The sequence below is a fragment of the Lactuca virosa genome, chromosome 2 (assembly GCF_052849685.1).
Source record: "Lactuca virosa cultivar CGN04683 chromosome 2, Lactuca_virosa_CGN04683_v6, whole genome shotgun sequence".
NCBI classification, from domain to species: domain Eukaryota; kingdom Viridiplantae; phylum Streptophyta; class Magnoliopsida; order Asterales; family Asteraceae; genus Lactuca; species Lactuca virosa.
This window is the reverse complement of record NC_136427.1, coordinates 272,249,942-272,322,030: the sequence shown is the minus strand read 5'-3', so window position 1 is coordinate 272,322,030 and position 72,089 is coordinate 272,249,942. Positions and strand designations below refer to the sequence as shown.

Here is a 72,089-nt window from a genome sequence, read left to right as displayed (position 1 = left end):
TTTTGTACCAAAAAGATAATGCCTCCAAAGTTTTAGGGCAAATACCACTGCAGCGAGTTCGAGATCATGAGTGGGATAATTCTTTTCATACTCCTTCAGTTGTCTTGAGGCATAGGCTATCACTTTACCACGTTGCATCAACACGCAACCTAGTCCTAACTTTGAAGCATCGCTATATACAGAAAAATCATTATCACCTTCTGGAAGTGATAAGATCGGAGCATGAGTCAAAAGATCTTTTAGAGTTGAAAAAGTTTTTCTTGGGCTTCACCCCATTCGAATTTTGCTTCCTTTAGTGTAAGACTCGTGAGAGGTACGGCTAAACGCGAAAAATATTTAATGAATCTCCGGTAATATCCCGCGAGACCCAAGAAACTGCGAATTTCAGAAGCATTACGAGGCGCTTCCCAATTCTGAATGGCTTCGATTTTGGTAGGATCTACCGATATACCGTCACCAGAAATCACGTGGCCGAGAAATTGAACTTTGCGAAGCCAAAATTCACACTTCGAGAATTTAGCATATAATTTCTCCTTTCGAAGAAGTTCTAATATTTCACGAATATGAATGGCATGATCAGCTTCAGACTTGGAATAGATTAGAATATCGTCAATGAATACGATGACAGATTTATCGAGCATTGGGCGGCATACCCGATTCATCATATCCATGAATACAGCAGGAGCATTTGTCAGACCGAATGACATGACAAAGAATTCATAATGTCCATAACGAGTACGAAAAGCAGTCTTCGGTACATCATGCTCGTGTACTTTCAACTGATGATAGCCAAATCTCAAATCAATCTTCGAGAAATAGCTAACACCCTGAAGTTGATCAAACAAATCGTCAATGTGAGGTAATGGGTATTTGTTCTTGATAGTCACCTTATTTAGCTCACGATAATCAATACACATTCGCATCGATCCGTCCTTCTTCTTGACAAACAATACTGGAGCACCCCAAGGAGAGGTACTTGGTCAAATAAAGCCTTTGTCAAGTAATTCCTGCAGTTGGATCATCATTTCTTTCATCTCAGCTGGCGTAAGACGATAAGGAGTCTTTGCAATCGGAGTAGCACCAGGCACAAGGTCAATTCGGAATTCTACCTGCCTGTCCGGAGGAAGTCCAGGCAATTCTTCGGGAAAAACATCAGGATATTCATTAACAACGGGAACGTCATTTACTGTTTTATTCTCCTCTTTTGAGATATCGACGGTATAGGCCAAATAAATAGAACACCCTTTCGTTATGAATTTACGAGTTTTTAGGAAAGAGATTATTTTTAAGTTTCTTTGTTCACCGTAGACATAAATAGGATTCTCCCCTTTAATAGGAATGCATACTATCTTTTCATAGCATAAGAGTTCTGCATGGTTCTTTGACAACCAATCCATGTCGAGAATAATATCAAAGTTGGGCAAAGAGATAGGAATCAGATTAGCAAGGAAATTATAGCTTTCAATTTATATGACACAATCCCTATTGATTTTATCAGCAAGTAATGATATATTTCCCGCAGTATCTACATGAAATGGTTGCGCGAGTGCATAGCAAGCAATTTGAAAAGAATGCGCAAATTCATGAGACACAAAAGAATCTGAGGCACCAGAATCAAATAAGATGTGAGCAGGTCTAGAGTTGAAAAGAAATGTACCCGTCACAACATTCGGGTCCTCGCGTGCCTCTTCTATGGTAATCTGGAATGCACGGCCCTTAGCTTTTGGCACCTCTTCCTTTTTAGTTGGAGTACTCTTTGGTTGTTGAACAGAAGCTTGACTTCTCGCTGGTTGTTGAACAGAAGCTTGACTCCCCGTCACCTGACTAGTAAGAGTACGACAGAAGCGCTTCATGTGGCCAGTAATACCACACGCAAAACATGTAACATCCTTCATTGGGCAAACGTGTTGGATTAGTGTCTAAGCCCATAACTATATTGGTATGTACTTGACCCGATGGTGCATGGTCCTTTTGGGTTGCCTTCACCAAAGCAACTTGATAGGATGAATTATGGAGAGAGAGGATTAATTATGATTTATTAATATATTATGAGAATAATATATTAAAGGAGAAATCATATTGTTTAATTAATATTAGTCAATAATTAATTAAGAATTAATTTTGTGGCTAAAAGAGATTAATTAAACTTAGGGGACTAGAACTATCAATTGTGTGATAGTTGAATATTGGGCTAATGGACTCCTTATTAGAGGAGTGGACGAATTCTATGGGGAAACCCATTAGAAATTGTCCAAGGCTTCTAAAGGATGAGTCCATGAGTTGCTTAGGGCCTAAGCAGTCAAATTAGGGTTTCCTTGTTAGATAACCCTAATAGCCTCACTATTTAAGCACCCCTAGGGCACCAAAAATGTGGCCATCTTATTCCTTAGGGTTTCTAGATGTTTTTGAGTGCCTCTCCTCTTCTCCTTCTTCATCCTCTTGCTCTTGGTGTTTGTGAGCCATTAGAGGAGTGACATTTGTGACTCTAAGCTTTTCAGAAGCCAATTACATCAAGGAATAGATTGTTATTGCTACATAACAATCAAGGTAAGATCTAAACCCTATTCTTATGTTCATATTGATTATCACATGCTAGATCTAAGGTTTATGGCTTTGAATGATTATTGCATGTTCATTAGACAAACTAGATCCAAAGCTTTAGGGTTTGCATGTACACCATAGGAATGTTGTAGTGCTCAAAACCCATCAATGGTATCAGAGCCTAGGGCTGTTTGTTAATGAATTTGATGCTTATTTGATCGAATATTGCCTAAAAATCGAATTTTTGAGGTTCTGACTGCTTGACTCGCCGAGTCACTTGGTGAACTCGCCGAGTCGGCTGTACTCGACGAGTCAAAGGGTTTGTCAGCTTAATTTCGCGATTTACTTGCTGTTTTGGCTTGGGATACTTACCATAAACGTTTTTAATTAGTAAAATCCGATTTTTATTGATTTTGGGTGAATATCCTTGCCAAAATAGTAGATAATTACCAATTAATAGAATATTTGTTGCCTTATAAGATAATGTTTAATTATTTTAGTTATTTGGTGAATTATCTTGCAAGTAATTGGACTAGGTCAAAATTAGATAACCAAATTAATTGTTAATTGCCTTATTTGAATTGTTGATCTAGAATGTTCTTGATAAAGTTTGGAAAAGTTTCAACTTTTCACCCTTTAGGTTTTATAGTTTAAATTTGAACCTTAAAAGTTTTAGTTTTGAAATTTAAATAGTTAAACCCTAATGTTTTGAAATGTTTCAAAACTTGCCCTCAAGTTTTGGAATTTAAATTTTTGATTAAAAGTTTAATTTTTGAAATTTTAAATTCTAAAACCCTAGTTTTGAAAAAGTTCAAATTACACCCTTATGGTTTTATTAAGATAATTAAAGGTATAATTAAAAGAAAGTTAATAAATTCATTTTGATATGGTTTATATTTAATTTAAATTATAAGTGTAATTTATAAAATTAAACCACCTAGTATTTTAAAAGTGTAAAATACACCCTATACTATATATAACATTAAAAGTCTAATATTATATATGTATAACTTAAACTGCTAGTCTTACCGTTAGTAGGCCTCATTCACGAAGCTGGTCTATAAGGGGTGTTTAAGGAAATTGCCTATAAAATGGCGATTGAATGGGTATTCACTCTTACCCACCGCACTCTTGACTAGTGGAGGGTCGTTAGCCGAACGGGTAGGACAGGGAAAACCCCTCTCCTCATTAAAAGTATAATGAATAAAGTAACTAAATGTTTTTACTAAATTCTCAAATCTTAGTTACTTTAGGGAAAAGTGAAATTGATGCAATTCCATGGAATTACACTTTGTACCCTTGTCGAGAAAATTAGTGGAGCGTGTGTGGTTAACCGGCACACTAAGTTGGGTTTGGCATTGGTAGCGAAGGGTGACTCGATGTTTGTCATAGATCGATGGAGCGTGTGTGGTTAACCGGCACGTCGATTAGGTGACTGTAACATTGAGGGCACCACGTACATTCGCATGGTTATTCACACCTTATTTGTGATCCTCGGCATCCCAGTCACAAATGAAGGGCATAGTCAAGATTAAACATGACATTGAAAAGTTCAATGAATCTCAAAAGATCTAGGAGTTTCAATTCATTTAAAACTTAACATTCTTTTCGTTTTTCATGGTGGAAATTGGTAAATCGTCATTTACCTACCTTCAAATGTTCTGCGAGTTGGATTACGGCATCCCTCTTCTAATTTGTAGGATATTGTGTTGGGTCCTAGCCTTGATATCTCATTTGGGTGTTTTATTAAGGACTCAATCAACTAAACTTGAATTTTCTCCCGTTTCATAGATGTCAAAGTCTGACAACTATGGTCTTCCTAAATCCGTTGGAAAAAGTTTTCCACATGAAGATGATGTTCCACGATTGTATTGTGGAAATGGAAATCATGCTTCATTTCCTCCACCTCCTCCAATAATTCTCCCTGACCCACGTGTTCGAAGACTTGAAAAGTTCAAGGTCACTCAAGCCCTATTGGCAAAAGACATGAAAATGGAAAGTCTATTTATGCTCATGTCTTAGATAAAAGATTACATATTGATAGATTGGGATTGTTAGATGTCAATGCTTAAAGTAAGTTGGCTGTTGACTTGGTTCTTAAGTCACTTTCCGAATCATATGGTAAGTTCGTTAGAGAGTACTATATGATGGACCACGACATGACCCTTATTGATTTGACTTGTTTGCATATTGCTGCTGAATCAGAAATGATTTGGCGCACTGGTCAAAAAATTTGTCTGGTGAGTCAATATCCCAAACCTCTATGGGCAATGGTAACATTGGAAGTCCAGAAAAGTTTTCTCTACGCAAGAGAAAGGTTGAGTCTGAGATAGTCCCGTGTACCATTCCATAAGAATCCATGTGTTTCTACTGCCAAAAGAAGGGGCATTGGTTACGAAGCTGCCCTGACTGCCTGAGAGATCTAAGAGATGGGAGAGTCAAGATGTATGACTCTACTTCAGGTAAAAATCCACTATCTAACTCTATTAAGTTCCTATTTGGAGATTCTTAATACATGATGTGATAAGATTACATTTCGATGTTTTGAAGGATCGAAGAAAGGAAAGGAAGCTTAAAGGAAGGAGCAAGCTGAGTCTGATCGCGAAGAAATGGATTTCGATCGCATGATTCAAGGATCAGATATTTAAGCTACTACTTTAGAGTTAGGATAGATTGCTAAGTAATATTTACATAGTTTTCATTTGTAATCGCATTGTAAGGACAATATTTTTCAGCAATAAAATAAATTTTATTTTAACTTATTTATGTTTCCTTGCGATGGATTTTATGAAAATTGGTGTTTGAATGGTTCTATTGTTAGCAATATTGTGAATGAATTTGATTCTTAGTTATGTTATTTGTGGTAATGTCAGAAATTTACCAAATGAGGAAATATTCTCATCACCCAAGTTTCAATTGGACAGAAACTTGGAATCATGCAACTGGTATTGTGTGACGAATGAGAATCTTCGTATTTGGAAAATTGAGACTAATTCCTTGTTCACATAAGTATGTGAGTTAAGTGAAGGATAATGAGATGTGGTACACAATGTTGTGCACTAGTCAAGTCCACCACAAAGAACGATAAAATATTCGTCATGATTTGCTAAAAGATTAGTAAATATGATTATACTTAAAAGATTAAGTATGATTCTGAATCATTGAAAAGTTTCAATGAATGACAGAACAAATAAGAAGAATCAATTAGGCAAGATAGATAAAAGTTTCTCCAATCTAAGAAGAAGGGAGAGTACTTTTGGATCGTGTTTTATGATCGTCTTAAAGATTATAAGAACCATATTACAATTCATCCTCTAAGGACGTCTTAGTGCACTAGTATGGCTAAGAAGAGGAGTCGGGAATTGTCAAAATGGGTTAAGTCAATAAGATGAATCGTACTTCGTTCCAAAATCAAGTTTTAGAGTCCTACTCCAAAATTGTGATTTGAGTGACATCATATTAAGAAATTTAACACACTCATCAAATGTGAAGTAGGAAAATGTTTTCTTGCTCTTGCACATTTGAATTTGGTAAGTTGTGATGTCTTGGATAAGACAAAGACCAGCTAATACCAAATTGTGTGTAGGTTTGTCTTGATAAAGACATACACTGACTCTTGAATATTTATTTTGTCAAGAAATGTTTATCGACAAGAGAATCTTATATGTCAAGAGGTCAGTGGGAGTCTAAAGATCTTGGAGTGTTTCAAGAACAAATTCAAAAGTAAACTTATTAAACACTAGCATACGACTTGAGGATTGTAACCTATCATGTTTCTGTGCCAATCCAGTTGAGTGATTATGCATATGAGTTCTACTAGTTCTCAATTGAATGCATAAGGGCAAACACCTTGATCAATGAAAGTACATTGACTGGCATAGGTGAGCTGCTAAATAACTTGGAAGCAATGGTGGGACCCTTGATGGCAAGAAATTAAGAATGAATAAGTTCTGTCCATAAGAGGTTGAATTTGTCACAAACATTTTCTTACGATTATACTTATGACAAATTTGCATGGATAGGAACACATGCACCATAAAATCTAAGTGTCATAAGGTTTCTCTCCTTCATGAAAATGATTGTGAGGAAACGCTCACTAAGAGAGATTTTAAGGAGATAGCGATTATGTAAATTGCATTCTCAAATTCGATTATGATTACGGCATCCCTTTTCATACTTCGAATTGTGAGATTTGGCAATTAGTTTGAGCAATCGAGACTTATTGCTATAAGTTCTGGAATTGTTTAGACACACATGTGAGCTGTCTAAAGTAGGGTGTATGAGTTTGAGATGCTTAGATAAAAGCTTATCAAAGCATATCGTATTAGAAACAATGAACTTTCGAAGACAATAAGTATTGTTTTCTAGAAGTTTAGCTGGTTTCTGAATACGTGTCAAAGCTAGTGGGAGCATAAATGTTATGCTAGTATGGATATAATCATCATGTTAGTGGGAGCATGATTATTATTTCAAGTTAGCAATATTAATTATAGAAAAAAAAAAGTTTCACTTTGCAAAGTTGCATAGGTTGAAAAGTTGTTTTGCTATAATTAAGGGAGAGAATGTTATACTTCGTTTCAAATCTAAAGGTTTAGATCGAGAAATTTTACTCAAATTTAGTCAAAAAGATATATGGATGTTATGTTGAAAGGATTCAACGTAAGAGAATTCTATATATGGAAATATTTGTTGCGTTCTCACACCCGATTATGATTACGGCATCCCTTTTCATAGTTCGAATCGTGAGAACATGGCAAATAGAAATATTATAGCAAAATACTGGTAAAGTATCATGTCATTGTAATATTCGACTGTTCTAAAATTTTCCGAATGCCTAGGGCATTAAGAGGGAAAGAGGACTAGAATCGGATTTGACTGAATTAGTTAAACAAGTGTCAAGGATAATCTAAAGTTCGCCAAGGATTGGTCGCTTGTGAACAGTTGGAAGTATAGTAATGGAAGGACCATATTGACATTATTATTATTAGATATGATTCTATTAATAATGAGTTGTCATATGGCAAATATGGAAATGTTTCCTTATTGGGAGTTGGACGTTAAGAGTTTATGTGTAGATTAGAAAAACTTTTATGCAAAAAGGATGTTCAAAGGAATGTACTTTGAATGTGAGACTTCATGTCTATGGAATTGTCTTGTAACAATCTCCAATAGAGCATTTTGTAATTTCATTGGCCGAGTCTTGGTGACTTTTGTGCCATGACATTACGAAAGGACTGTTGCATAAAGTGTTAGAATCTAACATATTCTATAAGTGGCAAGAATTTGGTATTCTTACACTTGTGGTAAGGATTGGGAATTGTAAAATGAGTGTGATTGAAAATGTTATTCAATTATACTATTTCACAGAGCAAGGACCATAAGTAAACATAGTGTGCATGCTAAGAGCATAGGACAATTGTCGTTATAATTCAAGTAAGAAGTTGATTACCCGAAACAACAAATAATGAGTAATCAATATGGTGATTAAATAAAAGTGTTTTATTTATACTCAAAAGTTTGGGGCCATATAAGATTAGTATTATTCTTGTGTTTCAATTTGCATGTTTTGACTTCCTAAATAATTGAGTTACTTGAGAATAATCGAATAATTTGAACGTTCCACAGTCGCTCATACTTTGGGAGTAGGTATGAAAAAAGATTGTCATGAATTGGTGTGTAGATTGTCTAAAGCGTATTAGACATAGCAAAAGTTTGCTACAACGTTCATGAGTGCTTATGAATATGATTTGAGCATTGGATTAAACCCACGCTCACTTGGATCGCTTCATGGATTTTTATCACGAGTGATTGGTGAGACGATAATATCTTGTATTCTTGAAACCAAGATGTGTGAGTTGTATCTTGCGAGTCGGTTGTACATTGATAATATGTAAACGCACCGGTAACTTGGTGTTATAAAACGTATTGTTGTGTGTGATTCGGTGAGTGAGTACAAGCGAGCATTGAGTCGAAGTTTATCCGTTCCTTTTACCCAAAGTGGGATAAAAGCGATATCTGTGGGCCCCTCGATGATTTAGTGATGACAAAGGAAAGTGCTCGGCCGGGCCAGGACTGATTTGATTTGTTCAATTAGTCAGTTGTCATAAATCAGAAATCGGGAAACGACACATAGACTGAGAGAATGATTTCAATCCATGTCTCACGTCTATACGATATCTAGAATGGAGGAATATATGATCCCTTATCTAAAGGACGCGTATCTGATAAGATCAGAGTTGACAGCGGCTTTTGAAAGCTACGATTGCGGATCAGGATCTAAAGTCATATGCAGAATAGTTATTAGACTTATCCAAGTGGGAGACTGTTGGATTAGTGTCTAAGCCCATAACTATTTTGGTATGTACTTGACCCGATGGTGCATGGTCCTTTTGGGTTGCCTTCACCAAAGCAACTTGATAGGATGAATTATGGAGAGAGAGGATTAATTATGATTTATTAATATATTATGAGAATAATATATTAAATGAGAAATCATATTGTTTAATTAATATTAGTCAATAATTAATTAAGAATTAATTTTGTGGCTAAAAGAGATTAATTAAACTTAGGGGACTAGAACTATCAATTGTGTGATAGTTGAATATTGGGCTAATGGACTCCTTATTAGAGGAGTGGACGAATTCTATGGGGAAACCCATTACAAATCGTCCAAGGCTTCTAAAGGAGGAGTCCATGAGTTGCTTAGGGCCTAAGCAGTCAAATTAGGGTTTCCTTGTTAGATAACCCTAATAGCCTCACTATTTAAGCACCCCTAGGGCACCAAAAACGTGGCCATCTTATTCCTTAGGGTTTCTAGATGTTTTTGAGTGCCTTTCCTCTTCTCCTTCTTCATCCTCTTGCTCTTGGTGTATGTGAGCCATTAGAGGAGTGACATTTGTGACTCTAAGCTTTTCAGAAGCCAATTACAACAAGGAATAGATTGTTATTGCTACATAACAATCAAGGCAAGATCAAAACCATATTCTTATGTTCATGTTGATTATCACATGCTAGATCTAGGGTTTATGGCTTTGGATGATTATTGCATGTTCATTAGACAAACTAGATCCAAAGCTTTAGGGTTTGCATGTACACCATATGAATGTTGTAGTGCTCAAAACCCATCAAAACGGGCTTCTTGTGGCCTATTTCTCCACATCCAAAACAGACCACAACTCCTTTTTCTATTTTGCATTCTCCCAGATGATTCTTTCCACAATTTCGACACAATGGCGATTGAAGAGAAAAAGATTGTGACCTACCGCGGCCACGAGAGGCATTTTGAGATTGCACTTGTTTACCGGAATCAGCTCGAATAGATTGAGCTGGTGGAATAGAGGAAACAGGAACAGTTCGATCGATACATGGGTGCTTTGAAACAGAAAGAGTGGCACCACGTATCTCCAAGTTATGCTCGCGCTTTCGAGCATACTCAACAGCTTTGTCAAAGGACAGAACATCCCGATTACTTACAAAATCGTGGATTTCATATGGTAATCCTTCCATGAATAACTGAATTTTATCATCTCAGTTGGAATATACTTTGTAGCAAACCGTGCTTTTTGATTGAATTGCATTTCATATTCATTTACGGTCATCCCTCCTTGCTTAAGTTCAAGGAACTCCTTCTCCAACCTTCTTCTCATATCTATAGGACAATATTTTTCTAGTAAGCGAGTTTTGAACACTCCCCAAGACAAATTCTCATGATCATACTCTTTAAGAGCTTCAAATGTTGCTTCCCACCAGATCAGGGCTTCTCCGATGAACATTGCAGAAGCATAATTCGCCTTGTCCTCATTATCCACATGAGAAATATGAAATACTTTCTTTGTGTTCTGAATCCAAGTTAGAACGACAATAGGATTAATGGCACCTGAAAACTCCGTAGCACCACTACTTTTGAAATCTTTGAACGAGGGACGCTTCACCTCCCATTTTGAAGATTCTCCAGTGGCTTTCTCTTTGCCTTTATCATTATCCTTCTTGTGTTCTTCGAGAGTCTGTCGAATAATACTAGTAAGTTTACCCAAGAGTCGCTCCTCTCGAGGGGATACTAGAGTATTTACTTCACCAGGTTTAGGATCTCCACCCACTTCTGGTGTATGGCTACCTTCTTGTTCAGCCATTCTTCTGAAAATTTGGGGCAAAATAGTATTTTGGAATTTTAGGATTTATTATTACCAAATACTTTACTTAAATCTTTCCTATGGTTTGTATCCATATATTCCTATTGAATCCGTTCATATATTGAACTTCTAACAGTTTAAGTCTAAATACCAATCCGTGATATTTAGTTCACTTAAACTATTGCTCTGATACCATGATTGAGAGACCCTAACTTTCTAAACTTTCGTATTTCTGAAAACATTGTTACTCAAAAACATGCTACATGAATATTCATAAAATAATATTTTACATTGATAATTTATTTACATAGACTGGATACAAACCGACTATTAAGATTTTTACAAAGTTATATATATATTACATATATTCCCAGGAATACATTACAAAAGTTATAATATTATCTATTCTACATCTTCTACCAGTATAAAACTATACTGGATGCTTATCACCTGCAATAGTTTAAACATTGAGAGAGATAAGCGGGTGACGCTTAGTGAGTTCAATAACAGTTACAATATAAGATTATGCCATATACATATCAATATGACAGAAGCAAAGAGGGACAAGGAACAAGAAAGACAAATGAGTATCATATGACAGGCTTTCCATATCAACGAATAATCTGATTCAAAGATTTGTAATCAATGAGACATAACAATTTCAATACTTGGTATACATCAATAAGACTTTAGCCCAAGTGGCGCAGAAAATATAATTTCAGAATATCATTTCGCTATAATACACAGGCTTTCAGCCCTATCTTTGTATTCTGCTAATGCCAAAGTGATGCTTATGTCATACATTTCATGGCTAAAGGCTACATATCAGTACCCAAGTGATGCTTATATCATACACTTTGTGGTCAAAGGTATAGCTCATTATCATAATAACATGGGAAAGCACATTGAACATATAACACATAACATAAAATTGTCTCTATATTGAACTCACCGTGAAATAACCGAGGATTAAGTGATAATTTGGGTAGCACTACGGCTCTAAATATGACTTTCTATGACGAAACCGGGAATTTTAGTTGAAAACCGGCCTTACACGGGCAGAGTTTCGGCTTGTAAATATAATTTTATCGGGAACTTCGGAGCGTCGGGGCTTGCTTCGGGTGTCGGGAATGATTATGGGACTTCGGGGGAAGTTGAAGTAGTAAAAATATGAGTTTAGGGGTGAAAAGGTGCAAATTTCTAAAACTTAGCCGGGAGGTCTCGCACCCTTATATAGGTGCGAGCCTCGGATCCGAAGCAAGAGGAAAGGAGGGAAGGTAGCGCGAGGCTCGGTACACGCGGCAGAAGGGCGAGGTTCGGACGACAAGTGGCTCGGTTCGGACGGAGGCACGTGTCCGAGTTCGAAGGCTACAACGCGACGCCACGCATCGGAAGGGGAGAGGGTCGCGGCTTCAGTCGAATCGGATAGCAACGCGTGTCGGATTCTCGGCTCCACAGCTCATCGACGTCGGACACGCGGCATGCTCGGAGCGAGGTGACGTGGCCGGTCCGGATGAGGCTTATCCATGCGAAAATTCTCGAAAATTGTGCCAAAATCTTCTAAAATACATAACTTTCGCATACGAGCTCCGGTTTTTATGTTCTTTATATGCACGCGTAGGTAACATTATGCTCTACAACTTTCGTTTAGACTTCGTCGGCAAATTTTGACTTTATTTTTAATATTATTATTTTTAACAGACCGGGACAGGAAAATCTGTTAAAAATTCATAACTTCTTCATCCGACGTCCGTTTTCGTCAGTCTTTTTACCGTTCTACTAATAATGACGAGACCTTCGATTCTCGTTTAGGTTGTGTTGGCTGAAAATCACTCGATCTAAAATTCGAGTTTTTAGTTGTCTACTGCTAAGCAGAAACTTAGAAAAATCATAACTTCCTCATACGAAGTCAGATTTTGACGTTCTTTTTATGAAAATTCTCGGTTTAACAAATACTACGAATTTCATTCAGATCACCAAGGCTAAAAAGTAGTTTATCGAAAACTCACTTTTTACGTCATTCGGCGTCGTGTCGGTTTTATCGTGGATCTTTGATTGGTCATAACTTCTTCGTTATAACTCGGATTTCGATGAGGTTTTCGCCTAAATGTTTCTAACGAGATTCTTTACAACTTTCAATAATAAAATTCTACTTATTTCAAAATTTTCGTTAAATTTCACTATTTGACATTTGATTGGAATCTCATAAGACTTCCAATATTTTCTGAGTGATTCTAAACATAATTTTACTTCATTTCTTAGTAAAGACTATCTGTTAGAACTCAATACTCAATATTACATAATATTTCATAATATTTCATAATATTATTTACTTTTAACATTTACAAAACACGATTTCAAAACGTGTATGTTACATGATCCATGATTATGGGCTAAACTAATTCATGGATAGTCCATGGAGGTTAAACCCTTGGAGCATGAGAATGTGGAAAGTCATGGGTCATTAGGGTTTACTAAGTGTAACCCTAGCATGTCCAACACTATAAATTGAACCCTCCATAGACCAAAATCGGTTGCACCTTCTCATTGAGACAAATAGCTTATTCTCTTAAATCATCCTCTTGCATATTGGTGTTTGTGAACCATTAGAGGTATCACACTTGAGGTGCTCAAGCTTTCAAGGGTCAAGAACTACAAGTCCTTCAAAAGGTATGTCATTTATCTAGATGTTTTATTCAATTAGCAATTTGTATGCTAGTTAGGACAATGCTTTGGAAAAATTGAAAAATATGCATGTATAATAGAGAAAACATAGATCCAAAGCATAAAGTTTGCATGTGCACCATAGGAGTGTTATGGTGCTCAAAACCCAACAGTGGTATCAGAGCCTAGGATTGTTTTCCATTATATTTGATGCTTACTAGTTTTTCAAAGCTGAAAAAGTCGAATTTTTTGCCTCTGACTGGTGAACTCGCCGAGTACATGAACAGACTCGACGAGTCCACTCAGTAATAGAGCAACTCGTCGAGTCCAGTTCATGTACTCGACGAGTTGAAGGCTCTGTGTGCAGAAATTCAAGTTTCTTGTCCTAGTTTGGATTTGGAACACCACCACAAACTGTTTTGGAACACTGGAAATGTTTTTATGATATGGTAGTGCTTGTACTCATCCAACCACAAGATAATTGTCAAAGTTTTAAAATAATTGTTGTTTTATATGATAAACAAAGTTGCTTTTAAATTGTTGATTTGAAATTGTCTTGCATATGAGTTTAGTTAGATCATGAATTATGTGATAATTTAGTTGTTAGAAAATGATATAAATGATGTTTAATGACCTCCATAACTTGTCCTCAAGTTATGGAAAATGAAAGGTCTCTTCATTGAAATCAAATTAAACTCATAGGTTATGAATGTGAAGAGTTTTTTTGACAAGTTTCAAAACTTGCCCTCAAGTTTTGGAATTTGCAAAGTCTCATTAAATGAAACTTTAATTCCAAACCCTAGAGTTTTAAAAGTTAAAATTCAACCCTTATACTTTATAATATTATAAGTTTAATATATATATATATATACATATATATATATATATATATATATATATATATATATATATGTATAAGATAAAGTCGGTCTTACCGTTAGTAGGCCTCATTCACGAAGCCGATCTATAAGGGGGGTATAAGGTTACTGCCTATAAAATGGTAGTTTAATGGGTGTCCACTCTCACCCACCGCGTCCTTGACTGGTGGAGGGTCGTTAGCCGAACGGTAGGATAGGACATTAATTCTCACTCATTAAAAGTATAATGATAAAAATATAAAGTAACTAAACTTTTATTAAAATTCCCAATCTTAGTTACTTTAGGAAAATGTGAAATGGTGCTAATCCATGAAATTACACTTTGCACCTTGTTAAGTCATTAGTGGAGCGTGTATGGTTAACCGACATACTAATCTGGGACTGACAATGTGTGGCAAATGGTAACTTGGTGTTAATCATAGATCAATGGAGCGTGTGTGGTTAACCGACACATTGATTAGGTTATTTGTAACATTGGGTGTACCAAGCTAATTTGCATGGTTATTCACTCCTTGTTTGTGATCCTCGGCATCCCAGTCACAAACTTGAAGGGCACAATCGAGATTTAAACATGCCATTGAAAAGTTCAATGAATCTCAAAGATCTAGGAGTTTAAAATCCAATTAAAACTTAATAATCTATTTTGTTTTTCATGGTGGAAATTGGTAAATCGTCATTTACATACCTTGAAATATTTTACAATTGGATTATGGCATCCCTCTCCGCAATTGTAGAATATTGTATTGGATCTTAGCCTTAATATTTCATATTGGGTGTAATATTAAGGATTATCATCTAATCTAAACTTTGTTCTTCTTCTTTTACAGATGTCTGTCCCAAACAATGCTTCCAACCCAATCCCTTTAGGCTCTTTCTCCCTAATAAATATGTGTGGGAGGGTCATTTTCGATGGCTCGAATTTTAATGACTGGATTTGAAACATCAAGATGACTATTCGTTACGAGGACAAAAAATATGTCCTTGATAAAGAGCTCAAAGAGATTGATGTCACCACTGCTACTCCTGAACAAATCGATGAACACACTACTCATGAGAGGGATGCGACAAAGGTGTTGTGTTTAATGATTGCAACCATGACTGCTGAGCTGCAGAAGTCCTATGAGGACTACTATCCTTATGAAATGTATCATGATTTGATGGAAAGATACCATCAAAGTGCTCGGCAGGAGAGGTATGAGATCATTGCATCCATGATCACAACAAAAATGAAGGATGGTGAACCCATCACGACCCACTTGCAGAAAATGCAAAGATTCGTGGACCGCTTGCTAAAATTTGAATGCCAATTTTGATGAAGAGTTGGCCATAGATATTATTCTACACTCTTTACCTTCTTGTTATGATCAGTTTCGTATGACTTATCATATGAACAAGGAGGAGGTCACTCTTAGCAAGCTTCAAGGCCTTCTCAAGACTGCAGAAAGCAATCTGAAAGGTAAGTCGGTTGTGTCTACTCCTACTACTACTTCTGCCCCTGTTCTGGCAATCGGACATGGGAAGGGAAAGAAGAGGAAAGCTCCCTACAAGAACCGCAAGGGAAAGTCTCTTGATGGATCCTCTTCAAGTGGGACCAAAGCTGGTTCTGTTAATCCCCCTTCCAATCCGAAGGAAACAGAGTGTTTTCACTGTCATGATAAAAGGGCACTGGAAACGAAGCTGCCCAAGTACTTGCAGGACATAAAGGATGACAAGATCAAACCCTCATTTGTAGGTATTTACACTATTCAATCTAATAACTCATCGCATGCTAATTCTTGGGTCCTTGATACAGGTTGTGGTATTCAGATTTGTTCTGATTTGCAGGGACTAAAAAGAAGTAGGGATGTGGAGCACGGGAAGATAAACTTAATAATGGGAAATAGGAAAGTGTCGCCTGTAACCAAGATTGAAGGGCTTTACTCAAACTCCGGGAGTTGTCTATGATGAGACCTTCTCACCAGTAGCGAAGATTAAATCTATAAGGGTTATGTTGGTCATAGCTGCATTTCATGATTATGAAATATTGCAAATGGATGTCAAAACCGCTTTCCTTAATGGAAAGTTGGTTGAGGATGTTTACATGAGTCAGCCAGAGGGTTTTGTCAATACAAAGTACCCTAATAGAGTGTGTAAGCTTAAGAAGTCCATTTATGGATTGAAACAAACATCTCGTATATGGAATCTTTGTTTTGATGAGAAAGTCAAAGAGTTTGGATTTTCGAGAAGCGAGGATGAATCTTGTGTATATGTCAAAGCTAGTGGGAGTATAGTGAGCTTTTTGGTATTGTATGTAAATGACATACTACTCATAGGAAACGACATCCCAACCTTGCAGGAGGTTAAGTACTGGCTTGGGAAGTGTTTCGCTATGAAGGATCTCGGAGAAGCTGCCTATATCCTATGGATAAGGATATTGAGAGACAGAAGTAAAAGGCTAATAGGACTTAGTCAAAGTATCTACTTGGACAAGGTGTTGAAACGCTTCAACATGGAGAACTCCAAGAAAGGTGATTTACCTATCCAAGGCAATGCCAAACTGAGTAAGACTCAGAGTCCGAGTACAAAGGCTGAGATAGCCGAAATGAGTCATATATCATATGCTTTCACTGTTGGTTCGATCATGTATGTTATGACTTGTACTCGCCCAGATGTGGCCTTTGCTTTGAGCATGGTCAGCATATATCAAGGGAATCCTGGTAAAGCTCATTGGACTGCAGTTAAGAACATTCTTAAGTACTTGCGGAGGACTAAGGATTGGATCCTTACCCTCGGTGGGAGTGATGACTTGAGAGTGACAGGGTATAGCGACGCCAGCTTTCAAACCGACAGAGATAATTTCCGCTCTCAGTCGGGCTGGGTGTTTACCCTGAATGGAGGAGCAGTGACATGGAAAAGTTCCAAGCAGGAGACTGTAGTTGATTCAACTTGCGAATCAGAGTACATAACAACAAGCGAAGCATCGAAGGAGGCGATATGGTTGAAAAACTTCATCGGAGACCTTGGAGTCATTCCATCCATAAAGGAGCCTATGGAGATTTTCTGCGATAACGAAGGTGCGGTTGCCTTAACCAAGGAACCGAGAGATCATGGTAGATCCAAACATATCGACAGAAAATACCACTTCATAAGACATCAAGTAGAAGAAGGGCACCTCGTGGTAAATGGGATATCATCAGAGGACAACCCAACAGATCCTCTTACAAAGGGACTGACTAGGGTTAAGCACTTGCAGCATGCGAGGAGCATTGGGCTAAAGGACGATATTAGTTTTAGTAATTAGATAAATCGAAACTTGTAATAGCTAAATTGTAATTGACATTTGATGATTGAATAAAAGGAGTTTTATTTATAAGTAAAGTTACTGTCGTGTGTCAATTATTTACTATTGTTTCACTTTGCATATTTTGACTTCCAGAATAATAAAATTATGATTATTATTATTATTCAAACCATCCACAGTCGATCATACGTTGGAAGTAAGTATGAAATAAGACTGTCATGAGTTGGCCTGTAGATTGTCTAAGGAGTTAGGCATAGCAACAGTTTGCTACACCATTCATGAGTGCTCTTAAACTAAGATTTGAGTATTGGATTCAACCCGCGCTCACCTGAATTACTTCATGGAATTTATCACGAGTAATTATGAGACGATAATATCATATAATCTTCAAACCAAGATATATGAGTTGTTGACTACGAGTTGGTTGTGCATTGATGGCATGAAAACGCATTAGTAACTTGATGTTATAAAACGTGTCGTTGTGTATGATTTGATGAGTAGTTAGTACAAGCATATAATGTCGAAGTTTATATGTTCCTTTTATCCTAAGAGGATTAAAAGCGATATCTTGGGCCCCTCGATGATTCTGCTTTGACTTATGTGTCGGGCCCGGTCAGAACTAAATTGATGTGTTCAGTAATGTTCTATGTCAGACGAATCAGAAATCGGGAAATAAATTGCAGGACAAGAAGTATGACTATGTTTCATGTGTTTGTCCGCATAGATATCTTGAGAACAGAGGAGTATATGATCACTTATCTGAAGGACGTCACTGACTAGGTCAGAGTTCGAGAACGACTTTTGAAAGCTTACGATTGCTAAGTCAGATCCTGAAGTACATTAGCAGTAATAGTTATCAGACTTGTCCAAGTGGGAGACTGTTGGATTTGGTGTCTAATCCCATAACTATAATTGGTATGTACTTAACCCGATTGTAGCATGGTCTTTTTGGGTTGCCTTCACTAGTGCAATTTGATAGGATGAATTTTGAGAATAAGGTTATTTATGGTTTATTAATATATTACAAGTATAATATATTAATACGGAATTATTTAATTAGTATTGATCAAGAATTAATTTATTAATTTTGTGATCAAAAGAGACTAATTAAATATATGGGGGTTGATTATGTAAATTAATCATTCTTGTAGTGTGGGCTAATGATCCATGATTATGGGCTAAACTAATCCATGGATAGTCCATGGAGGTTAAACCCATGGAGCATGAGAATGTGGAAAGTCATGGGTCATTAGGGTTTATCAAGTGTAACCCTAGCATGTCCAACACTATAAATAGAACCCTCCATAGACCAAAATCGGTTGCACCTTCTCATTGAGACAAATAGCTTATTCTCTTAAATCATACTCTTGCATATTGGTGTTTGTGAACCATTAGAGGCATCACACTTGAGGTGCTCAAGCTTTCAAGGGTCAAGAACTACAAGTCCTTCAAAAGGTATGTCATCTATCTAGATGTTTTATTCAATTAGCAATTTGTATGCTAGTTAGGACAATGTTTTGGAAAAATTGAAAAATATGCATGTATAATAGAGAAAACATAGATCCAAAGCATTTAGGGTTGCATATGCACAATAGGAGTGTTATAGTGCTCAAAACCCAACAGTTTGAGCCTTGTGAGCAAAATAAGGTGTTCTTGAGTGCTTTGGAGTGTTCTTGGTGCGTCTTGGAGAAGAAGGAGCTCATTGGAGAAGTGTTGGTTGCATTGGATCTTGTAGATCCATACTTTGTTCACCTTGATCTTTCTTCTAGAGGTATAGATCTTGAATATTGATGGTGCATTTGTTAGATCTAGCTAGTTTTGGGTGTTATGAGCTTTTGTTCACTTTAGTACATAAAGTTTAGATCTTGAAAGTTTGTGACCTTGTTATGGATAAAGTTGGAAACTTTATCCATCTAAACATCATATTGATTCATATCTAAAGGTTGGAGACTTGGACTTAATGGATTAAGTTTAAAAAGATGCACTTTTGGTCCCTTTGAAACTTAAAGACTAGATCTTGGTTGTTTGGACCATTCTAATGGATAAAGTTGGAAAGTTTATCCATTATGGAGTTATTAGGAACCATAAGAATGTAATCTTGGACCTTAGTTTCCTTCCATGCCTGAGCTAGGATGTCTTAAAGAGTTAAGAAGTTAGGATTTTTTTTGGTATTGAGAACTTAATAGTCATGCAAGAGCATAAAGTTGGAAACTTTATGATCAAGAAAATCATTTGAGGTCTAGATCTAGATTTTGGACGAAAGAGCTTGAGGATGAAGCTCTTAATGGGAATAAAGGGTGGCAACCGCGTACGTTGGGGGTACCAAAGGTTACGCTGCGAGTACGTTGTCAGCCCCTGGACTCTGGTCAAACGTGTAGTACGCCCTGTGTACCTGTTGATTACGCCCATCGTGCTCACCAAGTTGACCCGGTTTACTTTGACTGTAACACCCATAAAATCAATGCAATTTAAAACTTTTAAAAACATTTCAACCCATTAAAAATCATTACATATTTGTTTTCAAAATGTATAATATCAGAGTTTTCTCAGAAACATAAACAAAACATGAGGAGCTGTAGGATCATGCCTTCGCCTTGTCGCGATCCCCTGATGTACCTGAAACAATAAACTGAAACTGTAAGCCCGAAAGCTTAGTGAGTTCCCCCAAAATACCCATACCCGCAACAATACACATATAATCATAAACAACATACTATGGGTCCATTCAACCCTCTGGTTGGAATACCCCAGACCCTCAACCATCCGATTGGAATGCCAACATACTATGGGTCCAATCATCCTCGGGATGGAATACCCCAGGCCCACAACCAACAGATTGGAATGCCCACCTACTATGAGTCCAGTCATCCTCGGGATGGAATACTCACGGCCCACAACCAACAGGTTGGAATGCCCAGGTCTATTGACTTTCGCACAAAGCAGATAAGCCTCAACCGCTAAACAAACATGTGCACATATAACAGATAATCACATAACAGTCTATAGACAACAACTGATCTAACGGATCGTACCACATACCACACAATATTATCCTACCCTCAAGGATACCGAACTAACAGGTCATACCACATATCACATAATATCATCCTACCCTCTAGGATACCGATCTAACAAATCATACTAGCATAACATAACCAAATAACAATTCAAAGGGTCGACCTTGGTGCCTTAGACCCTTGAGTATAGTGAGGATAACTCACCTCACAATGTCGCACTGAAAATGATAGACTCAACTCTCGAATCACCAACACGAACTCCACCACCTATAGTTACCATAAAACCCTTTTTCCATAAATTTCCAAATTACCATAATGCCCCCAGAGGTCAACTGGTCAACCCTTGGTCAAAGACAAAGTCCACAGTTAAAGTCAAGAGTCTATGTTGACCCGAATCGTCGAGTGTAGTTCACCGACTCATCGAGTCCATCCTGAACTTGAGAAGTCGTGAAATCCTTGGTTGACTCGTTGAGTTCCCCTATAACTCGCCGAGTTCATGCGTGTCCAAAGGTTGGGAAAAACCCTAGCCGACTCGCTGAGTCATTCGACTGACTCGCCGAGCCCAAGGCAATCTTCATCGGACTCACCGAGTTGTTCATCCAACTCGTCGAGTACAGGACCATCTTCATGTGGCTCGTCGAGTTGACTATGCAACTCGCCGAGTCCCTTCAGACCTTCATCCATACAGGTACTTTTTAAGCCATGCAACGGCTCCATATTGCAGATCCAACCTTCTAAGGCATGTTTATCACGTAAAGTTGCAAACTTTACGTGCATGCAAGGCCCTGGAGACTCTAAATGACCAATCTAAGCATCTAATGGAGCTTTACACCTTAGGAGAGTCTCATGCTTGCAAGAGCTGGAAACTAGAGACCCAAGAGAGTTCAGATCTGAGCTCAAACACAAGAAAGGCTTCCTAATAAGCTAGAAAAGACCAAAAATCCACCCAAAATAGATCTAGAATGAAAAGGGGTTAGGATAACGGCTTAATACCTTCCAAAAAGGATGCCAACTGAGGTAGATTTCTGGTTCCACATGTTCCTTGCTCCTAGTCACTTGATCTTCAAGCTTCTTCCCACCAAAAATCCTCTTCCCAAGCCTAAGAATACAAATGGAGTACACTCACACGAATTAGGGTTTTGTTGAGCTCTCAAGGGACTGTAAAGAGGCTGAAGGAGGCTTGTGATTCTTTAAATAGGGTGCAAAACCCCGGAAATTAAGGTTTCACCCTCCAGCTCCAACTCGTCGAGTCACTCATCCGACTCGGCGAGTTGGTCACTTAAACCCGCGTCCCAAACCCGCTACTACTCGACGAGTCAGGGCATCCAACTCGTCGAGTAGACCTTGAAACTTGAAAAATTAAAGCCACAATGTTAATACCTGAGAATCGGGGCATTACATTGACTTTGAATTTGACCAAGTTTGACCCAGGGGTATTTTGGGTATATTAATTATAAGTTAAGTTTGGTCATGTTCCAATGAATAGGTGACCGGTAAAGCTGATATTCAGAGCAGTGTCCTGTTCAACGATCTTTCCGATTAAGAGGTGAGTCTTCTCACGGTATCCATGGGTCGAAGGCACCAATGCCGACCCATTATTATGTTATTTAGGATGACAACTGTTATGTGGCTTATATGAGTTTGTATGATGGGTCGAAATAAACCCCAGGGCGGGGCCCACTATCGTATGTCCGGGTTGAAATAAACCCAAAGACGGGGCCCACTATCGTATGTTCGGGTTGAAATAGACCCCAGGGCGGGGCCCACTATTGTATGATTGGGTTGAAAGATACCCCAGGGTGAGGTCCTAGGGCGGGGTCCATATGTGTTGACCGGGTTGAAATACACCCCAGGGCGAGGCCCTAGGGCTGGGCCCATATATGTATATTTGTAACGCCTGATTCCTAATACGCGTTTAATTATAATTTATTCATTTTTGAAGAGCTACTCGACGAGTTGGGAGCCCCAGACTTGTCGAGTAGAAACGAGATTGGACGCGGGATCTTAAGCCACCTACTCAACGAGTTGAGAGCCTCGACTCGGCGAGTAGGTCCGCCAGAATGAAACCCTAATTTCGGGGTTTTGCACCCTATTTAAGCATCTTAATCCCCACTTGCTGGCCTCATTTCCAGCCTCCAAGTCCCAAACCCTAATCCATGAAACCTTAGAGCTTTGTGTGAGTTTGTGAGCCATTTTTAGTGAACTTTGTGTGATTTGAAGCTTGAAGAAGAAGAAGGAGCTAGAGGATTCCAAGAGAAGATTGTAGATCCATAAACAACATCTCATCCTCTTCATTTTCTGGTAATCAAGCTTTTAATTTGTCTAGAAGTTCCTTACATCTCCTTATTTTCACTTTATGGAGTTTGGATCTGAAGGATAGGAGCTTAATCCATTAAGATGACTCAAACAGACAGAAGAACTCGACGAGTCCATAAAGGGACTCGACGAGTTGAGTTGGTTTGTCCCGATCCTGTATAAGTGAAACTCGATGAGTTGGCTCGTGTTAGCACGACCATGAGTAGCAAGGGAACTCGACGAGTCAGGGGGATGACTCGACGAGTTGAGTCAACTCTGATGGTTGAATTTGACTTTGATTGAGCGTTGACTTTGACTTGGACCTTGACCTAGGATGGCCTGTGAAGGGGTCTTGATGTAAGGGATCGTATCTGAGAAGTTGTTTTGTATAGGGCGTGAGTAGACGCAGTTGCAGGAGCAGAGACGTTCAACTACTTCACTCGACATTTGAGGTGAGTTTTCCTCTAGTAGGAACGGGTCTAAGGCACAAATGCTGGCCCGTTTATGTATGTTAGTATATTCCAGATTAAGATTCGATGTCGGGCAGGGCCCGATGTAGGTTTATATGTTTTTCCGGATTTCGATCCGATGCCGGGACGGTACCCGAAGAATGTTAGTATGCTTGATGTCTTTGTGATTCTTGCATGTGTATGTATTTGTATGTTTCCGGACTACGGTCCAATGCCGGGGCGGTTCCCGAGGAATGTTAGTATTTTTCCGGATTTCGGTCTGATGTCGGGCGGGGCCTGAGGAATGTGTGTATGTCTATAGTTAAGTGATTATGCTTATGTTATGTGTATTAATAGTTATGCTCATATGTATTCCGAGTTTTGTTCGATGCCGGGCGGGGACCGATGCCCGATGCAGTTTGATGTCTGGCAGGGCCGGATGCCGGGCGGGGCCCGATGTCGGACAAGTCGATGTCGGGCAATGACCAATGTAGTCGGGCGGGGCCCAAAGTATGTTATATGCGTTTATGTGATTATGTGTATGGTACGTGGTAGTATGGGGAGACTCACTAAGCTTCGTGCTTACATATTTCAGTTTTGGTTTCAGGTACTTCCGCTAGTAAGGGGAAGAGCTCGGGATGACTGCATGGCACACAACACAAGGTTTTTGCCTGGGAGGATTCACTATGATGTTTTGAAATATGATTTTGATATATTGGCAGATGTTATGATATTTTTGAGATATACGATTTATGACTTTCATATGATGATTAATACTTATAGTTTTTGTTAATGAGTTAAAATGAAATTTTTGGACCGTATTTTTGGGATGTTTCAAGTTGGAATCAGAACCTTAGTTTGAGAGATTCAGGCACACTCTTGGGTGTGTCTGGACTCAAACTGAGGACTTGGTATGAAATTTTTAAAAGAAAATCATTTTTATAAAAGAACTTTGAAAAGAGAAAAGAATTTTTGGAAAAGAGAATGGAATTTTGAAAAGATAAAAGGGTGTGGTGCATGTAATCAGCCGAACTCAAGTAAGTACTCCTAAATTACCCATACAAGTTTATGTTACGATATGATTATGAGAACTGCATGCTAGATTAGGGCTAAGGATCTAGGAATGATGCCTTGTATGCCTGTTATATGTGAGAGAGAACTGCATGCTAGTTAGAGCTAAGGATCTAGGAAGGATGCCTTATATGCCTGTTGTATGAGCTTATTGAATTGTATGCTAGTACTGATTAGTCAGTAATATGCTTGATTATGTTTACTGAATGCTCGAATGCTGCTTGCTTTGTGCTTATAGGAGTTGTAGTTATCTTTAACTAACTAGTGAACGAATATGTTAAGTTACATTTTACGAGGACTAAATAATTTCAGAAGGTTAGTTTTAGCTCTGTTTCGCAGCTCTCGTTTGAGTCTAACCGTTGTAGGGTAGGACCTCTCACTCGAATAATTACCTAGTCTTAGTGATATGTAATGGTGTTCACGAGCTAGTTAGGGGGAGATAGCAGGGACTTCTTATGCAGCTGATGGCGGAGAGTGGGTTGGTGATTACCCTAGGGAAAGCCTAGGATGAGATTAGCATGAGAACAACAGTAGCAGTAGAAGGGACTTGGTGGAGTCAAGGCAGTTCTTGAGGAAAGTACGGATAGATGTGGAAGGTAGTATGGGCCCGTACCACTGAAAGCAGATGATCCATACTCGAATCAAGGAAGGTTGAGATGAACCCAGGAAACTTGTAGTGTTTGAGATCCCTCGAGTTATGATGAGTATTCTGATGTTTGTTATGGTGTATTTTCAGTATGGTGATGCTACGCACTAGGCTAGTTGGCACTTCAGGCACTGGTGAGGGATCAGGCTCGGGCTCTGGAGCCGGGCAGCTAGATGACCAGACGAGGGAGTTCATCTCGTCTGAGATCACACGCAACATTGTAGACCAGACTCATGTTATCTTTGGTACGATCAAGGAGGGTATCATGGAGCTGTTGGATGAGAGACTAAGTGCATTCTACACGGAGGTAGCGGCCATGATGGGGTCGCGCACACTGACATTCAGGGAGTTCAGATCTTGTGGAGCTCCAAACTACCATGGGGCTCGGGACCCCATTGCTAACAGTAGATGGTTGACCGATATCGCCAACGCGTTCCATACGAGCCGATGTCCAGAGGGGGACAAGGTTCGACTTGCGTCCTGTCTTCTGAAGGACATGGCACGTGACTGATGGGAGGAGGTCGAACGAGCCATTGGAGATGATACAGTTCTAGATGCGATGACCCGGAGTGATTTTTCGACCAGGTTCAGGGCCGAATTTGCACCTGTGATTGAGGTGCAACAGCTTGCTAGGGAGTTCCAGGAACTCGATCAGACGACTGAGACAGTGGCGAAGATCACCACTAAGTTTAGGGAGAGGGCCCTTCTCGTTCCGCAGTACGTGGCAGACGAGGGGACGGAGAGATGAAAAAGGTCTGATATCATGAGATGCTGCAGAGTGATATCTGTCAGTTTGTGAGCCGATCCAGCTGCAAGACGCTGGAGGATATGATTGCTAGGGCTCGGGAGAGGGAGTTGGATTTGGAGATGGAGAGGAAGAGGAAACCAGATGGGGTTCAGACAGGTAGTTCGGGCAAGAAGCCCAATGTATCAAATCACAGATCGAGGAGCCAACAGGGCCACAACCGGTGTGGCAGGTGCGGAAAGATGCACGAGGGGGCGTGCAGGGTGGGGAGTTCGGGCTGCTTCAAGTTCGACCGAACTGGTCACATGAGCAGGGATTGTACAGCTACCACCACCACTACAGCAGTTTTAGATTTGATTTGCTTTCAGTACAATCAGAGGGGCCACAAAAGGCCCAGTATATGAGTTTAGCAGCAGCAGGACAGGTGGTTGCCCCCGTTCCTGCCGTGTTGAGGATTACAGATGGCCGTCAGGGTCGGGCAGAGGCGCCTACGACCAAGGCACCATATCAGTTGGCTCCTCCCGAGATGCAGGAGTTGTCTACGCAATTGCAAGAACTGTTAGACAAGGGATTTATCAGGCCGAGTAGTTCGCCATGGGGAGCCCCGATCCTATTTGTGAATAAGAATGACGGGTCACATCAGATGTGCATAGACTACCAGGAGCTGAATAAGGTAACAGTGAAAAACCGTTATCCCCTCCCGAGGATTGATGATTTGTTTGACCAGCTACAGGGCGCGTCATGGTTCTCCAAGATTGATCTACGGTCGGGTTATCACCAGATGCGAGTCAGAGACGAGGATGTGCAAGAGACAGCTTTCAGGACTCGCTATGGTCACTATGAGTTTGTGGTGATGCCGTTTGGGCTCACCAGAGCCCCAACCGCGTTCATGGACCTCATGAAACGCATGTGCAGACCGATGTTGGATCGGTCTGTGATAGTCTTCATTGATGACATCTTGGTTTATTCCAAGACTCAAGAACAACATGAGGAGCACCTGAGGGATGTGCTGGAGACATTGAGGAGGGAGAGACTTTTCGCAAAGTTCTCTAAGTGTGAGTTCTGGTTGTGCGAGGTGCAGTTTGTGGGGCACCTTGTCAACCAGAAAGGCATTCTAGTCGATTCGGCCAAGGCACCATATCGGTTGGCTCCTCCCGAGATGCATGAGTTGTCTACGCAGTTGCAATAATTGCTAGATAAGGGATTTATCAGGAAGAGTAGTTCGCCATGGGGAGCCCCGATCCTATTTGTGAAGAAGAATGACGGGTCACATCGGATATGCACAGACTACCGGAGGCGGGAGCTGAATAAGGTAATAGTGAAGAACCGTTATCCCCTCCCGAGGATTGATGATTTGTTTGACCAGCTACAGGGCGCATCTTGGTTCTCCAAGATTGATCTACGGTCGGGTTATCACCAGATGTTGGTCAGAGACGAGGATGTGTAGAAGACAGCTTTTATGACTCGCTATGGTCACTATGAGTTTGTGGTGATGCCGTTTGGGCTCACCAGAGCCCCAGCCGCGTTCATGGACCTCACGAACCGCGTGTGCAGACCGATGCTGGATCGGTTTGTGATAGTCTTCATTGACAACATCTTGGTTTATTCCAAGACTCAGGAGCAACATGAGGAGCACCTAAGGGAGGTGCTGGAGACATTGAGGAGGGAGAGACTTTTCGCAAAGTTCTCCAAGTGTGAGTTCTGGTTGTGCGAGGTGCAGTTTTTGGGGCACCTTGTCAACCAGAAAGGGATTCTGGTCGAGCCGGCCAAGATAGAGGCCGTGATGCAGTGGGATGTTCTGAGGTCTCCAACAGAGATTCAGAGTTTTCTTGGTCTAGCGGGTTATTACCGGAGATGTTGGGCTTTGAGCACTATAACACTCCTATGGTGCACATGCAACCCTAAATGCTTTGGATCTATGTTTTCTCTAATTATACATGCATATTTTCAATTTTCCAAAGCATATATCCTAACTAGCATACAAATTGTCAAATGAACAATACAAGTAGTTAGATGACTTACCTCTTAGAAGGACTTATAGTTCTTGACCTTTGGAAGCTTGAGCACCCCAAGTGTGATGTCTCTAATGGTTCACAAACACCAATATGCAAGAGGAGGCTTGAGAGAATAAGCTACTTGCACAAAATCAATATCACTCTCCAAGAATGTTGTGGCTATAATTTGGCCATGAGGGGTTTCTTTTATAGTGTGGAAAATGCTAGGGTTACACTTTGTAAACCCTAATGACCTTTCATATTACTTAGGATCCATTGGTTAACCTCCATGGACTATCCATGGATTATCTCATTGGTTTAGCCCATCCTAAATAACCATGGATCATTAGCCCACACTATTAGAATCATTGATTTACACAATCAATCCCCGTATATTTAATTAGTCTCTTTTGATCACTAAATTAATTCCAAGTTAATTCTTGATCAATACTAATTAAATAATATGATTTCATATTAATATATTATACTTGTAATATATTAATAAGTCATAAATAACCTTATTCTCAAAATTCCATCCTATCAAATTGCACTGGTGAAGGCAACCCAAAAGGACCACGCTACAATCGGGTCAAGTACATCCCGGTTATAGTTATGGGCTTAGACACCAAATCCAACAGGAGATTCATCCAGTACTTCTCCAAGATCGCTGTTCCTTTGACCCGACTGACCAAGAAGTCGATGACATTCCGCTGGGGGCCTTAACAGTAGGCGGCCTTCGAGACTCTCGGACAGCGGTTATGTGAGGCACCGATTCTAACTTTGCCGGAGGGCGTCGATGACTTCGTGGTTTTCTATGACGCTTCGATCACGGGCATGGGTGCGTTATTGATGCAGCGAGGTCACGTGCTGACTTATGCTTCGAGGCAATTGAAGCCTCATGAGGATAACTATCCGACACATGATTTAGAGCTGGGGGCTGTGGTTTTCGCTCTCAATATTTGGCGGAATTACCTCTATGGATTCTGTTGTACCCTTTACACAGACCACAAGAGTTTGAGGTGCCTCATAGATCAGCCGAATCTAAACATGAGGCAGCGTCGGTGGTTAGATGTGGTGAAGGACTACGATTGTGAGATGATTTACCACCCGGGCAAGGCCAACGTGGTGGCCGATGCTTTGAGCCGCAAGGCAGTGGCGGCTGCGATTCGGGATATATGTCTGAGGATGACAGTGATTACTCCATTTCTGGAGCAGATTAGAGAGACACGGGTTGAGGGCCTGAAGGAGGAGGGCCAGATGTGCGAGCGGATCATATTACAGGTGGCCTCATTTGATTATGACAGTTGTGGGTTGCTGACCCTACATGGGAGGGTCTGGGTTCCGTACTGGGGCGGAGTACGACAGGTTCTGATGGACGAGGCCCATAAGTCGAGCTTCTCCATCCATCCCAGGGCGTCGAAGATGTATATGGAACTTCACCTGGATTACTGGTGGCCCTGCATGAAGCGGGACGTAGCGTGGTATGTGGAGAAGTGCTTGACCTACAGGAAGGTTAAGGCCGAGCACCAGCGATCCCACGACAGGATGCAGCCGTTGGATATTCCCGTGTGGAAATGGGAGGATATCACCATGGATTTCATCACCAAGCTTCCTATGACCGCACGTGGAGTAGATTCAATATGGGTCATCGTGGATCGGTTGACCAAGAGTGCTTATTTTATCCCGATCCAGGAGAGTATATCGGCTGAGAAGCTGGCATAGATTTACGTGCGTGAGATAGTGGCACGACATGGAGTGCCTGTCTCGGTGGTGTCAGACCAAGATGTCTGTTTCACTTCCAGATTTTAGAAGCGGTTTCACGACGAGATGGGTACTCGTTTCCACTTCAGCACCGCTTTCCACCCTCACAAGGACGGACAGAGCGAGAGGATGATACAGACTCTCGAGGACATGCTACGCGCATGTAACTTGGATTTCGGTGGTAGTTGGGATATGTATCTTCCGTTAGCGGAATTTTTGTATAACAACAGTTACCATGCTAGCATAGACCGACCTCCCTTCGAGATGCTCTACGGGAGGAAGTGCATGACCCCAATCTGTTTGGGCGAGGTCGGTCAGAGAGTCATGGGGAGTACTGAGGTAGTACTCAAGACTGCAAAGAGGATCCAGCATGTCCGGAGCAGGCTCCAGACTGCTCAGAGTCGGCAGAAGAGCTATGCCGACAAGCGGCGTTCCGACTTGGAGTTTCAGGTGGGAGACATAGTCCTCCTGAAGGTGTCACCTTGAAAAGGTGTCATTCGGTTCAGGAAGCGAGGCAAGCTGGGCCCGAGGTACATCAGTCCGTTCAAGGTGTTGGCTTAGGTGGGCCATGTTGCTTACTGTTTGGATCTTCCAGCAGAGCTCATCCAGATCCACAATATTTTTCATGTTTCCCAGTTGCGGAAGTGCTTAGTGGATGCCTCGGCGGTTGTGCCCCTAGAGAATATTCAGGTTGATGACAGCCTGAATTACATCGAGAGATCGGTAGCTATTCTTGACAAGAAGACGAAGGAGCTAAGGAACAAGAGGGTTGAGTTGGTGAAGGTGCAATAGCAGCACCGCAAGGGTTCCGAGTGGACTTGAGAGCCCGAGGAGGATATGAGGGAGCACTACCCGGAGTTGTTTCCCGACACAACAGACTTCGAGGACGAAGTCTAAGACAAGTGGGGGAGAATTGTAACGCCTGATTCCTGGTACGCGTTTAATTATAATTTATTCATTTTTGAAGAGCTACTTGACGAGTTGGGAGCCCCAGACTCGTCGAGTAGAAACGAGATTGGACGCGGGATCATAAGCCACCTACTCGACGAGTTGAGAGCCTCGACTCGGGGAGTAGGTCTGCCAGAATGAAACCCTAATTTCGGGGTTTTGCACCCTTTTTAAGCATCTTAATCCCCACTTGTTGGCCTCATTTCCAGCCTCCAAGTCCCAAACCCTAATCCACGAAACCCTAGAGCTTTGTGTGAGTTTGTGAGCCAGTTTTTTAGTGAACTTTGTGTGATTTGAAGCTTGAAGAAGAAGAAGGAGCTAGAGGATTCCAGTAGAAGATTGTAGATCCAGAAACAACATTTCATCCTCTTCATTTTCTGGTAATCAAGCCTCTAACTTGTCTAGTAGTTCCTTAGATCTCCTTATTTTCACTTTATTGGGTTTTTGGGATCAAGAAGCTTGACCCTTAGGATATGGACGTCCCAAGCAAGGATCCCTTCAGATCTAGAATCATTAAGGGTTGTTATGGCATAAAGGTGCAAACTTTGTGTCATTGGAACCCCCATGCAATCTCTAAGGTGTTATTTTGGCCCTTTAAGCCCCAAAAGGCCATGCATGGAAGGAAAGCTAGGAGCTTTGCGTGTCCGAATGATGTCTAAGGTCTAGATCTATGTTAGTATGCTTTAGTTTGGAGTGTTATGGCTTTTGGACCAAGATCTATGTTCTAGAGAGCTAGGCTTTGAGCTAAACCCTTTAAGAAGGGCTAATAACGGGTAAAGTTGGAAGCTTTACCCTTAAAAGTATATTTCCAGTATGTAGATGAAGTGTGGAGTTTGGATCTGAAGGATAGGAGCTTAATCCATTGAGATGGCTCAAACAGACAGAAGAACTTGGTGAGGTCATAAAGGGACTTGACGAGTTGAGTTGGTTTGTCCCGATCTTGTACAAGTGAAACTCGAAGCGTCTGTTAATGGACTCGACGAGTTGGATCGTGTTAGCACGACCATGAGTAGCAAGGGGAACTCGGCGAGTCAGGGTGATGACTCGACGAGTTGAGTCAACTCGGATGGTTGACTTTGACTTTGACTTTGACTGAGCGTTGACTTTGACTTGGACCTTGACCTAGGTTGACCCGTTAATGGGTCTTGATGTAAGGGATGGTATCTGAGAAGTTGTTTTGTATAGGGCATGAGTAGAGCTAGTTGCAGGAGCAGAGACGTTCAACTACTTCACTCGACATTTGAGGTGAGTTTTCCTCCAGTAGGAACGGGTCTAAGGCACCAAGGCCGACCTGTTTATGTATGTTAGTATATTCCGGATTAAGATTCGATGTCGGGTGGGGCCCGATGTAGGTTTATATGTTTTTCCGGATTTCGATCCGATGCCGGGACGGTACCCAAAGAATGTTAGTATGCTTGATGCCTTTGTGATTCTTGCATGTGTATGTATTTATATGTTTCCGGACGTGACTGCACTGCATCCACCATAGTTTTCCGCATTGGCAAATTTTCAATATTTACTTTGATGTTTAAAAATAATATATATTCACTTTGATCGGTTTTGGAACAACTTGGTGTATGGTTGATTGTTTTAAAAATGAAAATTTTTACTATGAATTTTTGGGACGTTACGTTTACTCTTTTCTTCAAGGCATAAATCGATGGCTTTAATCACTTAATCCAACGTTGTCAATATCCGAAAATGGCCTTAACCCTATTCCTTTGAAGCCCAATGCCATCACTCGATCAAATTTCGTCTCGGCGTCTCGAAATTAGAACATCACTAAAACCAGGTGTTACACATTCCACCTTAAGCTTTGTAAAATGTCACTTTTACCCATCAACTTTTCACTCCTAATACGCAACAAAAACACGTAAAAACCCACTGCAAAACGCAGGCTCAATTACTAGTTGATAACTAAGTACCAATCAACAAAAAGTAACAACCCCAATCAAATAAGCCAACGTTAATTTCAAGTTTTCAACAAAATGACAAAAAATTGAAATAACTTTAAATAAGGACTTACTGCTTAAACGTTTCATTCTTGCAAGAGGACAGGAAGTCGTTGGAAGATGTGGGTCCATACATATTACTTTGTGGAAGATCATCCACCATCTTCGTCACCAACATCTAACTTTCATTTGAAAAATTACCAAGGGAAACCTACAATGAAAGATTTCAACAATGAACTTTATTTCAAGTTTCAATAATACATAATAACTAAGTATTAAACCTAATCTGATAGACCTAATTGTTGTTTTCAAGTTTTCTCAAGTTCCCAACACATTCACAACAATTAATTGAAATTAGAAATAACCTTAAACCTAATCGCTTACTATTTTCATTGTGAGAGACGATGGTAGGTGTGACACCATGAGAAATTCCGTCACTAGCCACCATTAGGAAAATAATAGGAAAATAAATATAATAGAAAGCATTGTAATATTCGGTTTTTGAGATAATAAGAATCGTATATGATGTTACATTTAATTGCTTAAAATCGTCCATTAGGCTCTGAAAATTAACAATCAAAAAGTTGTGATGTTTTCCTATTTGATTAACATACTTGAATAGTACTCGTTAACGTGATCTCAAGGATATAAGATTCGTGAAAATCTGACTCCGAAGGAGAGAGTTATGGATTTTATAAAAAAATAGGAATCAACCGTGTAGTTAAAATTAATTACGTCAAAACGGTACTTAGAGATTGGTTGAGTTTTGACTAAAAGTGCAAAAACGAGTTTCGTAGTACTCCTCGAGATATAAACTTTAGGAAAAAGTTTGTCGAAAATGGGATCCATATTAGTAAGTTATGATTTTTATAAAATCATTAATTCTTACCCCGGTCGGGCTCGAAAATGAAAGTCAAAACCGGCCAAAACAACCAAAAGGAAAGTTGTAGTGCTTGTTGAGATCATCACATAGATATAGAGAGGGTCTATATCGGAGCACACACGAGGAAGTTATGATTTTTGAAAAATCTTTACTTGCGTGTCAAATGCGTGTCATCGCGCGCTGCGCACCTGACATCGGATTCGGTCAAATTGCGAGTGATGTGGCTGAGTGGAGTGGGGACATGTGGCAACTTCATATGGAGCCACGGTGTTCAAATGCACGCTGCACATAGGAAAGGCGCGACGCGCACCCCCAAAACTCGACTATAAATAGAGGGTTGTGCCATTCAACCCAACACACCTTCAAAACACTCATCTCTTTCTCTATGGTTCGTATGTTGCCTCGTGGAGCGGTCCCCGAAGTTCTGGCCTCGTCTCTACCCTACATCAACGGTTTCAAACCCTAGAGTGAGTTCGCGACCCCTATTTTATTGTTTTAAAATGTTTTCAGGGGGTGATACATGCTTAACAAATGATTTTATAAAAATACTTATCTTATAAATATTAAGTCATTTTATTATAAACAAGATACCTTAGGATAGTATAACTATAGATACTATGCCTAGATTTAAGCTATGATCTGTGTCTAAAAGATATGATGCCCAATAATCTAGGAGTAGGTAATACCTAGATGTTATAATGGTCAAATCCCTAGGAAACTTTAAGTACCTAGGAGTTATGCTAGACGAGATTTAGGATAGACACTGTACTTAATTGTTACGCTGCCTAAATATCCTGTTAAAATAATCATAATTAGGGTATATATATATATATATATATATATATATATATATATATATATATAGACAATTCATATATATATAGATATTATATCAAATAGTTGTGAGATCATAAATATAATTATCAAATACATACACACACACACACACACACATATATATATATATATATATATATATATATATATATATATATATATATAGGGTAATTATGATAAAGATAAAAGATTAAAAGATAAAAGATAAAAGTCTATGGTTAATACGTTAGTGAGTTGATTATTCATCCAAAAGCCTTGATTAAATTATACATATAATCGTTAATCTTGCGATAGCTAGGAAGTTATGTATAGATCTATACGAGGCCATGACAACCCCACCTGCGATTGCTAGCTACAATCCCGACAGGATACCTTCCATATAAATTACAATTCGAGGTCCGATGAAGTATCGTGATCAGGGGTACATTTACGGTCGTAGCGTCGATTATAAGGGCTCACGTTAATATATTAAAAATTGCCTTAGAGCTTAGATTACCATTAGGGACGCATGGTATGGTAGTTAAAATACTTTAGGATCGTTAGAAATCCTCGAAAGATAGTAAATTAGGATTAACAAAAGACAATCCTAATTAAAATACGTTAGGATCGTTAAATATCCTGAAAAGATAGCCATTTAAGATCAATGAAAGATATCTTAAAAGATAGAAGACTATATAAATAAATAAGAAAGGTTTTCACTAAAGTAAAGTATTCTTAAAAAGGAATTCAAAAATTCAAAATAAAAACTTGTGCACTCACCAACATTATGTTGACTTTCAAAATACATGTATTCTCAGGAATATGAGTGTGAAAGAGTGTCCCCCGAGTATGAAAGAAGTTTGCAAGGAAGCTGTTGAAGTTTAGTATAGTTATTTTAGGAGTTTGTGTCTATCTCTAATAGAAATGCAATCCTTCAAAATCAATAATAAATAAATATTTTAAAAATATACCTTTGTGTTTGGTTGTATCTATTCCCGAGATCCAATTATCCCTACGTCGCACTGCCCGGTGTTTCCGCCAACGGCTGGGCAGGGTGTGACGGTAAAGAGAGGTCATCAAAACGTAGGAGAGAGCCGGAGGAGAGGAGGGCGATCGTCAATTTCCTTTACTATGTCTGATGTTCATTTCGACAGAAGGCAAATGTCACAACAAGAGGGATTTCGACTCTTCTATTTTTTTCAACTACGTAGGGAGTGTTTGGGAATGCTTTTTAAAATGACTTATTAACTTTTCAAAAAGTCAATAAGTTAAAAAATGTTTGGTAAACACTAATTTTTTAAACAAAACAAGCAAAAAAGTGACTTTTCCAAAAAGTCAAGAATTTTTGGTTTTTCCAAAAAATTTATAACCAATAAGTTGATTGAAAAGCACTCCTAAACACCCCGTAAAATAAAAGAAAAAATGGCAATGAAGTTAGATTAATTAATTTATAAGATATTGGGCTTATTTTTTTGGACCACTAAAACATCCGGGTAATAAAAACCAAAACCTTATAAAATGAGGGATAATCTAGTTTATTTTTCTAAGGCCACACCTAGGGGTGTAAGCGAGACAAGCCAACTCGCGAGAAACTCGAGACCGACTCGGAAAATACTAGAAATCGACTCGACCTTAGTCGAGTCGAGCTCAAACTCGAGGTACTCGAGTACCTTATTGAGCTAAGCTTGAGTACTAAAATACTCAGCTCGTAAAGCTCGCGAGCTTAATCAAGCTCAATGTAATTTACATATATGCAATTTCTTTATAATTGTTCATTTATAACATATATGCCATTTTTTTTTATAATTATTCATTTATGAGATATATGGTTGAATGTTATATTGATATTAGGTGATTATTAGTGATTTTTTTGGTAGTTTGGACATTTGAATGTGGAATGTTTTAATATTTCTTACTCAATTTAGTGATTTTATTTTTCTTTAAAAAAATATTAGTCGAGACGAGTCGAGCTCGATACTGTCGAGTATTTCACGAGCCCGAGCTCGAGCTTAAAATCAAGGCTCGAGTCGAGCTCGAATATATTAGTCGAACCGAGTTTCGAGCTTGGTAGTACTCGACTCGTTTACACCCCTAGCCACACCAATGTATTATTATTTTTTTTGGAAAATATTACAATTCTCGAAAAAATTGAAGGGTGATACGGGCTACTTTGGGCTCCTACTATGGTCTATGGTCAACCCTACCTGCTAGGGATACGAAACATTAAATAAACATGTATGATTCAGTTTAATCATTCAACACGGGGGACGTTGAGGGGGACAAAGTGAACAGCTCTACATGACCCAATTTTTTTATTATATATTTTTATTTAAAAATAAAATTAATAATAACGATAAGTGTCTTTTTTTCTGATTCATTTTGGACCTTTGAAGATATTTAATTCCTCAGAATCGGTATCTCATTCAATCATCTTTGTATCTCATTCAATCATCTTTTATTCTATCCAATCCAGTTCTATACGGTATGTGTAACAATATATTTGATTAAAATTTTGGTTAATTTAACCAAGAGAAATGTTATAAATGTTATTTGTTTCCATCCAAAGACTGGTTGGTGTGTGGAAGATGATTTGTAATTGTAAATGATAATGAAAGTGTTTTCCCATGATATAGTGGTACACCAGATTATAGGGTACAGCTGTTACGTTTCCGCATCTAAACCGTTCATTTCCATCATCATCGAATTAAAGCTATTGTAGTGACCACATGGCAGCTTACTATAAGTTTGTTGTATGCGGGGCCCACTCGTATTGCTTTTACCCTATCCACCCCCTGTAACCCCTCTTCTCGTGCCTTCCATATCTCACGACTTTTCTTACTCCCGCGAACAAAAAATTCAGTTTCGTTCGTTGCCGCTCTATTCGTTGTCGTTCATGAGGAATATGCAAAAAAGGAGATGAAGATTGTAATAGAGAACAAGAAAAAACCCTAATTTTGAAAGTTGATCTTCACGGTTAGTTTGCTTCTTTGCTATTTTGCAAATTTGATCCCAGATCTACACGTGTACATTTATAATACACATACATGGATGCATGAAAAGTTTATTGGGGGATTCATGTTGTGACTCACTATTTTACGGTATATCTTCAGATTCAAAGTTGTTTGAACCTATTTTACTTGTAAGAGGTTGGTGAGAATCGGATTTCGAGCGATTGATTGTGCCATTTAATATCGGAATCCGAGAAGTTGTTGATCGACGAAATTGTGTTGATGAGAAGTTGGTTCTGTGTAGGCTCTTTATGCTTAGATGAGTGTGTTGGATTGTTGTATAATTGGTATTAGAGATTGAATTGTAATCCAGTTGTTTGATAGAGTATCAGTGAGGGTTTTAATTTCCAATTCAGGAATTAGGGTTTCTGTTGTGTTTACTTGGTTTGCATAGTTATTTATTTGCACTTAGAATGCTGTTATGCATTTTGAATTGTTTTGATACGTGATAGTTTCTGAACTTGTAGAGGGGAACATTTAGGATGGGAGAAGGGGAGGTTTGTGTGGCTGTGTTGAGCAATGTTGGGGAAATGGAAAATGAGAAAATTCAGCAAAAGCGTGACCATCAGTGGCTAACAGTTGGTTCTGATATGGAGCCCTTGCCCAAAAAACAGGCCATAGAGGGTTCAGTTGATGATGAAGTAGATTCTTGTGCTATTAGTCATTCAGAAGTGGCTCTGGTTTCTATTGAACAAGAGCCATGTCCTAAAACACCTCCCACCGAGGGTTTAAATAGTATTAAAAAACTAGAGCCTTCTGTTGAAGAGGATAGTAAAGAATGTTCAAATGGGTTGGAACTAGTGCAACCAACAGAAGCTCTAAACGATAATATGCCAGATGCTTCCAGTGAGGAGCCTGTCCAAGAATGTCTGAAGGTGACAGAACAACAGAATTGTGAAAGTAAGCAAGCAACTGAGAGTTTAAATAATAATAATGATGTAAATCCTTCTGCTGTACAGCCTGTTACAGAAGGTTTAGATGACATGGAACTAGATCCTTGTGGTGAGAAACACTCTTTAGAGGTTTCACATGACATGGAAATAGAGCCTATTGTTGAGCAGCCTGTCAAGGAGTGTCTGAATGAGATGGAACTAGAACCAATTGTTGAGCAGCCTATCAAAGAGTGTCTGAATGAGGTGAAACTAGAGCCTATTGTTGAACAGCCTGTCAAGGAATGTCTGAATGAGGTGAAAGTAGAGGCTATTATTGAACAGCCTGTGAAGGAATGTCTGAATGAAATCGAATCTGTCAAAGAATGTCCAAGTGAGATGGAAACAGAGGTTTGTGGCAAGATGAAGCCAACTGAGGCTTTGAATGAGAGTGAACCAGAATCTTCTGTTCAAAAACCTATCAAAGATTCACCGCTTGAGATGAAAATAGAGGTTTCTAGAAGTAAACAGACAACACAAAGCTTAACTGATAATGAAATAAAGCCTCCTGTTATGAACCATATAACCCAAGCTGTAAATGATACTGGAATAGAGCCTTCTGTTATAAAGCAGACAACAGAGGCCTTAAATGATACTGAACTAGTAATAGATCCTTGCACCAAGAAGGAGGTGAAGGAGGCTTCAAATGATGATATATGCTCTGAAGTTTCAAACCCCAATGTATCACCTCGTGACAATTCTTCAAGTTTTCAGACTGTTAATAGTCAACCAGATGGAAAACAAGTCATAAAAGACCAAACTGTTTGTGGTGAAATTACATCATCAAGCAGTGAGGGGAGCTCAAGCCAAGATGAACATGGCACTACAAATGATACATCACATGTTGTACTTGAGGTTCCAAAGCATGCAAGTACTTCTTCTGGTATTAGGAAAATTACTTTCAAATTCAGTAAACGAAAGGAAGAGTATGATAGTCAACTGTCTGCTTCTACTGCAAAGTCAACAGGCAATTCTTTCACAAACGGGACCCGTAAAGCACCCAGGTTGCATGAACCTGGGGACTCTCTTTTATATCCTAATACTCTTGAAGCAACAACTGAAAAGGTTGCTCCTGAAAGTTATCCTACAACTGTTAAAAGACTCTTATCAACTGGGATTCTGGAGGGAGCAAAAGTGAAATATATTTCTGCTTCAGTAAGTTGCATATCTCTTTACTAGTATTTTCAGCAAGTATTCTTATCTTAACAGAATTTGGGCACCAGGGGGAGCTTATTGGAATTGTGAAGGATTGTGGCTATTTATGTGGTTGTGCATCATGCAATTTTTCTAATGTAAGTTTTTTTTATTTTCATTAAAATGGTGTATTTTTGGTATTGGATTTGCTACACTTGATTAATACTGGTTGAATGATGCATTCAGATTCTCCGTGCTCATGAGTTTGAGGAACATGCTGGTGGAAAAACTAGGCACCCTAATAATCACATATATCTGGAGAATGGGAAACCTGTATACAGTATAATTCAGGCAATGAAGAATTCTCCTCCCAACACAGTAGATGAAGCAATAAGGAACGTAGCTGGTTCATCTGTTAATGAGGAATTCCTTCAGGTTTGGAAAGGTGAGGCTGATGGCATTTTTGTTATTTATGGATGAAAATCTTTTATTACTTCTATTTGTTACATTTTCTTGTAATCTGCAGGGGGTCTTCAAGGAAACATGGACAGGGGTAAATCAGACAACAATCATCATATGAAGCTTATGAACTTGTATCATTCTACAACAAGGTGCAGACTGCTCTTATATCTTTTCTTCTGTCCTTTTCCTTAAGTAGTAGTAAGTAGTAACAGCCTTTTTCTTGGATTTTATAGATTATCAACTTATTTAAAATTTTAATTTATGTTTCTTTTAGCTGCACCAATCACACAAGAGAAGATGGTTCTAGCCCATATTATTCTTATCGTAAGAGCTCAGCTTTGGAACCTCAAACATTTGTTAGTGACACCACGAAAGAGCGGAAAACCCAATTCAAAAAGTATGCTCTCTCTCTCTCACACACACACACATACATGAATATCAGTATCAGTGTATTACAATACGTTCTTGTATATATATGTATACAGGCCAAGGTCATACACATCCAGCACTGCTGTTGAAACAAAACGGAATGCTGAAGGTGGCCATAAGAAAAGGTAGGCAAACGGTAATCTGGTCTTTGTTGCTGTTATTGTGTTGTGTGCTGCATTTTCACTCATGAAATCTCTTGTATGTGATGAAAATTGACAGGGATAATGATTTACACCGCTTACTATTTATGCCAAATGGACTTCCTGATGGAACTGAATTGGCTTATTATGCCAGAGGAAAGGTGACTGTTGTCTGTTGTTTAAATCAAATAATCGGATATTCTATTTTTATCATGCCATAAAATCCTCAAATATATATATATATATATATATATATATATATATATATATATATATATATATATATTTTTTTTTTTGCAGAAAATACTTGAGGGTTACAAGCAAGGAACCGGTATAGTTTGTAGCCATTGTGACACTGAGGTAAACATTATTATCATGTTGTTTGTATTTCAATTTTTTTTTTTAAATATTAATTCATTTACTTTGCTGTGACAGATCAGTCCTTCACAGTTTGAAGCTCATGCTGGATGGGCTGCCAAACGTCAACCGTGAGTGGTGGTTCTAGAAGTATAACTTGTAGATTGATTTTTAACATTAGTGAATCTAATAATATCCATTTTGATTTTCAGGTATCGGCATATTTATATTCCTAATGGGCTAACACTCCATGATATAGCTTTGTTGCTTGCAAATGGTCAAAGTATCACAACCAGCAACAGTGATGACATGTGTGCAGTATGTGGAGACAGAGGAGAGTTGATGATTTGTGATGGATGCCCTCGTGCTTTCCATGCAGGTGAAAGCTTTATCTGTTCATTTTTGGTTAGATAATGTAAATATCTAAATATCTAATATATATATAAGCTTCTAGCTTTCAGTTTGTCTGGGAGTAGTAGATGGTGTTTCATCTGAAGACTGGCATTGCCCATATTGTAGAGACAGTATTGGGTCTGGTTCTGGTAGAAAAGCATCTGCTACAGAGTCAAGGCCCATTGTTATCAGACTCACACGGGTTGTTAAAGCCCGAGAATACGAAACTGGTGGCTGTGTTATCTGTAGGGCCCATGATTTCAGTGTTGCAGAGTTTGATGATCGAACAGTAATGCTATGTGATCAGGTAGGTAAATTGTAATATACTATTTTTTGTTGTTATGTTAACTTGATGTATATATTTATTTGAATATTGTTGCAGTGTGAGAAAGAGTACCATGTTGGTTGTTTAAGAGAGAGTGGGAGATGTGATCTGAAGGCACTCCCATCGGATAAATGGTTTTGTTGTGATCACTGTGATATGATTCATGGTGCTATTCAAGATGTGGTTGTGAATGGCGCAACTGTAATTTCAGCTCCAGTTTTGAGTATAATTAACAGGAAACATCAACATGTAGAAAAAGGAGGAGTCACAAATGAGATTAGATGGCGGATGTTAAGTGGGAAAAGCCGCTATCCTGAACATTTGCCCCTCCTCTCAAGGGCTGCTGCCATTTTCCGGGTGGGTTATTTGTCCTTTTACCATTTCAATAATATTGCTTATTGCATTTTTTTTATTTTTATTTTTAATTAATCTGGGTACACTTTGGGTTTGGGTTTGGGTTTGGGGTGGCAGGAGTGTTTTGATCCCATTGTAGCGACATCTGGCCGTGATCTAATCCCTGTAATGGTATACGGGTATGCTTTGGTTGAACTTCATCTTTTATCAACCTTGAAATTCTACAAGTTTTCAATTTGCCCCCCTCCACTTTTGCAGGAGAAATATATCTGGACAGGAGTTTGGTGGGATATATTGTGTTGTTCTGATGGCAGGGTATGTTAATGTTTTTAAATTATATGTTTTTTTTCCAAGTATTTAACTTATCAAGTGACATATATACATACATGGGCAGGTCAGTAGTTGTATCTGCAGGACTTCTGAGAATTTTCGGGCGGGAGGTGGCTGAGCTACCCCTGGTGGCTACCAGTAGACAACACCAAGGGAAGGTGAATGCATGCAGTCTTGATAGATAGATATATATGAGTATATTCTTTTTAGTATATTATTAAAATAATTTATAATTTGTAGGGATATTTTCAAGCTCTGTTCTTTTGTATTGAGGAGTTACTGTTGTCATTGGGTGTTGAACTCCTTGTGCTTCCTGCTGCTGAAGAAGCCGAGTCAATTTGGACTAAAAAATTGGGTTTCAGAAAGATGAGTGATGATCGGGTAAATATTATTATTTTATTTAATTTATATTTTTAGTTTTAATTGATGGTAATAATAAATGATGTAAATTTTACATACAGTATACACAGTACTCGAGGGACATCCAGCTCACCATATTCAAAGGGACATCAATGCTGGAGAAGGAATTGCATCGTGCTACATCTACATCTACATCGTGATACTACTACACTACTCATCTCTTTGTTTATTATATTAAGTTTTAAGTTTTTTTAACTGAACAACATATACAAACTTTTATTTTTAGTTTTACTTTATATATAGGCGGTTTGAATTCTGACAAAATTTTTTTTTTTTTTTTTTTTGTTCTTATGAAGCATGAACTAAGCTTTGTTGTTTTTTCTTTCACATGTGTTGGGGAACGTACTTTGGAAGATGATGAGTTTAGATCATTTATATATATAGTTATTGGATAGATAAAACAAAGGAGCAAATTACAAAAAATGGTTCTTGAATTTCGTAAAATTTTGCAATTGTTTAACCTTAACTTTTATTTTTGCAATTTATTGCAAGTTTTTGGGTTTTGGGTTTATGGTTTTTGTATGTTTCTTTCTCGAATATTTTACTATTCATCTAATTTATTAGTTATTTTGTGTATATAAAATTGCTAAAATCATCTTGGGTCCATCACTTTCACTTTTTGGAATCTTTGATCGAATACATAGGAAATCATTTTCAAATTAACTCGATCTTTGGAAATTAGTTTGTCTAGTCAAATCATAGAGTTTAATGGAAAGCTAGTTATTCTAAAAGCAAAACTTGTTTGGTTGGTGATGTACCTGGTTACAATAACCATAAATTTGCTAAAAACTGGGAGCCAATTGTCACCAATTTAAAGTCTAAGTTGAGTCTATGGAAGGTGAAAAATCTATCATTTGGTGGTAGACTTACGGTTGGTCAAACCGGTGATGTGTAGTCTTTTCTTATACTATTCCTCACTCTTTAAAACCCCAAAAACGATTAAGGAGTCCCTTTAAAGTTTAGAGAAGAAGATTTCATTGGGGTTGTTAGTAGATAAAAATAAAATATGTTGGTTCCGTGGCAAAATGCAATACGGCCTAAAAAATTTGGGTTTCTTGGGGTTGGAAGCCTTAGATAATGCAATTTGGCTTTACTTGCTAAGTGGTTATGGAGATTAAAGAAGAAAGAAGACTAAAAAGCACAATTTCTTTGCATAATCTTACAATTTGTGATATAGGCAATTGGCTAGAAAAGGTTTACCGGGGGTTTAGCTATCCATCACACAAGTTATCGAGGATCTTATGGAGGTGGGGTTGATCTTCGAGAATTGTTTAAAACGGAAGTGGGTTGTGGGTTTACCTATCTATCACACAACTAGTTTATAACCCGTGAGAACCACAGTTATAAAATTAAGTAAACTTTCATATTAAAAAATAAAAATTATTAATCAATTATTTTAAATAAATTATTACTTAAGAAATATTTTTTAGTTATATAAAATTATAATCGTTGATTTAAATAAATACGTGAAATTATATCACCTTATAATCTATACTTATTTTATTTTATTTTTTAATCTAATGTTATTAATTTAATATAATTATAGTGAAAAAATTTAAAATTTAAAATTTAAAATGAAGAATCAATTATTAATTTAATGTAATTAGAGTGAGAAATTTGAAATTTAAAATTTGAAATTGATAATTACTAGGTTTACAAGTGGCAAGCATGATAGTTGACATATAGTATTAATGAGAAGTTCTAATAGTATGACACTTGTCAATAGGAGAATAAACATATTCATTTATTAGAATAAGGAGATGTTTTGCTCTTGATGTAGTTTGGTAACTATTCCTTCATCATCCTCTAATAAGTTGGCGGTATTATTGATTACTTCTCCAAATAGGAACAACGTTTTATGTTATTCGTTTATCATGACTATTTGAAAAGCATGCAACTCAAAAACTTTCATTAGGTGTTTTTGCAATCCATTGCAAACCGTTGATCTTATAGCTTCAAAATCTTACACACATGATCTTTTTTTCAAGCACCGGTAGTAACTACCGTTAAGTCACTATAAAATATATTTGTAAGTTGTAACTAGTTTTAATTCACTATAAAATGATATTTTTATCTTATTTATTTATTTATTTATTACTTTATTTTATTGCGATCTATTCTCATTCACCACTTTCTTTCTCTTCTCTCATTGGATACTCTTTCCTAAGGGCGGAGAAAGTTCATTCCTTCCACCCTCCCAATCAATATGCCACCTCATTATCACATTAATTCTTATCTTCTCACTTTCATCTCTCATCCCACGATCTATGAAAATTTATCTTTCATCCCTCCTAACTCACATAATTAATTTTTTTTTAAAATCAAACATTTACTAATAAATAAAACTTAAATTAAAAATATTTTTCCATCAAAAATAATAAACTACTACAAATGATAAATAAACTCATAAAATGACAATTAAATATACGAAACGATAATTAAAAAAAAAATCCTAAAATGATAATTAAATTCTAAAATGAAATTCAACAATTCACAATCATAGACGGGTACAATTTGCCATTTTATGAGGTCAGATGGTTGTGGGTGTGCATCCAGGGGCGGATTTAGGGGGGTCACCGGTGGCACCGACAAGCTCTAACTTTTCCGACCGTAGTGGAAAATTTTTCGAAATTTTTTATTTTTTCTACTATCGTGCAACCCCTAGCTTTTCCGTGCACCCCTACTGAGAAATCTTGCGTCCGCACTTGTGTGCATCTCTTTTTCCTTTTGTTTTTCCTTGAGCGCTTGTAAATCCTCATCCAAGAGTGTCATTTTCTTTTGCTCGGTAGCTCCGTGATACACAATTTTCTTTACGGTGTCACTTTCTCCCATCCCTCTTCTTTATTTTGATGGGCGAGGTCGGTGATTTCGATGACAATATTATTTTAGAAGGTTGTGAGTATGTTGATGTCGTTTTATTTCCTTTTCATTACTTCCGTTGTGGTGTTTCAGCAAGAATCTATTTAGCCCCAGCCTCAACGTTGGAATCAAATGTAAATATGCATCCGAGAGGTTGTGTCAATGTTTGAGTGTAAATGTTTGAGTTTGATGTTTTGGTCATTTTGGATGGGGATGAGGATTCTCACCATATATTTTGACGGTTAAATATCTGTCGTGGAATTTTAAAATATTTCATATCGTCTTTTCTAGAAAAGCTTTCGTTTTAAAAGATCTCATCACGAAATTACAGTGTTTCAGGAATGGAATATTGGAATCGGGTTTGGGGAATTGATTGTGGATAATAAAGGATCGGATTAAAGCTAGAATTATCTTAAGATAACTGAAGTTGGCTATACGAATGTTTCATGGGTAGTTGGCTATATTGGGGTTGATATGGTGGTACTTAGAATAATTTAAGATTTGAGTTTTGGGAATGGCATATGGAAAGTTTGGAGAACCGTATTCGATTTTATTGTATTGGTTGCCTTTGATTTAAACTGTTTTTTTACTTGCCATGATTAAATTCCATTTGAAATGGAATTTGAGAAAGTTTGAATGAAAGAGGAGAGAATTTGTATGGAATCGGAGAAAGTTGGAATAAAATATGGGATAATGTGTGGTTTTTGAAGTGGTTGTGTGGTATTTATAGTTTGGTCAAAAGGAAAAAAATGACTGTCGGGAAAGATCAAAAAGAGCGAGAGTATAGAGAGATGTGGGATGACACGGGTTATCCAACTCGTTCTTCCGTCGAATCTCTAGTACCGTCTTCGCTCGATGTCGTGTAGGCGACTGTACCGTCGGTACCGCCTTGAACCCACTCCCAAACAGGCAAACTAGAACGATTATGTGTAACCTAAAAGCCACCAACGCACTAACCTTTCTCATCTCTTCTAACTCTCGTCTCTTGCGACTCCCACCCGTCCGCTCATGGATACAAGACCATTTTCGGAAACTTGTTTTACAACATCAACGAACAACTCCAAAATAGAAGACGATGTATCGGTTATCGGTGTCCGGCTAATTAATAAAGTGACCCTTAGACCATCTCCAACCCATCTCCATTTTCCCCCATAAATGGAGTAAAAAATGGAATAAATAGTGTTTCATCTCCAACCCTACTCCATTTTCTTCTCCATTTTTTACCCCAAAAAGTATATTCTTATAATATTTCATTTTTATAACTTATATATATTGTCAAATACACCCCTCTACTAGTTAAACTCTATATTTATGATTAATTAATATAAGTTAGTATATAACATGATATTATAAATATTAAATATTGTATTTAAATTATAATTAGTAGATAAAATAAACTAGAAATGTATAAAATAAAAATGAGAGAGACTAAAATTGGCAACCAAACTTCACCTCCATTTTTGGAGATATGAATAGTATTCCCCCATATATGGGGGAATACTATTCATATCTCCAAAAATAGAGGTGAAAATGGGGTAGGATTGGAGAAGAATAGGGGAAAAATTGGGAAGAAATAGAGTTTGGGAGTGGGTTGGAGATACCCTTAGGCTAAGGGGAGTGGTAACACTCTTAGCACCTTGCCTTATGCTTGGCGTGTTTTATTTGGCGAGCCCCCTAGCGAGAGCTAGGGGGTGGTGTTCAACATTTTTGGTGACTAAAGCGAGTGGCTTGGCGAGTGCCACTCCCCTTAGTCTTATAGTGATTTATGTGGAGTGTGGTGGTTTCAACAACTCAATCTTGAAAAAAACAAAAGTAAGAATTCATAAAATCAAAGGACTTGAGTACCTAGTCATCAGAAAGAATCGTAACTCTTATTTCCTCATACGTTCATCTCCTTGGTCAAAACCAATCTTTTGATTTAAGTAGTTGCTATTTAGTGCAAAAAAAAAAAAAAATACTTGTTTTTCTTTTTCCATCGCGTCACAAAAGATAGACAAAAAATTTACACTTGACATTTTAGTACATTGAAATATCATAGTGCTAGTTTGTCTGGATTACTGGATATTTGTTCGCATATTTATTTTCCAGTAATTTATTATTAGTATATATAATATTACTACAAATTATTTCTTAAGTTAAAAAAAAAAAAGCACTCGAGTAACAAAAATGGAATGTATTTGTAATCCCTTTCAAATAAGGGGGCTACTTTAGACTTCTGCGGTTTCAAGTTTGAACAAGAGGAGTATAACAATAACTTGTCGATCAAAACCAAAACCCCTAAATCCTTTTTCGGAACCCTAAAATTTTCAATCTCGCGAACGAGCAATCTGTAATGGCAACAATCAATTTAAGAAAGGGAAACACAAGGCTCCCACCAGAAGTAAACAGGGTCCTCTACGTACGCAACTTGCCATTCAACATCACTTCCGAAGAGATGTACGATATTTTCGGAAAATACGGTGCAATTCGCCAGATACGTATCGGAACCAACAAGGATACGCGAGGCACTGCCTTCGTCGTCTACGAAGATATCTACGATGCCAAAACAGCAGTCGATCATCTTTCCGGTTTTAACGTTGCCAATCGCTACCTCATTGTCTTGTATTATCAGCAGGCCAAGATGAGTAAGAAATTTGATCAAAAGAAGAAAGAAGAGGAGCTTACGAAGCTTCAGGAAAAGTATGGTGTTACTGCCAAAGATCTACAGTGAGTCAGTGACTTGCTTGTTTTCTATTCTCTCTTATCAATTGAAAGACTGATTAGTGTGTATGTGAATGGAGGAGATTGCCTTTCGTTTGAAGTTGGATTGTAAATTTGAAGTACAAGTTTTAAATTTGTATGAGCACTTGTTATACTTTGTTTTTCTAATGTTCATGATCTGATGATAGTTTCCTTGCATTCCGAGGTTGTCAATGCATTTTGGTGCAATCATTAGCTGATGAAGCAAATACTGTTATCCTGTTTAATTTGTTTTGTGTGTTGTTTCTATGTTGTTCTTTCCATTAAACCACCACAATTGCAATACTACAAAAAGATAGCATATCATCTGAACCTAATGGATTTCAGAATTAGCTGATGAAGCAAATAATGTTATCTTGTAACATCCCTGTTTCTAAAAATGAAGGTAAGGTACTATATTTTCAGAAATATATATTTACACATATTCTGTCCCTTTCAGGAAAATAGACATGTATCAAATAGTTAATACACAATTATAAGGGATTAGTTAAGATCCTTGTACTATAAATAGACATAAGCAACTATAGGGCACACTTAAGGAATGTTTGTTTTAGAAAAAATATTACAAATTTTATTTTAAAAAAAGTTGGAAATAAGTAAGCTTACATCATATAACATAGGTTCTACAACTAGGTATAGAAGCAGGATTTTAGTGATGAAGCTAAGCTAGTAGATGACAAATGAGAGCTGTGTAAGCTTCTAAAGAGATAAAGTTAAGACAAATATTCTGAGGATAAGGCACAACAAGTACACCATGTATAATCTTCTCATAAATGTACCATGTTCTAAAAGCAAGCTCAAAGAAAAGTGAATATTTATGTGATATATATATATATATATATATATATATATATATATATATATATATATATATAAGTTTTTGAAGTTACCATGTTATTTTGTTCGGATGATATTTCAAAGACATGTTTTATGGTGAGTTAGCATGAAAGTTTTATACATGTTAAATACAACCATTTAAATACCCAACGTGTAGGGTATGATATGAAAAGATGTCTTGCAAACAGACCTTTTGGGACAATCTTATATGGATCCTGTTGCTAGCTAATCTCTTAGCAATAATGTTCCCAAGCATGAAAAATGTTATCCTAAAGTATGCATTAATTATTTTTGCATTAAATGTTTGTGCTAAATATCAAAACCATAACTACTCAGTACAACTTATGTATTCTTGTATGTATCTCTACATGACATAGGTCATGTTTTATCAGATGTTTTGGATGTGTTATAAATTGTTGAAATAGATTTTCTTTTATGCACCTACGTTTATGTAATTTTGTTAACCTATGATGAAATAAAATGTATAATCCTAGTAGCATTTGAAATAAAGTGTACTAAGGATTGATGAGGTGTCACACTTGTGTGATTTGTGGTGTTGTTTCTATGTTGTTCCTTCCATTAAACCACTGCAATTGCAATACTACAAAAAGATAGCATATCATCTGAACCTAATGTGTTGCACAGTTGGGGCAAGTAATACTGTTACAATTTGGATATATACCAAAACTTACAACATCAACATGGCTCAAAAAAAAAATCTTCAAACACAATGAAAAGCCATTTTGTGTCTCCTTTTCAACAAAAAAGCATTACAATGTGGATGTGATGATTTTTTTATTCAAGAGTTCTTCAAAGCTGACAAAGCATCCTTTGTTGCAGCCGAGATAACAGAGTCGGAAGCATTAGGCAGGTAATAGTATTTTCCTAATACACAAAAAATATCAGTCAACAATTAAAAAAAAAAAAAAAAAGGAAATTGGTGTGTTTGGAATAATAATTCATACCTTGAGCCACTCGAGCAATCTCTTTAGCAAAACCAGTCGAAACAAACTTATTCTCCGTGTCAATCACCAACAAAGACATACCCGCTTTATAAATCTTACCAGCCACTTCGAGTATCTCATCCTTCAATAAAAATAGAAAATTATTATTAGTGTAATAATAATAATATAGTTTTTGTTTTTTGTAAATTGTAAATTGTAAATTGTTTTACTACCTTCAACTCTTGAGAAGAAGGCCTTGGTGCATCTGCAGCCATTTCTGGATCATTAGATCTTTGAAGTGAAATATTGGCTCTCCCATCTGTTATTGCCACAATCATTATCCGCCCAACATCTCCACTCTTCTCCGCATTCATCCCCACCCTAACCGCCTGTCCCCCCAACAAAAAACTACTTCAAATTTTATTATTTTATTAAATTTTATTTATTTAACAAAAAAAAATACCGTGGTAAGTCCATGAGCAAGAGGAGAACCACCACCACATGGAAGCCTCTCGAGTCTTTTCCTAGCCATTGAGATTGATCTGGAAGGAGGCAAAAGCACTTCTGCAGCATCTCCACGAAACGGAATAATTGACACCTATAAATAAATTTCAACATTATAAATAAATTCAACAAATTAGAAAAAGATTCAATAATAAATAAATTACATTACCTGATCTCTACTTGTATAGCTTTCTGCTAACAGTTTAAGTGCTGCACCTTTTGCATTTTGCATTCGATTTAATGCCATGCTTCCACTAGCATCAACCACAAATATAACCTGCACAAATGTATAAAAAAACAAAACATACGATAAAAATAATTTCTCAATTTTAGTCATCCAATATGACAACATGCTTTACTTACCAAGGCACCTGCTTTCCTAGCCATTCTTTTAGCTCTCATATCTGTTTTTTCCACATAAACTTTCCTAAGACTTTGTGTGTCTTTCTCCCTACGCAATTTCTGATAAGGTGCAGCTGCTCTTAATGTTGCATCAACAGCTAATCGTTTTACAGGACCCTGTTTCAAGTCAACCCATTTGGTCAAAACTCAAAACAAACAAAAGTAGTTTTTTTTTTTTTTTTAAATTTATAAAGTACAAAAGCTATATTAAAGTTAAAAAACCAACCTTGGGAAGCATTGGTTTGATATATCGACCTCTGTCTTCTGAGAAAATGACATTTTTAGCCCTTCCGGCTTTCCCTTTTTTTCTTTGTGCTTGTTGTGCAAAAAAGAGAAGTTTTTCATCCACCAGACCACCATCTGCATCAAAGATAAATTCTTCAGGTAATTGGTCTTGTTGCTGTTCATTTTCTTCATCCTTTTCATCTTCATTATCTTCCTCCTGTTTATATAATAATAATAATAATAAACATCCAATCATTAGCATCCACATATATATATATATATATATATATATATATATATATATATTTCCTACAGTAATTAATAATTTTGACCATGTTGACCGACTCACCTCTTCCTCCTCTTCTTCATTCTGGTTCTCAGAATTTTGATTTTGTGGAGGAGGTGGCGGGGGTGGAGGCTGCTGCTGCTGATCTGGCGGGTTCTCGTTTATCATTGAACGAGGAAGAATCACAAGTTCTACCTGAAAATGGAGAAAGAATTTTGAAAAAAATGAAAAAAGAATTTTTTTTTTTTTTAATCCAGAATGAGATACTTACAGATTTCTTGAGGTCATCCACACTGACTTTTTCACGGCCTTCAAAAGCAGCTAAACATTTGGCAACACGTGCAGCATATAGTTCAGCTCTATGTCCCTGTAGTAAACCCCATCAAACTTTTAAAGATCTTTATTCAGTTATAATTCATCTTTGAGCAATTATATTTCAAAGAAACTTCTTCTTCATCAGATGTCTAAATTCTTACAGATTTACCTGGCAACCACCACGCATAGCTTCCATGACCAGATACTTGAGTTGCTCACGACTAATGCTTACATCTTTCAAATATTCTCTTGCCAAAATAATCTGTACAAAAACAGCAGATATTTCACTACCAATTTAGAATTTTAAAAATAACTTGCATGAATGATTACCTGAGTCTTTGCAGAGTCTGTTTCTTCCTCCATCATTTTATAAACCTCCTTACTTTGTTCCTGAAACTGTGTTGCAATCCCTACAGCAGCAACACGATCCTCAAAGCTCATTGGAAGATCTGCACTGCAGAATAAAGATTTCAATAAATTGTATGTATTTTTTAAATTGTTAATAAGTATAAGAAGTCTACCTTAAATTGATTGCAATACGATCGAGTAAATGTTCACGTACAGAACCCTCTTCAGGATTATAAGTAGCAATTAACAGTGGCTTGCATGGGTGACGAAAGCTGATTCCTTCTCTCTCAACAATATTAACACCATCAGTCAACACATTAAGGAGCAAATTACTTATACCCTCATCCAGTAAGTTGATTTCATCAACATAAAGAACCCCTCTATGTGCTTCAGCTAGAAGACCTGGCTGGAACACAGTTGTTCCATTCTTGACAGACTCCTCAACATCAACAGATCCAATTAATCGATCTTCTGTAACACCAAGTGGAATCTGAAAAAAGAAAGCAATTAGGGTTAAATTTAAAGAAGATGATTATGCTAAAAGTATCACAATATTTTCCCACAGACACCACCTGCACAAACGGTGATCTAACTACTTGGGTCTTCACATTACCAGCAGAGTCATATTCCACTCTATCAGCAAGTCCATCTTCCCATCTATTATATATATCAAACAAAGTTTTGTTGTCAGCCGACTAATCACAAGGAAACATTGCAATTCTTTAAATATCAAGCATCAAGGAATGTAATCTAGAGTTCACATAAATTTTGTTAAGAGATTTGGTAACCTTACTCTTCTGGGCAGGCTGGATCAGCATTTGAAGTTGAACCAACAACTACATCGATTGGTGGCAGAATTGCATGTAATCCGCGTGCCATAACTGTTTTTGCCGTTCCTCTTTTGCCACAGATTGCGATTCCTCCAATCTCACGATCAATTGCCCCAAGTAGAAGAGCAGTTTTAATAGCATCCTGTTAGATGACATAATAATATATGAATGTTTACAGTTGATTGAATAAGCATCATTGCCAATTCCTCTAACACGTTTGAGTTGTTGCGAGATGTAATAAAGGCAAACAATACAATCTCAGATCAGCAAAAATGCATATATACGAGAAGACGTACTTGTCCAACAACTGCGGCAAGAGGGAAATACTGTCTGCCATAAGGAATACCGGAGGTGTTGACGGTGGAAGAGGGACTATCAAGGCCGACGGATATGGTGGCGGCGCCATTGGTGGATTCAAGAGTTGTCGATGCACGAATGCGGAAGCGATAGTTGTTGTGTTTGTGCTTGAGGGAGTAGTTAGTAGAAATTGGGGGTAATTTGAAGGATGTGGAAGGGAATATGAAGGGAGTGTGGATGAGAGGGCGGTTTGTCAATGGCGATTGTGTAGATCTACCACTAGTAGAAGGCGCGGATTGCAGAAGCGCCATGGAAGAGTGATGACTGGAAACTGGAAAGGGAGAGAGAGAAAGTTTGGGTCTCTCTTATCTGGTGGGATTACCGTTATCCATCCCCGCAAGATATCTTTCCGCATATTGCTAAAATCAAATTTATTGTGTCTAAAAACTAGAAACTAATCATGGCTTTGTTTGTTTGGAGAAATTAAATATCCTTTCATATTTTTTTTCAATCTATTTTCTTATTATATTTAATGACAATTATATTAAAATATTATTAATTTTATTAAATTTGATATATATTAATATTTAAATAGATTGAAAATATTTAGTTTCTTTATTTATTTCTCCAACTCAAATAGTTAATGAATAAAAATATAAAATAAGATTTTTCCAAAAAGAAAGTTTAAAATTTAACCAAATGTCACAAATAGCTGGTTTTCATAAATGACACCTACAAATTTGTCATTTAGAGTTTTAGACTTTAGACTGTTAAATCATTAATGGGCTGAAAATCATCGTTTTGGGCTGTAAAAAGTATTATGGGGCTGCGAAATGGACCCAAATGTACTTCTCTATATAATTTTTTTTCTTTTCTTAAATCACATTTCTTAAGTTTTTTGTTGTGCCTGTTGAGAAATTCTACATAGGAAATGGAACAAAAAAACAACAATCTACCATTTACGATAAGTTTTTCTATTTTTTATATGTTTTATGTAGTTTTTCTTTTAATGTTTTTGGATGTTTAAATTTAAATTCCGCAGGTTAGAAAATGATTTTTTGTTGCAAAAATGGTTGTTAGAAAAGTTGCCACGGTTTTATTTATTTTTTTGTTTCGTAGGTGAAACATGAATTTATGTAGTTTATACATGCAGATTTTTTCAGATTTTTTTTTTTTAAAACAGGGTTATTTTGATGATTTCGCATGTATTTTACCAATTTTGTAGATAAGACCTACGAAATTAATGATTGTTTCTAAAAAACAATCATTTTTTTTTATCTTGGACAAGTTATTAGGATTAACATGATTGTTTATTATTTTTTTTTTCATTCTTTAAGAACAAGTCTTCATAAATGGTCTATGTGGTTTTCTATAATATTAAGTTTAATTGCTCTTTTTTTTTGTCTCAAAGATTGTTCATGTGGTTTAAAAACTTTTTGTAGATAGTCTTTTTGGCTTGCACCATCACTTTTGGTTCGTTAAATCACAACACGTGCAAGGCATGTGAGGGCGAAGTTGTCTTTTACAAACCGCATGGATCATTCAAGAACTCTGCCCCTCTAACCAATCATTAGCTCCTCTCTCTAGAAACACCACCACCACCACCCACAGTTATCGTCGTCAGCTGTCGTCACCACCGTCAGTCGTCGTCTCAGAGAATGCGTCGGATCACGACCATATAATGAAAGGCCATGGGATGAAATGTGTGGCTCTATTTAGGGCTCACGATCAAGAAAGAATGTCTCTCTCTCCTCATTGGAAGAGTACAATCACTACCAATTCTCAACCCATGTTTCCACTTGTTAGCCTTCTTGTGTGACCACTGCTACATTGTTTCAATAAAAGAACATTGCCTATTATTCACATAAACAACAATGTTGATAACTAAATCAAATGATAATCATTTACAGTCTTCTCAAACAAAAGAAGACAATATGATCTACCAAAAACCTCCATAAATGTCCCATCACAACTTCTAATGTTTTCAGGACTTTAACAGCTTCTTCTTGCATATACGCAATCCTCTCTTCTGAAGTGATAGATATTGATGCTACTTCATTTGCCAAGAAAGCATCTTTCATAAATGAAAATGATTGAATTCGTTGAGTTGTAATTTTAAAAGATTGAATTCATACTATTAGAGAGCATGCACACTTGACAACCATTGCTCGATTGATGATCCTTGCTTTCCGATCAGACTAAAGGGTTATATTGATGGCTAAATAGTGACATTCATGAAACTTTAATGTTCAATCAAATCAAAACTCTTAAAAAAACACCAAAACTATCATAGTTATGTATATAATAGAAAAACTATAGGATCTCAATTACAATATAAAAAAAGTGTTGGGGGCAGTTCGTAAATTTTGGAAACATGAAATAGCATTCGTAGTCTCGTAGGCCCTACTCAAAACTCGAAAGCCTTCTCGTTCTTGCAAAGCTAGGGTTTATCAAGTAAACCCTGATTTCTCCTCTTTCCCACTAATTTGCATTCATCTGTTTTTAGAGATGGCTTTTTCGTCGGCTTTTCGTCGCATTCTCAACGGACCATCTTCTATTATGAGCTCTCAGTTCGCTTCAGCTCGATTCAACTCAACTTTAACTGCCCCAAAGCTGTTTATCAGCGGTAAGTTTACAGCTTTGTGAATATTTTAATTCTCTGCTTGAAATTTCAGTCTTTATTGCGTACGCGCGAACGGAATACATTCTTTTTACATCTTAAGTTTCAAGTTCATGGTCAATCTGAGGTTTTATTTGTTCGATCAAATTCTCAAATACGTCGCTCCAATGATTCAATGGCCAAAATATTTATGTCATTTTTTTAGAGCAAATTAGAAGATTGCAATGATTTTTGAAGATTGTATTTCTTGTATATTCGATAATGGAATTGGTATCCATCTCCAATTTGTTGATCATTCAGATAGATCTCTAGCATTGGATTGTTACATTGCTTGATGTTATGTGCAGGCCTAAACAGAAACACGACTGATGAAAAACTTAAAGAAGCATTTGAACCATTTGGCCAGCTTGTGGAGGGTAAAGAAACTATATTCCCTTTCTGTAAATTTCTTAGTTTTACCATGGTGAAAACACAAGGGTCCTGAATTTTTAAACTTTACAGCAAAAGTGATCATGGATAGGGCTACTCAAAGATCAAAGGGGTTTGCATTTGTGACATATGCATCAATAGAAGAAGCTGAGAAAGCTCGTGAAGGAATGAATGCAAAGTTCTTAGATGGATGGGTTATTTTTGTGGATCCAGCAAAGCCAAAGGAATATAGACCACCTGCAGATCCTGAATCACAGCAGCAATCTGAGTTTGGATTCAAAACAAACAAGACTATTGGTTGGTGTGGCTAATTGTTATGTTTAATGAGGGTTTTAGACATATTGGGAACCAATTTATTCTTGAAAAAAGTTTACTATGATTCCATTCTTCTCGTCTCCCATGGATATGAAATGAAGTTATGTTGACCACATATATGGAATTTTCAATTGTTGTTTAGAAACTGTGATTGAATAGCGTTGAAGATAAGTAATTGCTTGAAAGTTTAGAAACTGTGATTGAATTACGGTGGGAGAAACCAAACATTGTCAATTTTTCATGGAAATTAGTTTTCGTTTATGTCTAACTAGGCGAATGAGCGTTGGGTGGGATATAAAAAAATATTTTATATTAAAAATAACTAAATCATTGTTATTAACAATTAAATAATAATTTCATAAAAAATATAAAAAATGATTTTTAGTATTGTTATTATGTTGAACTATATTATAAGATATAAGGTTGGAACTTGAAGTTGTTTTATATATACAAAGTTATATGATTAAAATAGAAAAAAAATAATTTTTAAAAATAAATAAATCGTTATTGTTATCTATTAAATAATAATTTCATATTAAATTAAAACGTTTATATTAAATATTATCATTATGTAGAAAATACGATAATAGAGACATCTTTTTATCTATCTTAAATATTATAATTCTGCTTTTTATCTATCTTAAATATTATAATTCTGTACAACATATGATAATAGAGACAACTTTTTATCTTAAATAGTAAAAAAAATGTTTTGTATCATAAATATTACCATAATTATGTAGAACATATGATAATAGTGACGTCTTTTATAAGGTTAAAACTTTAAATTGTATTACATACAGGGTTGTAAAATTTGGCTAACACAACCAAATACTCGACATGTTACTTAAACTCGGCCTCCAATGGAAGCGAGTTTGCCTAACTCAGCCAGAAGACACTCGGATCCTTATTAAACTCGATCCAAATCTAAAAAATACGGTCCAAAATCATTTTCGAAATTCTAAAATTTAATTGGTCACTTGTCGACAAAGACAATCTCACCAAAGAATACACTCAACGTCCTACAAAGTTAGATGCAAGGAAGATCTCATGGCTTAGTCCCTTTGAAATATTTCACAACCTTTCCTATTTATAGAGGAGAATACATTCTCTTGTTTACTCTCACAATCAATGTAGGATGAAGACATTTTAATTAAACTCATTTCTTTATTTGCCAATAATTTCATTTTGTTAAATAAAATATTAAATAATAAAAATAAAACGTTATCCAAAAAATTTATTGTTCAATAGTTCTATTTTTCAGTAATCTCGTAAGTTGCTATAAAAAATAAGTTTTTATTGAATAACTTTTTGTTAAATCTTAAAATCATAAATTCAGTTAGGTACTTAATATAGAAAGTTTGTTTATATGTATTTTCATGATTCAAAATGTCATTATAAAATGAATTCATTTATAAAATATAATCGAGTATATATTTCGTGCTTTTGAATCAAAATGATTTTTCAAACAATTATAATTTTATGTTTAGGTAGATTTTTTTATATTTATATAACATTATGTAACTTATAATATTATTATAAACAATTTGAATAATCATGGGAGTTTCAAATGTATGTGGTGAAAGGAAAATGCTTCATTTATCGGTCCAAATTGTTCAAACTCGGACCGATTCAGCTTAATATACCAAACTACATAACGTTTTTTCTATTGAAACCCGGTTTGTATATATTTTGTGTTTTTGAATCAAATTTATTTTTCAAACAATTATAATTTTATGTTTAGGTAACTTATTTATAATGTTATTAGAAATAATTTGAAAAATCATGTGAGTTTCAAATGCATGTGCTGAAAGGAAAATGCTTTCTTTATCGGTCCAAATTGATCAAACTCAGACCGATTCAACTCAATATACCAAACTACATAACGGTTTTTCAACTGAAACTCTGTTTGAGCCTAAAAAAATCTTGTTCAAAACCATTTTCGGGATTCTAAAACTTAAATGGACAGTTGCCAATAAAGACAATCTCACCAAAGAATACCCTCAACATCCTAAAAAGGTAGGCATAAGGAAGTTCTCATGGTTTGGTCCCTTTGAAACATTTCACAACCTTTCCTATTTATAGAAGAGGAAACGTTCTCTTGTTTACTCTCACCATCGATGTGGGATGAAGACATTGTAATAAAACACGTTTTCTTGTTTATAAAACATTATTCAACTTATTTATTAAAACACACTCTCTCTCTCTTGTTTACTCTTTCTTTATTGTTCAATAGTTCCATTTTTCTATAATCTCGTAAGTTGCTATCCAAAAAAGTAAGTTTTTATTGAATAACTTTTTGTTCAATTCTAAAATCATAAATTCAGTTAGGTACTTAATATAGAAAGTTTGTTTATATGTATTTTCATGATTCAAAAGTTCATTATAAAAAGAATTCATTTATAAAATATAATATGCGTATATATTTCGTGCTTTTGATCAAATCGAATTTTCAAACAATTATAATTTTATGTTTAGGTAGATGTTTTTTTATATTTATATAATATTATGTAACTTTTTTAAAATATCATTGGAAACAATTTGAAAAATCATGGGAGTTTCAAATGTATGTAGTGAAAGGAAAATGCTTCTTTTATGGTCCAAATAGATCAAACTCGGACCGATTCAACTAAATATACCAAACTACATATATTTTTTTCTACTGAAACCCGGTTTGTATATATTTTGTGCTTTTGAATCAAAGTGATTTTTCAAATAGTTATAATTTTAGGTTTAGGTAGATGCTTTTTTATATTTATATAAAATTATGTAACTTATTTATAATATTATTATAAATAATTTGAAAAATCATGGGAGTTTCAAATGTTTGTTGTGAAAGGAAAATGATTCATTTATCGGTCCAAATTGATCCAGCTCCGGTTCAACTCAATATACCCAACCACATAATTTTTTTTCTAACTGAAACACGGTTTAAACCTGAAAAAATTCGGTTCAAAACCATTTTTGGAATTCTAAAAGTTAAGTGGACACTTGCCAATATAGACAATCTCACCAAATACTACCTTCAAAATTCTACAAAGGTAGGCATGAGGAAGTTCTCATGGTTTGGTCCCTTTGAAACATTTCACAACCTTTCCTATTTATAGAAGATGAAACATTCTCTTGTTTACTCTCACCATCGATGTGGGATGAAGACATTGTAATAAAACACAATTTCTTGTTTATAGAACATTATTTAACTTATTTATAATATTATTGTAAAGAAATTGAAAAGTCATGGGAGTTTCAAATGAATGTGGTAAAAGAAAGTTAAAAAATGGGGTTTGAAATGCATGAGATTCAAGAAAAAATGCTAGCTTTATAAGTATGTATGATATGATGTGGTACAAAACTATAACCAAATTGATTTTTTTCATAATTCGATGATTAAACAACATTGCTGATTTAGTGTCGTTGTCATTTAAGTGTTTCAAAGGGGATCAATATTGTAAGCTAATGTATGTTGGGTGGTGTGAAATGCACATTTGTAAAAGGTGAGTTTGATCCCAACACATGGAAATGTAGGGGTCAATGGGGTTGCACGCCATATGACTAAAGCAAAACTGATGTATCATGAAATTTGCCATACGAAAATGATGTATGTCAAAGCTGTTATAAGAAGTTGTATATCCAAACATGTTAAACGAAAATTCTAGAACACTGTTATAACTTCTCTGTAACCGCAAATCATTTCCGAAAATCACAAAATTTCGTCATCATTATCCATTATATCGATTTCGTGAGGATGATGTTACACTCCAATTTTCTAAATGAACGGATTTTATAGCAACTTGCAAAATGATTTTAGTTTTTTATTTATTTTTATTTATTTATTATTATTTTTTTTGTGTCTGAGATTCATAACGAATTTTCAACAAATTATCCAGCCGAAACATTTTTTTTTTCATTATTGGTTCATCGAACTTATAAGTTGATGGAAACCGGAGAGCATGGAGGCTTAAATCAGCGTAACTAAATTGTATTTGCATAGTAGATAACTAGATAATTTCTCCTGTTTGTGTTTGTCTGTCAATGTTCTACTTTCTCTTGTTTTCCTATTCATTTTCAGCATGTGTGGCTAATTATTTACTAAAGATTTATTGTTTTTCAGTATCTTTTTTTCAACACACCACTTTTTTTTTATTCATCTCAAACCTACGTTTTATATTTTAGGGTTTTCATGCAGGATCACTTAAGATAGGCGTGATTACAAAAAGAAATTATATTATTATTTCATATACTTATTTGTATTCGATTATTTTTGTTTTTGTTGGACATTTTCTATAGAAATAGTTATCCTAATCATATGATAGAGGCAGTCGATCATCCTACCTCTCTTACTTTATTTGTATTAGACCGGGAAATTATTTTTGTTGTTATAATTGGAGATTTATATCTTTTTATAATAAAAGTATTATATAAAAACACAAAAGTAATAAGGCGCTAGAAAAAATAAATTACTTCATACAATTTAAAAATCGGAGAACAAACGTCAATCATCCAAATTTAAAGATAATGCATTCTCCCTGATTTTTGACCAAATTAGAAGACAAAATTTGTATATGACTCGACGTATACATAGAAACCTGTAATAATCGATTATAATTGTGTTTTTTCAACAATTTAAAAAATTACAATAACAAAGACATAATTTGTATATCATCATTCAAAGTGGAACACTTTTTCTCAAAAGCATTGTATTATTCTGAGCTTTCTAAATCACTGCCTTGAGCTTTCTAAAACGTCATCTTGATAGAGATTTATATAAAGATAATTACCAATAACAATATCTGAAAAATTGGTAAACAAAGTTCTATCTTTCATTAATCGATTTTGAGAATAAATACAAAACCATAGCTGGAAATAAGGAAAGGATAAAACTAAACTAGGAAAGATAATAACTAGCTTAAATACAAAGTGTATGAGATAATCACAAAATCTTTTACTCCCCTTCGTGTTGGAGCATGTAAGTCTCTAATGTCCAACTTGCCAAGTAAACCTTTCAACTTGTCAGACCCCAACCATTTAGTGAAATATGTCACCTAACTGGTCTTTTGTATTCACACACACCGATAGAATTTCTTGGGACTCAACTCGTTTTCTAACAAAATAACAATCCATTTCCACATTTTTGTCCGCTCATGGAAAACTGGATTATTGGCAATATGTATCGCAACTTGATTGTCACACGAGATAAATATTGCCTTTGTAGGAGCCATCCTTAAAATCTTAAGTAACCAATGCAACCACAAAATTTCTTTAACTGCATGTGTCATGACTCTATATTCGGCTTCTATAGAAGAACGAGATACCACCGTTTGCTTATTTGTTTTCCAATAAATCGAAGATCCACTCAAAAGAAGTAGATAACCTATTCGAGACCTCCGTGTAAAAGCACATTATAACCAATCCGAGTCACAATAGGCAACTAATTCAATGCCTCCAGTTCTAGGCATTAAAATACCTTGACCCGGTGTCCCTTTGAGATAACAAAGTACACGAGTAGCAATATATATATATATATATATATATATATATATATATATATATATATATATATATATATGTTTCTGTATAGGATCTGCAACAAACTGACTAAGCATGTTAGATGTCTATGCAATGTCAGGTCTGGTGTAACACCCGATCCTTGAAGGTAAATTCATTCCCTTTATTTTTAAGTTTTAATGTTGGGTGTGTATCTACGCATTTTATGATTTTGGAATTGTACTCTGATAACTATTTTTCTACTATGACATACTTGATGGGTTTTGAAATATATGGTTGATGATTTGGTTGATTTTAAACAAAAAAATTTACTTAGTATTTTTGGGATGTTATAGATGTTCTAGCCACTTCAATACCAAGTATATAACGCCCTGTTTCGAATTGTTTCTCATTTCGATATGGTGACCAAGGATTGGGTATTAGCAGACTTAGGACCCTTGATGAATTAATATATGGACTCATTTGGAGGTGGATGATGTAATTTAGATGATCCGGGTGTTCGGTTTGTATTTTGGAGCCAAAGGGTATTTTGGTAATATGTCAGCTCGGGCTTTTATGGAAATTGGATGTTTGCTCGGGAAATTATAAGGAAAGTATGAGTTGATTAAAGCGTAGAGCTTCTTGTTACCTTTTCATGGATATAAGGATCGTCGAAATCGAATTTGTAAAGAGGAAGTTATGGCCTTCGGAGTATATTAGTGTTTAAGGGAAACCCTAGTACGCGGGGCGTAGCTAGGTAGTACGCAGGAACTTGGTTGACAATGTACCAGGTCGCAAGACAGTTGGGTGCAAATGGGTCTTCAAGAAGAAGACCGACATGGATGGTAATGTACACACGTATAAGGCGTGACTGGTTGCAAAGGGCTTTTCTCAAACTCCGGGAGTTGATTATGATGAGACCTTTTCACCGGTAGCAAAGATTAAATCTATTAGGGTTATATTAGCCATTGCTGCATTTCATGACTATGAAATTTGGCAAATGGATGTAAAAAACGCTTTCCTTAATGGGAAGTTGGCTGAGGATGTTTACATGAGTCAGCCAGAGGGTTTTGTCAGTACGGAGCACCCGAATAGAGTGTGTAAGCTTGAGAAATCCATCTATGGATTGAAACAAGCTCCTCGCAGATGGAATCTTTGTTTCGATGAGAAAGTCAAAGAGTTTGACTTCTCGATAAGTGAAGATGAGTCATATGTATATGTCAGAGCTAGTGGGAGTATAGTTAGCTTCTTGGTGTTGTATGTGGATGACATACTACTCATAGGAAATGACATCCCAACTTTGCAGGAGGTGAAGTCCTGGCTTGGGAAGTATTTTGCTATGAAGGACCTTGGAGAGGCTGCTTATATCCTAGGGATAAGGATATTAAGAGATGGGAGTAAAAGACTAATTGGACTTAGTCAGAGTACCTACTTGGATAAGGTGTTGAAAAGGTTCAACATGCAGAATTCCAAGAAAGGAGAATTACCGATCCAAAGCAATACCAAACCGAGCAAGGCTCAGAGCCCGAGTACAGAGGTTGGGATAGCTGAGATGAGTCGATTACCATATGCTTCCATTGTTGGCTCGATCATGTATGCTATGACTTGTACCCGCCCTGATGTGGCCTTCGCTTTGAGCATGGTCAGCAGATATCAGGGGAACCCTGGCAAGGCTCACTGGACTGTGGTAAAGAAAATTCTCAAGTACCTGCGGAGGACTAAGAAATGGATCCTTAACCTTGGTGGGAGTGATGACTTGAGAGTAGTAGGGTATAGTGCCGCTAGCTTTCAGACTGATAGGGATAACTTCCGCTCTCAGTCTGGCTGGGTCTTTACTCTAAATGGAGGGGAAATCACATGGAAGAGTTCCAAGCAGGAAACGGTAGGTGATTCGACTTGTGAATCAGAGTACATAGCAGCGAGTGAAGCGGAAAAGGAGGCGGTATGGCTGAAGAACTTCATCAGAGACCTTAGAGTTGTACCAGCTATTAGGGAGCCTATGGAGATTTTCTGTGACAGCAATAGTGCGGTTGCCTTAGCCAAGGAACCGAGAGATCATGGCAGATCCAGACACATTGACAGAAAATATCACTTCATAAGACATAAGATAGAAGAAGGACTCCTCGTGGCAAAGAGGGTATCATCAGAAGAGAATCCTGCAGATCCTCTCACGAAGGGACTGACGAGGGTTAGGCATTTACAGCATGCGAGGCGCATCGGGCTGAAGGATGATATTAGTTTTACAGATTAGGTAGCTATTTCTGAAACTTGTAAAATGTAATCGACATTTGATGATGAATAAAAGGTGTGTTTATTTATGAGTAAGGTGTTACTGTCTTTTGTCAATTATTTACTATTGTTTCAGCTTTGCATGTTTTGACTTCCAGAATAAGTTACTTTATTCAAACTTTGTAACGACGTAAATTTTCAAAACAATTTTTCATTTTTAAATCATACTTTCAATCACACAATAATCACAAACATAATGTATCCACTGTGTCATAACAAAACATGTCCCAGAATCTCAATAACATAAACTCCATAAACTGTTTTGATGTTTTAAAACCTGTTTTAGATGGTGTAATGGTTGTGCTAATCCATTTACAATGGCTTATATCAAAATTCCATGTTTATATGTGTTCATATGATTCTTGAAGTTTTGATATGATATTCATGTTCTTATGAGTTATTGTTAGATCATAGGAATTACTTGCTAAATTGTTTAATGATTAATTCTTGATCAATTATGTGTTTTAATGGAATCCATAATTTGTCCTCAAGTTATGGATTTCCAAAGGTCACTTTCTTTAATGTATATTTAAAACACATAAGTTACATAAAAATGAAGAGTCTTCACTTTTATGAACCATTAACTCATAAGTTATGAAATGAAAAGTTTTGAATAGTTTCAAAACTTGCCCTCAAGTTTTGGAATTTGTAAAGTCACACACACTTTAATTCCAACCCTTAGGTTTTTAAAAGTTAAAATCCAACCCTTATACTATTATAAGATTAATGGTTAATATTTATATATAGGTATAAGATCAAGTCGTTTTACCGTTAGTATGCCTCATTCACGAATCCAGTCTATAAGGGGGGGGTATAAGGTTGTTGCCTATAAAATGGCAGCTTAATGGGTGTCCATTTTCACCCACCGCTTTCTTGATCGGTGGAGGGTCGTTAGCCGAACGGGTAGGACAATGACTTTAAATTCTCATTAAAAGTATAATGATTATTATGAAGTAACTAAATGTTTTTATAAATTCCCAATCTTAGTTACTTTAGGAAAATGTGAAATGGTGCTAACCCATGAAATTCACACTTTGTACCTTACCAAGTCGTTGGTGGAGCGTGTGTGGTTAACTGGCACACTAACTTGGACTAGTAAGGATAACAAAGGGTGACTTAATGTTTATCATAGATCGGTGGAGCGTGTGTGGTTAACCGGCACATTGATTAGGTGATAATATTAAGGGTACCAAGTGAATTTGCATGGTTATTCACACCTTGTTTTGTGATCCTCGGCATCCCAGTCAGAAAACCTGAAGGGCACAATCGAGATTGAAACATGTCATTGAAAATTTCAATGAATCTCAAAAGAATCTAGGAATTTCAAAACCAATTAAACCTAATAATTCATTCCGTTTGTCATGGTGGAAATTGGTGAATCGTCATTCACCTACCTTCAAATATGTTATAGCTTAGATTACAACATCCCTTTTCTAAGTTATAATATATTGTGTTGGGTCCTAGCCTTAATATTACATTTGGATGTCTTATTAAGGACTCTATATATCTAATCTAAACTTGTCTTTCTTCTTTTTAGATGTATTCCAACAACGCTTCGGGTTCTAACCCTACCGGCTCCTTCTCTCTCTTGAACCTTTGTGGGAGAGTCATCTTCGATGGTTCCAACTTTATGGATTGGATCCGGAACATCAGGATGGTCACTCGTTACGAGGACAAGGAATATGTCCTCGACAAGGAGCTTAAGGAACTCAATGAGACTACTGCTACTCCTGAGGAGATCGCTGAATACAGGACACATGAGAGAGATGCCACCAAAAGAGGCATGCATCATGATGACCACGATGACAGCCGAGCTCCAAAATTCCTATGAGGACTATTACCCTTTTGAGATGCACCAGGACTTGATGGAAAGGTACCATCAGAGTGCTCGTCAAGAGCGGTATGAAATAATCTCCTCCATGATAACAACCCGTATGAAGGATGGTGAACCCGTCACGGGCCACATGCAGAAAATGCAAAGGTATGTGGACCGTTTGCTGAAACTGAATGCGAACTTCCCAGAGGAGTTGGCAATTGATATCATTTTGCACTCCTTACCCTCGTGTTATGATCAATTCCATATTACATATCACATGAACAAAGAGGAAGTCACACTCAGCAAGCTTCAAGGACTCCTGAAGACCGCCGAAAGTGGTCTTAAAGGTAAGTCGGTTGTTACTCCTACTCCTACAGCAACCCCTGTTTTGGCTATCGGGCAAGGCAAAGGGAAGAAGAGGAAGCACCCTTCGAAGGGTACCAAGGGAAAGTCTCTTGATGGCTCCTCATCAAGTGGAACCAAAGGTGGTTCTGCTACTCCTTCTTCCATCCCTACGCATGCTGATTGCTTCTATTTCTAGAATAAGGGGCACTGGAAGCGAAACTACCCAAAGTACTTGCAGGATCTCAAAGATGGGAAAGTGAAACCATCCCATGCAGGTATTTACACTATATTGTCTAATAACTCACCATATTCTAACTCTTGGGTCCTTGATACAGGTTGTGGTATTCACATATGTTCTGATGTGTAGGGCCTAAGAAGAAGTGAGGATGTGGAGCACGGAAAGATAAACTTAATCATGGGGGAATAAGAAGGTTTCACCTGTTACCAAGATTGGAGTTTATACTTTGTTGCTAGATAGTGAGTTAAAGTTAGATTTGAATAAATGTGTTTACTCGTCTGAAATGGCGAGGAATATTATTTCTTTTCATGGTTTGTACAAACAAGGTTTTACCTTTTCCTTTGATAATGAAGTTGGTAGTATTAATGCTTTCTTTAATGATGTTCTTTATTTTAAAGCATTACCTTGTGATGGTGTGCATGAAACTGTGTCGGTTGTAGATAACCTAGGAAATAATGTGATGTGTATTGATTCTTCTACTAGCTTGGATAAAGCATCATTGTGGCATTGTCGTCTTGGACATGTAAGCAAGAAACGCATAGGCCAACTCCAAAAGGATGGAGTCTTGGAATCATTTGACCTAAAGTCAGATGATAGTTGTGAATCTTGTTTGCTTGGGAAAATGACAAAATCACCCTTCACTGGTACTTGTGAAAGGGTTGAGGGTTTGTTTGACCTTATACATACTGATGTATGCGGACCCTTCAAAACCGCCACAAGGGATGCTAATCGCTATTATATGACTTTTACTGATGATTATAGTAGATATGGTTATGTCTACTTAATCAAGCATAAGTCTGAGACTTTTAAAAGGTTTAAAGAGTTTAAACAGGAAGTAGAAAATCAATTGGGCAGGAACATTAAGATGCTTCGATCCGATCGAGGTGGTGAGTATCTTAGTACAGAGTTCCTCGACTATCTTAAGTAGTGTGGAATTGTCTCACAATTGACACCTCCCAGGACACCACAACTGAATGGTGTAGCTGAGAGGCATAATCGAACTTTTTTGGACATGGTTCACTCCATGATGAGTCGAGCTTCGCTACCAATCTCCTTTTGGGGGTATGCCTTAGAGACTGCCGCCCATATCCTTAATCTAGTCCCTACAAAGAAGGTTGCCAAAACACCTCATGAGATGTGGACTGGGAAAGTTCCCAACTTGGACCACATCAAGATTTGGGGTTGCAAGGCTTTTATGAGGTGCGAAACTCACGATAAGCTCGAACCTCGAAGTGAGAGGTGTACTTTCATCGGCTACTCACAGAGATCCTTTGGTTATCTCTTCTACAGACCCAGTGATAATGTGGTCTTTGTAGCAAGGAGAAGAGTCTTTCGCGAGAGAGAGTTCATAAGCCAAGGAAACAGTGGGAGGCAAATTGATCTTGAAGAAATTCAAGAGTCAAGTGGTGAAGGAACCTCAAACCCTAGCAATCAACCTGAGGAGGAAACTCCTGTTGATCCAACTGACGAGTATGTACCTCTGAGGCGTTCCGCGAGAATTAGGAATGCACCTGAGCATTACCATGGTTTCCATATTACTGCGGAAGGTGATACTCTTATCAGTGATAGTACACTGGTAAATCTGGATGAACCTAACAGCTACACGGAATCCATGGCAGGCCCTGAGGCTGCTAAATGGAAAGAGGCTATGCACAGTGAGATACAGTCCATGTATGACAATCAAGTTTGGAACTTGGTTGACAATGTACCAGGTCGCAAGACAGTCGGGTGCAAATGGGTCTTCAAGAAGAAGACCGACATGGATGGTAATGTAGACACGTATAAGGCGCGACTGGTTGCAAAGGGCTTTTCTCAAACTCTGAGAGTTGATTATGATGAGACCTTTTCACCAGTAGCAAAGATTAAATCTATTAGGGTTATGTTAGCCATTGCTGCATTTCATGACTATGAAATTTGGCAAATGGATGTCAAAATCGCTTTCCTTAATGGGAAGTTGGCTGAGGATGTTTACATGAGTCAGCCAAAGGGTTTTGTCAGTACGGAGCACCCGAATAGAGTGTGTAAGCTTGAGAAATCCATCTATGGATTGAAACAAGCTCCTCGCAGATGGAATCTTTGTTTCGATGAGAAAGTCAAAGAGTTTGGCTTCTCGATAAGTGAAGATGAGTCCTGTGTATATGTCAGAGCTAGTGGGAGTATAGTTAGCTTCTTGGTGTTGTATGTGGATGACATACTACTCATAGGAAATGACATCCCAACTTTGCAGGAGGTGAAGTCCTGGCTTGGGAAGTGTTTTGCTATGAAGGACCTTGGAGAGGCTGCTTATATCCTAGGGATAAGGATATTAAGAGATAGGAGTAAAAGACTAATTGGACTTAGTCAGAGTACCTACTTGGATAAGGTGTTGAAAAGGTTCAACATGCAGAAATTCCAAGAAAGGAGAATTACCGATCCAAAGCAATACCAAACCGAGCAAGGCTCAGGGCCCGAGTACAGAGGTTGGGATAGCTGAGATGAGTCGATTACCATATGCTTCCGTTGTTGGCTCGATCATGTATGCTATGACTTGTACCCGCCCTGATGTGGCCTTCGCTTTGAGCATGGTCAGCAGATATCAGGGGAACCCTGGCAAGGCTCACTGGACTGTGGTAAAGAAAATTCTCAAGTACCTGCGGAGGACTAAGAAATGGATCCTTAACCTTGGTGGGAGTGATGACTTGAGAGTAGTAGGGTATAGTGACGCTAGCTTTCAGACTGATAGGGATAACTTCCGCTCTCAGTCTGGCTGGGTCTTTACTCTAAATGGAGGGGAAATCACTTGGAAGAGTTCCAAGCAGGAAACGGTAGGTGATTCGACTTGTGAATCAGAGTACATAGCAGCGAGTGAAGCGGAAAAGGAGGCGGTATGGCTGAAGAACTTCATCAGAGACCTTAGAGTTGTACCAGCTATTAGGGAGCCTATGGAGATTTTCTGTGACAGCAATAGTGCGGTTGCCTTAGCCAAGGAACCGAGAGATCATGGCAGATCCAGACACATTGACAGAAAATATCACTTCATAAGACATAAGATAGAAGAAGGACTCCTCGTGGCAAAGAGGGTATCATCAGAAGAGAATCCTGCAGATCCTCTCACGAAGGGACTGACGAGGGTTAGGCATTTACAGCATGCGAGGCGCATCGGGCTGAAGGATGATATTAGTTTTACAGATTAGGTAGCTATTTCTGAAACTTGTAAAATGTAATCGACATTTGATGATGAATAAAAGGTGTGTTTATTTATGAGTAAGGTGTTACTGTCTTTTGTCAATTATTTACTATTGTTTCAGCTTTGCATGTTTTGACTTCCAGAATAAGTTACTTTATTCAAACTTTGTAACGACGTAAATTTTCAAAACAATTTTTCATTTTTAAATCATACTTTCAATCACACAATAATCACAAACATAATGTATCCACTGTGTCATAACAAAACATGTCCCAGAATCTCAATAACATAAACTCCATAAACTGTTTTGATGTTTTAAAACCTGTTTTAGATGGTGTAATGGTTGTGCTAATCCATTTACAATGGCTTATATCAAAATTCCATGTTTATATGTGTTCATATGATTCTTGAAGTTTTGATATGATATTCATGTTCTTATGAGTTATTGTTAGATCATAGGAATTACTTGCTAAATTGTTTAATGATTAATTCTTGATCAATTATGTGTTTTAATGGAATCCATAATTTGTCCTCAAGTTATGGATTTCCAAAGGTCACTTTCTTTAATGTATATTTAAAACACATAAGTTACATAAAAATGAAGAGTCTTCACTTTTATGAACCATTAACTCATAAGTTATGAAATGAAAAGTTTTGAATAGTTTCAAAACTTGCCCTCAAGTTTTGGAATTTGTAAAGTCACACACACTTTAATTCCAACCCTTAGGTTTTTAAAAGTTAAAATCTAACCCTTATACTATTATAAGATTAATGGTTAATATTTATATATAGGTATAAGATCAAGTCGTTTTACCGTTAGTAGGCCTCATTCACGAATCCAGTCTATAAGGGGGGGTATAAGGTTGTTGCCTATAAAATGGCAGCTTAATGGGTGTCCATTCTCACCCACCGCTTTCTTGATCGGTGGAGGGTCGTTAGCCGAACGGGTAGGACAATGACTTTAAATTCTCATTAAAAGTATAATGATTATTATGAAGTAACTAAATGTTTTTATAAATTCCCAATCTTAGTTACTTTAGGAAAATGTGAAATGGTGCTAACCCATGAAATTCACACTTTGTACCTTACCAAGTCGTTGGTGGAGTGTGTGTGGTTAAGTGGCACACTAACTTGGACTAGTAAGGATAACAAAGGGTGACTTAATGTTTATCATAGATCGGTGGAGCGCGTGTGGTTAACCGGCACATTGATTAGGTGATAATATTAAGGGTACCAAGTGAATTTGCATGGTTATTCACACCTTGTTTTGTGATCATCGGCATCCCAGTCACAAAACCTGAAGGGCACAATCGAGATTGAAACATGTCATTGAAAATTTCAATAAATCTCAAAAGAATCTAGGAATTTCAAAACCAATTAAACCTAATAATTCATTCCGTTTGTCATGGTGGAAATTGGTGAATCGTCATTCACCTACCTTCAAATATGTTATAGCTTAGATTACGGCATCCCTTTTCTAAGTTATAATATATTGTGTTGGGTCCTAGCCTTAATATTACATTTGGGTGTCTTATTAAGGACTCTATATATCTAATCTAAACTTGTCTTTCTTCTTTTCAGATGTATTCCAACAACGCTTCGGGTTCTAACCCTACCGGCTCCTTCTCTCTCTTGAACCTTTGTGGGAGAGTCATCTTCGATGGTTCCAACTTTATGGATTGGATCCGGAACATCAGGATGGTCACTCGTTACGAGGACAAGGAATATGTCCTCGACAAGGAGCTTAAGGAACTCAATGAGACTACTGCTACTCCTGAGGAGATCGCTGAATACAGGACACATGAGAGAGATGCCACCAAAAGAGGCATGCATCATGATGACCACGATGACAGCCGAGCTCCAAAATTCCTATGAGGACTATTACCCTTTTGAGATGCACCAGGACTTGATGGTAAGGTACCATCAGAGTGCTCGTCAAGAGCGGTATGAAATAATCTCCTCCATGATAACAACCCGTATGAAGGATGGTGAACCCGTCACGGGCCACATGCAGAAAATGCAAAGGTATGTGGACCGTTTGCTGAAACTGAATGCGAACTTCCCAGAGGAGTTGGCAATTGATATCATTTTGCACTCCTTACCCTCGTGTTATGATCAATTCCATATTACATATCACATGAACAAAGAGGAAGTCACACTCAGCAAGCTTCAAGGACTCCTGAAGACCGCCGAAAGTGGTCTTAAAGGTAAGTCGGTTGTTACTCCTACTCCTACAGCAACCCCTGTTTTGGCTATCGGGCAAGGCAAAGGGAAGAAGAGGAAGCGCCCTTCGAAGGGTACCAAGGGAAAGTCTCTTGATGGCTCCTCATCAAGTGGAACCAAAGGTGGTTCTGCTACTCCTTCTTCCATCCCTACGCATGCTGATTGCTTCTATTTCTAGAATAAGGGGCACTGGAAGCGAAACTACCCAAAGTACTTGCAGGATCTCAA

General features: G+C 37.3%; 3 protein-coding genes and 1 pseudogene across 4 annotated transcripts; 3 read left to right on the top strand and 1 right to left on the bottom strand.

Moving 5' to 3' along the window:
• The first annotated feature begins 36,868 nt into the window (after window positions 1-36,868).
• LOC145161094 (Acyl-CoA N-acyltransferase with RING/FYVE/PHD-type zinc finger domain-containing protein) lies at window positions 36,869-42,614 on the top strand. 2 transcript variants are annotated; one of them, XM_079080532.1, is made up of 18 exons: window positions 36,869-37,042; window positions 37,545-39,161; window positions 39,230-39,298; window positions 39,387-39,585; window positions 39,667-39,751; window positions 39,877-39,999; window positions 40,088-40,156; window positions 40,251-40,332; window positions 40,472-40,531; window positions 40,607-40,659; window positions 40,741-40,907; window positions 40,990-41,228; window positions 41,304-41,603; window positions 41,718-41,779; window positions 41,859-41,915; window positions 41,995-42,088; window positions 42,171-42,311; window positions 42,392-42,614. In XM_079080532.1, exons 2-18 carry the CDS (start codon window positions 37,560-37,562, stop codon window positions 42,488-42,490), a joined length of 3,501 nt encoding a protein of 1,166 aa, XP_078936658.1. In that variant the 5' UTR covers window positions 36,869-37,042; window positions 37,545-37,559; the 3' UTR covers window positions 42,491-42,614. The 2 variants fall into 2 exon arrangements, with proteins under 2 accessions (XP_078936658.1, XP_078936656.1); XM_079080530.1 differs by having other exon boundaries at window positions 37,180-39,161.
• Window positions 42,615-47,413: 4,799 nt separating this feature from the next.
• On the top strand, window positions 47,414-48,175 carry LOC145161093 (splicing factor 3B subunit 6-like protein pseudogene; annotated as a pseudogene).
• A 1,203-nt stretch (window positions 48,176-49,378) lies between these two features.
• Window positions 49,379-53,349, bottom strand: ALB1 (ALBINA 1). Its single transcript, XM_079080529.1, has 15 exons — window positions 52,936-53,349; window positions 52,603-52,781; window positions 52,382-52,466; window positions 51,983-52,299; window positions 51,792-51,915; window positions 51,631-51,723; window positions 51,418-51,513; window positions 51,210-51,341; window positions 50,862-51,077; window positions 50,597-50,752; window positions 50,403-50,510; window positions 50,193-50,327; window positions 49,963-50,118; window positions 49,751-49,871; window positions 49,379-49,670 (listed from the first exon to the last, which is right to left on the bottom strand). Exons 1-15 carry the CDS (start codon window positions 53,245-53,247, stop codon window positions 49,585-49,587), a joined length of 2,316 nt encoding a protein of 771 aa, XP_078936655.1. The 5' UTR covers window positions 53,248-53,349; the 3' UTR covers window positions 49,379-49,584.
• Window positions 53,350-55,332: 1,983 nt separating this feature from the next.
• LOC145161090 (RNA-binding (RRM/RBD/RNP motifs) family protein) lies at window positions 55,333-56,445 on the top strand. Its single transcript, XM_079080528.1, has 3 exons — window positions 55,333-55,562; window positions 55,904-55,972; window positions 56,058-56,445. Exons 1-3 carry the CDS (start codon window positions 55,445-55,447, stop codon window positions 56,294-56,296), a joined length of 426 nt encoding a protein of 141 aa, XP_078936654.1. The 5' UTR covers window positions 55,333-55,444; the 3' UTR covers window positions 56,297-56,445.
• Window positions 56,446-72,089: the final 15,644 nt, after the last annotated feature.

What these genes read in the sequence shown, in the direction of transcription:
- LOC145161094 (XM_079080532.1), top strand. Translation starts at nt 37,560, where the DNA reads ATGGGAGAAGGGGAGGTTTGTGTGGCTGTGTTGAGCAATGTTGGGGAA. An exon ending in CAGTAATGCTATGTGATCAG is followed by an intron (nt 41,229 to 41,303) that starts GTAGGTAAATTG and finishes ATATTGTTGCAG; the next exon opens with TGTGAGAAAGAGTACCATGT. An exon ending in GGGCTGCTGCCATTTTCCGG is followed by an intron (nt 41,604 to 41,717) that starts GTGGGTTATTTG and finishes TTGGGGTGGCAG; the next exon opens with GAGTGTTTTGATCCCATTGT.
- ALB1 (XM_079080529.1), bottom strand. Translation starts at nt 53,247, where the DNA reads ATGGCGCTTCTGCAATCCGCGCCTTCTACTAGTGGTAGATCTACACAA. An exon ending in CGTATTGCAATCAATTTAAG is followed by an intron (nt 51,916 to 51,982) that starts GTAGACTTCTTA and finishes TTTATTCTGCAG; the next exon opens with TGCAGATCTTCCAATGAGCT. An exon ending in CTATGCGTGGTGGTTGCCAG is followed by an intron (nt 51,514 to 51,630) that starts GTAAATCTGTAA and finishes GGTTTACTACAG; the next exon opens with GGACATAGAGCTGAACTATA.
- LOC145161090 (XM_079080528.1), top strand. Translation starts at nt 55,445, where the DNA reads ATGGCTTTTTCGTCGGCTTTTCGTCGCATTCTCAACGGACCATCTTCT. An exon ending in CCCAAAGCTGTTTATCAGCG is followed by an intron (nt 55,563 to 55,903) that starts GTAAGTTTACAG and finishes TGTTATGTGCAG; the next exon opens with GCCTAAACAGAAACACGACT. An exon ending in ATTTGGCCAGCTTGTGGAGG is followed by an intron (nt 55,973 to 56,057) that starts GTAAAGAAACTA and finishes TAAACTTTACAG; the next exon opens with CAAAAGTGATCATGGATAGG.